The sequence below is a fragment of a genome, unplaced genomic scaffold, assembly GCF_019419815.1.
Source record: "Pyrus x bretschneideri cultivar Hongxiangsu unplaced genomic scaffold, Pyrus_bretschneideri_v1 Contig63, whole genome shotgun sequence".
Taxonomy (NCBI): domain Eukaryota; kingdom Viridiplantae; phylum Streptophyta; class Magnoliopsida; order Rosales; family Rosaceae; genus Pyrus; species Pyrus x bretschneideri.
This window is the reverse complement of record NW_025999802.1, coordinates 1958312-2025988: the sequence shown is the minus strand read 5'-3', so window position 1 is coordinate 2025988 and position 67677 is coordinate 1958312. Positions and strand designations below refer to the sequence as shown.

The 67677-nt window shown below is 38.7% G+C and overlaps 9 protein-coding genes and 3 pseudogenes across 13 annotated transcripts; 5 read left to right on the top strand and 7 right to left on the bottom strand.

Moving 5' to 3' along the window:
- Window positions 1-1742: 1742 nt before the first annotated feature.
- On the bottom strand, window positions 1743-5467 carry LOC103947076 (2-oxoglutarate and iron-dependent oxygenase domain-containing protein CP2). 2 transcript variants are annotated; one of them, XM_009357921.3, is made up of 9 exons: window positions 5018-5465; window positions 4605-4652; window positions 4205-4381; window positions 3980-4130; window positions 3787-3873; window positions 3288-3412; window positions 2922-3040; window positions 2209-2320; window positions 1743-2115 (listed from the first exon to the last, which is right to left on the bottom strand). In XM_009357921.3, exons 1-9 carry the CDS (start codon window positions 5306-5308, stop codon window positions 2080-2082), a joined length of 1146 nt encoding a protein of 381 aa, XP_009356196.2. In that variant the 5' UTR covers window positions 5309-5465; the 3' UTR covers window positions 1743-2079. The 2 variants fall into 2 exon arrangements, 1 of the variants encoding a protein (XP_009356196.2); XR_007254040.1 differs by lacking the exon at window positions 1743-2115 and having other exon boundaries at window positions 2208-2320; window positions 2922-3095; window positions 5018-5467.
- Window positions 5468-7270: 1803 nt separating this feature from the next.
- On the top strand, window positions 7271-10180 carry LOC103947077 (fructose-bisphosphate aldolase 3, chloroplastic-like). Its single transcript, XM_009357923.3, has 6 exons — window positions 7271-7615; window positions 8346-8615; window positions 8720-8829; window positions 8949-9039; window positions 9223-9492; window positions 9661-10180. The coding sequence occupies exons 1-6, from the start codon at window positions 7454-7456 to the stop codon at window positions 9937-9939; spliced, it is 1182 nt and encodes a 393-aa protein (XP_009356198.2). The 5' UTR covers window positions 7271-7453; the 3' UTR covers window positions 9940-10180.
- A 321-nt stretch (window positions 10181-10501) lies between these two features.
- On the top strand, window positions 10502-18663 carry LOC103947078 (DExH-box ATP-dependent RNA helicase DExH5, mitochondrial). Of its 2 annotated transcripts, XM_048573135.1 has the most exons (20): window positions 10952-11081; window positions 11335-11526; window positions 11695-11849; window positions 11924-12011; window positions 12161-12397; window positions 12504-12599; window positions 12859-13047; window positions 13149-13308; window positions 13385-13515; window positions 13698-13865; window positions 13948-14220; window positions 14464-14658; window positions 15035-15238; window positions 15586-15655; window positions 15770-15918; window positions 16139-16444; window positions 16747-16806; window positions 16893-17045; window positions 17207-17317; window positions 17542-18663. In XM_048573135.1, the coding sequence occupies exons 2-20, from the start codon at window positions 11524-11526 to the stop codon at window positions 18007-18009; spliced, it is 3216 nt and encodes a 1071-aa protein (XP_048429092.1). In that variant the 5' UTR covers window positions 10952-11081; window positions 11335-11523; the 3' UTR covers window positions 18010-18663. The 2 variants fall into 2 exon arrangements, with proteins under 2 accessions (XP_009356199.2, XP_048429092.1); XM_009357924.3 differs by lacking the exon at window positions 11335-11526 and having other exon boundaries at window positions 10502-11081.
- Window positions 18664-24678: 6015 nt separating this feature from the next.
- Window positions 24679-30485, top strand: LOC103947074 (CDP-diacylglycerol--serine O-phosphatidyltransferase 1). 2 transcript variants are annotated; one of them, XM_048573046.1, is made up of 13 exons: window positions 24679-25056; window positions 26788-26977; window positions 27546-27611; window positions 27690-27749; window positions 27979-28069; window positions 28247-28301; window positions 28579-28658; window positions 28770-28886; window positions 28972-29056; window positions 29220-29311; window positions 29577-29830; window positions 29942-30030; window positions 30131-30485. In XM_048573046.1, the coding sequence occupies exons 2-13, from the start codon at window positions 26820-26822 to the stop codon at window positions 30256-30258; spliced, it is 1275 nt and encodes a 424-aa protein (XP_048429003.1). In that variant the 5' UTR covers window positions 24679-25056; window positions 26788-26819; the 3' UTR covers window positions 30259-30485. The 2 variants fall into 2 exon arrangements, with proteins under 2 accessions (XP_048429003.1, XP_048429004.1); XM_048573047.1 differs by lacking the exon at window positions 24679-25056 and having other exon boundaries at window positions 25196-26977.
- A 660-nt stretch (window positions 30486-31145) lies between these two features.
- Window positions 31146-33665, bottom strand: LOC103947075 (palmitoyl-acyl carrier protein thioesterase, chloroplastic-like). The gene is made up of 6 exons (XM_009357920.3): window positions 32937-33665; window positions 32715-32848; window positions 32418-32531; window positions 32142-32310; window positions 31969-32037; window positions 31146-31777 (listed from the first exon to the last, which is right to left on the bottom strand). Exons 1-6 carry the CDS (start codon window positions 33300-33302, stop codon window positions 31424-31426), a joined length of 1206 nt encoding a protein of 401 aa, XP_009356195.2. The 5' UTR covers window positions 33303-33665; the 3' UTR covers window positions 31146-31423.
- Window positions 33666-36203: 2538 nt separating this feature from the next.
- On the bottom strand, window positions 36204-38950 carry LOC103947073 (pentatricopeptide repeat-containing protein At1g22960, mitochondrial-like). Its single transcript, XM_009357915.3, has 2 exons — window positions 36545-38950; window positions 36204-36447 (listed from the first exon to the last, which is right to left on the bottom strand). The coding sequence occupies exon 1, from the start codon at window positions 38877-38879 to the stop codon at window positions 36711-36713; it is 2169 nt and encodes a 722-aa protein (XP_009356190.2). The 5' UTR covers window positions 38880-38950; the 3' UTR covers window positions 36204-36447; window positions 36545-36710.
- A 1143-nt stretch (window positions 38951-40093) lies between these two features.
- On the bottom strand, window positions 40094-43866 carry LOC103947069 (annotated as a pseudogene).
- A 139-nt stretch (window positions 43867-44005) lies between these two features.
- Window positions 44006-46146, top strand: LOC103947070 (sec-independent protein translocase protein TATC, chloroplastic). Its single transcript, XM_009357913.3, has 4 exons — window positions 44006-44306; window positions 44794-45077; window positions 45298-45588; window positions 45712-46146. Exons 1-4 carry the CDS (start codon window positions 44021-44023, stop codon window positions 45919-45921), a joined length of 1071 nt encoding a protein of 356 aa, XP_009356188.1. The 5' UTR covers window positions 44006-44020; the 3' UTR covers window positions 45922-46146.
- Window positions 46020-48184, bottom strand: LOC103947072. The gene is made up of 4 exons (XM_048573023.1): window positions 47985-48184; window positions 47798-47891; window positions 47219-47431; window positions 46020-46887 (listed from the first exon to the last, which is right to left on the bottom strand). The coding sequence occupies exons 1-4, from the start codon at window positions 48057-48059 to the stop codon at window positions 46172-46174; spliced, it is 1098 nt and encodes a 365-aa protein (XP_048428980.1). The 5' UTR covers window positions 48060-48184; the 3' UTR covers window positions 46020-46171.
- A 674-nt stretch (window positions 48185-48858) lies between these two features.
- LOC103947068 lies at window positions 48859-50124 on the top strand (annotated as a pseudogene).
- LOC103947067 (protein DETOXIFICATION 14) lies at window positions 49822-56898 on the bottom strand. 2 transcript variants are annotated; one of them, XM_048573070.1, is made up of 8 exons: window positions 56598-56898; window positions 51596-52140; window positions 51414-51500; window positions 51274-51330; window positions 50913-51151; window positions 50600-50805; window positions 50357-50441; window positions 49822-49957 (listed from the first exon to the last, which is right to left on the bottom strand). In XM_048573070.1, exons 1-7 carry the CDS (start codon window positions 56844-56846, stop codon window positions 50391-50393), a joined length of 1434 nt encoding a protein of 477 aa, XP_048429027.1. In that variant the 5' UTR covers window positions 56847-56898; the 3' UTR covers window positions 49822-49957; window positions 50357-50390. The 2 variants fall into 2 exon arrangements, with proteins under 2 accessions (XP_048429027.1, XP_009356186.2); XM_009357911.3 differs by lacking the exon at window positions 49822-49957 and having other exon boundaries at window positions 50250-50441; window positions 56598-56897.
- A 4484-nt stretch (window positions 56899-61382) lies between these two features.
- LOC103947064 lies at window positions 61383-67385 on the bottom strand (annotated as a pseudogene).
- Window positions 67386-67677: the final 292 nt, after the last annotated feature.

Here is a 67677-nt window from a genome sequence, read left to right as displayed (position 1 = left end):
TATTTATGCAAGCCTCAATCTCCAAATTTGTCAGTTTTTATAACTTTCTCTCTAGTTGCTTATATTAATCTCATATATAATTAATATTGTAAATTTCTTTATAATTATTATTATTGAAATTATATTGTTATTTTTCATATTTTCTAATATTACTCTAATAAATTCAATTTATTTTATTGGAGATGCTCTTAAAGCGAAAGTGATCGAAACTCCTATTGTACCCAATCAAAACCTTATCATAAACAAAAGGTGCATAAGGGTGCCCGATCTATTGTCCAATTGACCAAAAAGTGCCAATCGCACACGTATTATAATTTAGTCAAAAGTAGTTCTTATTAGAAGGATCGAGACAATATATGATTGAGGGGAAATAGTGATATCGACAGCGACAATGACAACGACGACAAGTAGGACGGTATATTGGACACCGTAGCAATGAATTAAAGTAAATTAATCACAATTCCTCCAAGAAAAGGGCTTTGAAATCACATTACAATTGTACGATGACATCCCCGGAGGAACAGTCGAGAAGGAAAATGATATATTTATTAGCAGGAATCCCTTTCGGATGCATTCTTTGTAGATCCTTCGAGAGTCGACAAGAATCCCAACGAAATTTAGTAGGTAAAAGAAGATGACTTGGAAGATCATTCCCTACTTCGGTATGACTTGACAGGGCCACCTAAAGTAGAAAATTTATTAATACATATGACTAAAATATGTTTACGTGTCTCTATGATAAGGATCTCTTCCACCTAATTTTCCTCATCAAACAATCTGAAATATTAAAATTTGATCCAATGGTTAAAAACACGGATCTACTTTAAAAACTATAATAACTTTAACTGTTAGATCAAATTTTAAGGACCCGAATTTTTTGATGAGGAGGAGAAATCATCCGGATCCCTTTCCGTTTCTCTAATTGTAGGTGCCTAACAATTGTGTTTAATTAATTAATCCATCCTGCTAACTTCACCCTATTAATAGCACTAACACTACTTTTATTTTGACCTTTACCTATCATGTGAGACATTTTTCTAGGTGCTGGTATTTAAGTAGTACTCTACGTATTATAATATATGTAAGATAAATGATATATTTTTTCATGTCCTTTAATCTATTTTGTATCACGTAAAATATCCGCTTAAATACCCATCACTTGAAAAAATTTCTCCAGTTACCTAAGTCACTTTGTTTCTCAACGAGTCAAAAGTGTCACCGCCTCTCATATTCAGGTGGGAGATTGTGATCGGATGGATGACATTGTTCCATTTGTGGGGTAATGTGGGAAGAATGTTGAAAGGTTCATACACGCATAAGGACCTTTGGGATGTGGATTTCAGCAACAATCCACATTTGGTTTCAAAGCTCTTTGACTCGCTTGCTTTCTTAAACCAATTCCTTAAGAGAAAAAGAACTACAGAAACAGAGAAAGCATGTTTGACTTTACTACTTTGGTCAAACTAAAGATGCCGTTGAGTAAGATTCAATAGACGGTTAGATGGTCTTTCATGGTATCAAAGCAGGTTTTCTGAATTTTGAAATTCACGAGATTTGTATGTGGATGGTGGGAGAGAAACTTACAACAGAAATGCCGTTGTTGGGGTATCCAACTCAATCATGCAATGTCAAGTACTAACTTTCCTGTATATCAATGCCTGCGTGACTTAAAATACAATCAATACACCCTCAGCGGCAAACCCCATTATTAGGTAAAAAGAAAATAATTGCACATCGAAACCTTTCAAATCAAAAGGAGAAGCAGAGAACTATATTGCAAGTATACTCCTATCAACTCAAAGCAGCCATATGCAACTACATAAAAAGGACACCACACATCACAGTTACTTGTCGAGCTGTGTAGCACACCGTAAAAACACAACAACACCGGCCCCTTTCATATTACTAACAAATGGCCCGACTGTAGTCTCTATAAATGGATGGAGTACGAATTTGAAAACAGACACGAAAAACTTCTACGTGCTGATAAGGATGAGTAAATTTACAACTTCACAAGCAAAAGTTGCACGATGAACAGGTCAAGAAGTATCGGTAGCAAAAACATACAAAACAAGCAGCTCAAGAAGCGGTTTGTCCATCTCTCTTGAGTATTTCCTGGAAAATACAATCAGATGTCAGAAAAGATTAACTAATGCCAAATATAGGAAGACGCTGATTTTTCTCTTTCTCATATCAAATATACTGTACCAGTTTGGTTGCAGCAATTGATTGACGCTGCCTCTCTTTTTTCTCACGTTTGCACTCTCCACACCAGTTGGAAAAATCTTTCTGATATTTCTTCAGCTCTCTAAACACCGAACTACAAGAAGATTGGGGATACAAAGCGAGTAAATTGGTAAACAAGAATGCATAATTGAGATAATCCTTGCAGTAAAACCCTATGTTTTGACAGTTTTACTGTAAGCCTACCTAGAAAAGCTTCTGCAAAACTAATTGTCATTATATCAACCAGCATACAGGCAAAAAACTCCTAGAACCTAATGAGACCAAGATCCAAATGTTAGCCTTAAATAATTCCATTAATTTCTTAGATGATATTTTCTGTAATGTATGCTTACAAGGCCATTCAGTGTGATTACAATGTGCACAATCAATTGAGAAAACAATCGAGAACGAATGTTTAGGAGAAATCAACCGTGTGAAACCCGGATATTCCAACATTTCACCTAACTCTACTTAAAGACCAGTACTCTTAATGTTGATTTTGCACATGCTTTATTGTATACGCAAGCAACATTACTTGATATCAAACCATGAATGAATTGGTAAGTTGCATTCACTGGATACTTTTTCCACACAGAGCAGGTACTAAAAAGTTTGGGAGATTGTGATATTCATAAAATCTTTAGGTTAGGTTTCTTGAATTTCTTGTGTGGGGGACTAAAGTTGGAGAAAGGTACCTTCTGCACCATAATAGTAAGTTGACTCGACGCCCCAATGTTGTGGCTCTAGCACCATGCCGATGGCGACCATGATGAAGAATGGCATGTCCCGGAACATGAGTATAATCAAAGATTTCCTATATGTAGAATTATAAAAATTCCAAGGAAAAAGTTCAATACATACATGGTAAACTGTACAAAAATAAAAAGATATATTATAATGAAGAAAATATAACTAAAAAAAATAAACATGCAACTTACCATTTATCATATATTAGAATGATATCAAATATGATACTCCAAAGCATTTGTATTACTAAAAGATGAAAAGTGTGACCCTAAATAAAAAATTGTACCAAAAATTGATCATAAAGAATAGCATACCTCAGATTGTGTCTCTGAATTAACATGTTTATCACATCGAACACCTCGAAAGAACAAATCTCCACCAGAAAATTGCTTTCCCAAGCAAACATTCAAGGTGACTTCTGAATCATCCACATGAAAACCTGCAATATAAAGCTGTTGTGGATTCATAAAAGCTTAACGCGCTATAAATCTAGCGCACAGATGCTTAAGATGAAGACAGACATACATTATTGAACAAATCGGACACAATTATGAAAACATAAATAAATTGGACACAACTATGAAAACATAAATAAGGAGAAATCATATCATATCAGCTAGACCACCAATCAAAAACTGTTCTGAGTAATTATAACCAGCAGAAATATAGAGTGGAAATGGCACACAGAGAGAGAGAGAGAGAGAGAGAGAGAGAGAGAGAGGCTTCAGTACAAATGCTTTTTTTTAGTTTCAGTACAAATGCTTTTTTTTTTGAAAAACTAAATCCAAAACTTTTAGATGGATGAGCACCTACCAAGCTCTACATCCCTATCACTTCCATATTCAACAACGAAACCGTGATGCGTATCCAAGGTGGATCCGCCAACTTCCGGGAAGAAAACTACATAAACCCAGACAAACAAAAAAACGAGTATAACATTAGTTCTAATCTTTCACATATAAGAACTTTTTCTACTTACAATTTCACAATATTAGAGATGAAATACCTTTAGACAAAGGACGTATAAAATCCTCCATCAACTTCTCAAGCATGGTTTCCAGGCCAAAGTCATCAAGAACACAACCGTATCTATTCATTGTATTTGGTCGCATGATTCTGAAATTTGTCTCATGGACCCACCCTTCAAAATTTTCCACCTAAGAAATCAAAATTTGATAAGAAAATAGAAAAAAGTAGCTCAAAGAAAATTAACTTATATCCAAAATGATACCTCAGTTAATAACAATTCACAGAAATCCGGCTGAAGCATTTCAAAGGTATAAACTCCAGGAGAGGGTTCAGACAGTATATTTCTAAAGCTATCCTCTGTGTTCTCACTGATTGCTCTGAGAAATGAGGGGACAAAGAACTTTGCAGCTTGCAGCGTGTATAACTCCCTTCGTAGAGGCTGTAACGAGGAAGGACTGATTAAGAAGGAAATTATTTAAGTTTGTTGACATGAAAATGTGACTAAATGTCTTATGCAGAAACCTCAAGCCCTCAACTCCAGGAGTACCAAAAGAAGGGACTTAGCCTTAATGACTGCAACATCAATGGCAATCCATAAATGTGTTGTTTACATATTACAGCAAGTTTCTAAATGTCAACAGCATATTACCCATTGAACGCACCTGATAGTGTGTGATGATTTTCTGCCTGTATTCTCGATGTCGTTGAACCTGTTTATTCAAACAGAGAACATATGAGCCTTTCGGGAGCACAATAACTCCGCATTGACTAATTAACCAGAGCACATTGCCCCTGCCGGTTCTGACTATATGTTATTCCTACCCAAGCTTATCTCCCTCGTCTATGCCTCAGAATTTAACACAGGAATTGAAAATCCACATGAATCGTTTCTGGAGAATTCAAAGAAATTACACATTCTTCCGCAATCGTAACTGAAGCAAACACATTTCACACATTTATCCAAAAATTAAAATTCACATAACAAGAAATCCAAAACTTCCAAAATTCTAAGTCATTTTCAGTTTCCTGCATTTACCAAATTCCACTTCTAAAGAGATAGAGTCTCATGACTTACACGAGTGCGTTCGCTCTCGGGCGAGTACCGGAGGAGGATGTCCCTCATGTACTGGAGCTTGAGGTCACGTGAGGCATTGAGCATGGTGGGAGGCAAGTGGCGCTCCAGCGAGCTGAAAAGCAAGGGACTGAACTCCAATTGCTGCAGGTCCTCGTAGCTCTCCGCCTTGTGCTCCTTGTTCGGCATCAGCCTCAGCCTGTTCGACAAGCTCATCACGCAGTTCCCGTTGTTGCCGGCGCTCAGCGTTTGAGGCGGTGGCCTCCGTCGGTCCGCCGCGCCGTCCGTAGCCATGGCCTTCGACACTTCGTGAGAGATATTTGGGGATTTTCAGAGAGATAGATGACTGAATTGGCAGAATTTTGTTCGGGTTTTGAAGAATTGAAAATTGAACAAGATGAAGTTTGAGCTGCAGGTTAGGGTTTGGGGTTCCCCTGTGGTGTAGTTTGTTGGTTAAACAATTTACAGTGGACGCCCCAGCTGGATCTGAACGTAGGGTCCACTTTGATGACGTGGGGTGGTTTTTGTTTTAGTTGTGGGGACGCTCTGACGTGGAGTGTTGGAAACTTATCCACTAATTTTCTAATAGTGCATTACTTCTTTTTCCCATACCCTTTTTTTTCCACAATAATTCATCCCACAAATTTTTTTTTTCTTTTGAAAATTGTATTTGCAATCTTATGATCCGGTTAATTAACAAAAATTGTTACCCTTTCCACGTTTTTCCTAGAACATTTGTATAACTTCTCTAATAAAAATAAGACCACATGAGTCAATATGAAATAACTTCAACTGAGCTAATATAGCTCGTCGAATGAAAACATCATATAAAAAATAAATATCACCTTTTTTAACTGACATTATCAAGTTTTACTTAATTCATTATTTTTAGAAAACGGAAATTTTCATTCGCCTTTACCAAAGAGAAAATAAAGCCTCATTTGGCCTATGTTAAATTTGTCGGATTTGGATTCTCTCCTGAACTCAGCATCCTGAGCCTACTGAGCAAATCATATGGGCCATTGGATTTTGATCCAACGGTTACAAACAGGGAGCCCCTCTAAAAGTTATAATAATTGTAGTCATTTGATCAAACTCCAACGATCCATATTATTTGTTCAGTAGGCTTAGGATGCTGAGCTCGGGAGAGAATCCAAATCCAAATTTGTCATGCAAGCACTGAATCGTGAATTACGAAGGAGATGGGAGATCTTTTTCCTCTCCTCTTCATTGCATTGTTATTGTAGTGTTTAATTCTATTTTAATAAAGAAATATAAATCGACAGACAGTTATGCTAATAATGTATTAAAGATAAAGTGTAGAGTAAAAGAAAATAGAAACTTACAAGAGAGAAAATGAAGGAGAAATCAAGGTCATCTTTCATTTTCATTAGGGTACTTACTTATAGGCTTATGGTTTACATAAAAAGGTGCAAAAGTATTGAGATATTACATGTTCGCCGTAAGTGAACAAACACATAATTAACAATACTTACAACATTTTTTTAATCAAATTTAGAGATGCAATTGTCATTCTAAAAGTAGAAATATTATACATACATTTTCTATAACAAATAAATAAATAAAAGAGAGCTTATTTTTATAAGAAAATTAATGAAATGAGCTTGAAAACTTTGAGTTTTAACTTTAAGGATAAAATAAAGGGTAAAATGAATAGTATCATGATTGACTTTTTAGTGTAAAAATGTTTTTTTTTTTTGTTAAAATGAACAGTACAGAAGTCTTTCGTTAAAGTTCCCTATTTTTATTAGCGTGATAATAGTAATAGTTTAAACAATAATTATTAAAGAGAGGAGAGTCAAAATAAGTGAAACTCGCAAAAGGACACATAAACAATAACTTTTACAAATATTTTTAGGTCAATTACACTTTACTATCTCAAGTTTGAGGTCTATTACAACTTTATACAATATTTTCAAAACATATCATTTTTAATGTAAAAATATAATTTTTTGTTAAAATAAACAATATCAAAACCTTTTCATTAAAGTTATCATTCTTTTTCTCCACCTACCTAAAGCAAGCCGTATTTGCAAGTTGTCAATTGTTAGGAAAGGGTAAACATGACCCGACCCGTTTAATACCCCCAATTTCATTTTCCTCGGCAGCGTGCAAGGACAGTATAGTCATTTAAGAGAGGGTAATCTGGTAAATCACTCACTGATACAATATGGACCGTTTGGTAGGCTCGCACGTTGCTTGTCCGATTACAAGTTTACAACCCGTAAAGCCAACTGCGGACTCTCCAAAGAATAACGACGTCTTGTTTTTACATCACTCTCTCTTTCTCTCTCTCTTCGCAGTCACCTACCCCCCTCCCCGGTCAGACTTAAATCAGCAAGAAAACCAGCATTTTCTCGGGAAACAAACAACCAGTCGACCTCTCCAAAGTAATTTTGATCGTCTTTGCTCGAAGCCATGGCCTGTTCCAACTTCGCGAAGCTTAATGCGTCGTCGTCTCAGTGGATCGGACAGCAGTCCTTCACTCAGCGCCCAGGATCATCGACTAGCCTCGCTACTCTCCGAGTCGCCGTCCCGATCCGAGCCAAGGCCTACACCGACGAACTCGTCCTAACCGCTGTGCGCATCTCATTAACTTATTTTCAATTTGCTGATATTTATGGACAAATCGAAATTTTTGTTTGTTGATTTCATCGGTGGCTGAATGTTTGAATCTTATATTAGACTGATCTTTTTTTTATGAATTACTATTTATTTTTCTGTTATTCGATTTGATTTGTTTGTTTCAGTATTGATTTTAATTTTCACTGCTTTGTTGAATTAGACTTCTGTGAATTCGAACTCAAGATTGAAATGAACTGTTTCTCCACTATGATTGATTTGCTTAATTCAATTTATTAATAGGTCACTATCACTAAGTAGTAACTAGTAAGGTCTAGTCGTATTCCGCTTCACTTGGAAGTGTCTCATGTTCGACTCGCTCAGATGGTGACTTTCATACCTAATTATTATGGCCCGTCGTGTGGTCTAGTGCTATTCCTGTTCGATTGATTAATATATTTGTTCTTGTTTCTTATGGATTCTCTAAATAGAAGAAAAGTATTTGGTAACCGTTAGAAAGATTTTGGTTACTACGAATTGGAAATTTGTGTTTCTGCTTCCCTGTGTAGTTTGATATAACACTGCTTGTATTTGGAAGATTTTGGTTACTACAAATTGGAAATTTATGTTTCTGCTTCCCTTTGTAGTTTGATATAACACTGCTTGTATTTGGGTTTAATTGATTTCTCCGTCGCAGCTTTATTATTGTATCTTTTAACTTGGTTTTGCTTCTTTTTGGATGGTACAGAAAACCATTGCATCCCCTGGTCGTGGTATACTTGCCATTGATGAATCAAATGCTACTTGTGGAAAGAGGTTAGACTCTATTGGGTTGGACAATACCGAGGTTAACCGACAGGCTTACAGGCAGCTTTTGTTGACCACCCCTGGCCTCGGCGAATACATTTGTGGTGCCATTCTTTTCGAGGAAACACTTTACCAGTCTACAACCGATGGGAAGAAATTTGTGGATGTGTTGCGTGACCAGAAAATTGTACCTGGAATCAAAGTTGACAAGGTTTGTGGCCACCAGGACATATGTGTTCTATAGCTTGATTAATTTCTTGAAGTACTTGGAATTAGATCCCTAATTGTTATTCACATTCTTTTTCCGTGGTTCAGGGTTTGGTTCCCCTGCCGGGATCAAACAATGAATCTTGGTGCCAAGGCTTAGATGGATTGGCTTCACGATCTGCTGAGTACTACAAGCAAGGTGCTCGTTTTGCTAAATGGTAAGTCATTTAATCTCTTGTGGACATCTGCTCCATAGAGGTCCTTTTATTGTTCTGTCCAGTTGGTATAATTCTATTTGACAGATAAATTTATCCAAGTGTCGGGTTGAAATGTGTAGGCGTACAGTTGTTAGCATTCCTTGTGGTCCTTCTGCTCTAGCTGTTAAGGAAGCTGCATGGGGACTTGCTCGTTATGCTGCCATTTCTCAGGTATGTTCACTTTTAGATAGCTAGTTGGATTTTGCAAAACAATTTCTGTTGTAAGAGTGAAATTTTTATTGATATTTGAAACATAAAAATTAGATTTTTTTCTTTTTGTTTAAAAAGTCGTTAGCAATGAATTGGTAGGTATTTTTTATTCTGTGTGATTCATTGCTTTGAAATTATTTGCAGGACAATGGTCTTGTGCCCATTGTAGAGCCTGAGATTCTTCTCGACGGGGACCACCCAATCGAAAGGACACTTGAAGTGGCAGAGAAGGTCTGGTCCGAAGTCTTCTATTACTTGGCTGAAAACAATGTGGTGTTCGAAGGAATCCTTCTTAAGCCCAGCATGGTTACCCCAGGGGCTGAACACAAGGAAAAGGCTACTCCAGAAGCCATTGCAAAGGCTACCCTCACAGTTCTTAAAAGGAGAGTTCCTCCTGCAGTACCTGGAATCATGGTAAGATTGCTCGATCACTTTTGCAATAGCTGTAAACTGATGCTCCATTCCTCCTGTGCCTATCAGCTTCACACGCCCTTAAATATTAGTTCAAGAACGTAGTACTTATGATATTTGTTACCATTGACCTATGAAGGCTGATTCATATTTGCTCCTTTCACTTAACAGTTTTTGTCAGGGGGACAATCCGAAGCAGAGGCAACCCTCAACCTGAATGCAATGAACCAAAGCCCCAACCCATGGCACGTATCCTTCTCATACGCACGTGCCCTGCAGAACTCTGTCCTTAAGGCATGGCAAGGACATCCAGAGAACGTGGACGCTGCACAAAAGGCACTTTTGGTGCGAGCAAAGGCAAACTCCTTGGCTCAGCTAGGAAAGTACTCTGCTGCAGGCGAGGACGAGGAAGCCAAGAAAGGAATGTTCGTCAAGGGCTATACGTATTAAGCCGGAAGCCGGAGTCTGAGGCAACTCATTCCTCTCCTTGGAAGTCGAAACTCGAGACGGGTGTAATTTACAGCAGTTTCTTTTTTGGTGTTAGCTTATGTATGCTGAGTAAAACCTTTTTGATTTCTTTTTTTCCCGTTAGAAGACACGAGGGATTGAATAAGACCGGTGATAAAAGGATATGTTTTGCCGAATGTAACTTAATTTGATGACAGTTCTCTCACGAGAATTATTATCGACACTTAAAAAGTCGTCATGCACTTCTCCACACGATTACATTTTTGGACGACATTAGCAACTTATTTTCTTGTAACTGACGCGAATATTATAATTACTCTGAATTTCTCAATTTCGCACACAAATAAAACCACGTGAGTACCTAAAGACAGCATGCCCATCTTTACCTTGCACATAATTTGCCATCTAAAATTATTTTTATTTGGGAAAGTGAGAACGCATGTACATTTTCTTGTAAAATTCGGGCAGGAAGGGAATTTAATTTTGTTTTTTCTTTTTAAATAAAAATAAGAGAAGTGTAAATACCAGAATACGGAAAGCGTTTATCTGCAAAAGAAAAGAAGCCCAGATTTACCTGATGTAGTTTAAAGCCGTGCAGAGCTGACGTGCGAACTCGAAGTACACTTAACTCTTCGCTTCCGGAGGGGAGACTCATTCGGACATTCATCTGATCTCGAACACGACGCCACTTTGCTGCCTCACCGTGCATGCCCTCTTCTTTCCTCCTCCTCCACCCATCTCCTCCGTCTCTGCAATTCCCTCACGCGTCGTCGCCGTCGCCTTCACATCCCAAACTGATTGCCTCCTCCTCCAAACCCTCACTCCTGGCGATGAAGGATCGGCCTCCTTCCTCGTACGGCTCCATCTACGTCCCTCCCCACCACCGCCTCCGCTCCGCCATCACCACCCCCAATTACACCTCCACTACTTCAGTCGGCTCCAAGCTCCGCGACAACCAGACTGCTGCTGCTCTCAACCAGAGGAGCAGCACCAATGGTGCTCTGGCGTACTACCAGACTCAGCAGCAGCAGTTTCAGAAGCCCAAGCTTCAGCACTCTTCTGCTTACGACGACGGCGTTTCCGAGGAAGGCTCCGATCGCGAAGCTGAGTTGCCGTCGCATCCGGTGAGGTTTTTGTAGGTGAATTGTGTGCGCGTGTAGAGTTGTTAAATGGGGAATCCGCGTGTTTACTAAGTGTGAATTGGTAATCGGGTTTCATTTAGGGCTCAGACTCTGAAGTTTTGAGTGGTAGCTGGGGGTTTCAATTTTAGCTTTTAATTTGGTTGTTGATTGAGTCGTTTACCTAGTGCGATGTGAAATGCTGTGTCGATTTTCGATATGAATTGCTGGTAGTTTATCCGAAGCTTAATGCGATTAGGTTGCGGGTGGTCGTACCATTGCATACTCAAAGCCATTTCAAGTACGCATTGACCGATAAGAAATTCACTTTAGCCGGTTGGAATGGGGAGTTTTGCAACCACATTTTCCTCGCAGTATGGAAATAGTATATGATGGAGTGGTTTCCTTTGCCCTGTATGAAGTTCTTATCAGCTGCTAATCGCTCAAAATGGCATACTGTGTAGCCTTTTCAAGCCCTTACATCTTAAATTAATCCAAGGCATACCATTATGACTGTTTTATTAACGCATCAAAGCATGATGTTTACGGAGATTTCTATCCAGTTGAAAGGTCTAACATATATAAATGCTTTTGGTATTTGTTTATCTGAACATTGCAGACACAGAGTCCTTACTCATCTGATAATGAGTGGGAACGGAAATTAACCATGCTGTTACGTGACAAGGAGAAGCAAGAGTTGGTTACAAGGGAGAAAAAGGATAGATGCGACTTTGAGAAAATAGCTGCTTTGGCAAGCAGAATGGGGCTTTATAGGTATCTTTGGTTTTTGTCAGCATGTAAGTGTTTTGATAACTTTATAGAAGTCTGACCGTAAGTATCTTTGACAGCCATCTGTATTCGAAAGTTGCTGTGTTTAGTAAGGTCCCACTGCCAAACTACAGATTTGACCTGGATGATAGGCGCCCTCAGAGAGAGGTAATTCTGATTAGTTTACTTATATGAAATTGTAACAATAGATTAGCTAGGAATTTAGGACAGCTTCCCTCCACCTCATGATGTTTTTAATGCCTCAGTTTGTACTTCGTTCTACACGGTTCTTAAGTGAAGGTTTTTAAATTTGAAAGGTGACCTTGCCTCTTGGGTTGCTGAGGAGAGTTGAGGGATATCTTGGAGAGTTCCTTTCCCAGAAGTCTAGGACAAAGGAAGATCTTTCCTTTTCTACATCAAACAGTAGTGGCAGCATTGCTACTGACGAAGGGCTTTTTGAGCAACCAGAATCATTTGCGTCAAGTAAGGGTGTGATGGAAAAACTTCTTTGGCGGAGAAGTATGCAGCTGCATGATAAGCAACAAGCTTGGCAGGTTTGTCTTACCTTGGCATATTGCTCTGCACGATTCCATTTAGTGATAACTCATAAGATGAATCATGTGTTTTGTTCTATGTTTTTGTAATATTTTTTTCTTTCAGGAATCTCCCGAAGGTAGAAAAATGCTTGAACTTCGCAGAAGTCTTCCGGCCTATAGAGAGAAGGATGCATTATTGGCAGCAATTTCACGAGATCAGGTGTGATTAAATTTTCAGGAAAATTCATTCAAGATGTTTATTCTGACTTCCTAGTTTTACAATTCAGTAGTTGGCCTGTGTTCATGGTCGGTTCTTTTCTCTCGTAAGCGGTGGTCATTTTTTCTTTGTTTTATGGGTCTTCTCAAATGTAAGGTAGTAGATGTGGATACATGCTGAATCATGCAATTATTTTAATTCAATTATGCAAAGGTGGCCTGTAACCTCTGTGTATAATTTTTTGGCACGTTTGTACTTGTAGGTTGTTATCATATCAGGTGAAACTGGCTGTGGCAAGACTACTCAAATTCCACAATTCATTTTAGAATCTGAGATAGAAGCTGTTCGTGGAGCTGTTTGTAGTATTATATGTACACAGCCTAGACGAATATCTGCTATGTCTGTTTCTGAAAGAGTTGCTTCAGAGAGAGGGGAGAAATTGGGTGACTCGGTTAGTTTCCTGGCATACTTGATCAAATTATTACCCTTCAGATAAAAAGAACTGATGTTTTCTTTTTCTTTTAACCTTTCCAAGCATTCCTTTGGTCTTAGGTTGGGTATAAGGTTCGGTTAGAAGGTATGAAGGGGAGGGACACTCACCTTCTCTTTTGCACCACTGGCATTTTGTTGAGAAGATTACTAGTTGATAGAAATTTGAAAGGTATATCTCATGTGATTGTGGATGAAATTCATGAACGTGGAATGAATGAAGGTAAATTATAGCTAGATCAAGGCTTCAATTTTCGAAGATAAGGGGTGATTTCTCACTGGAAATAATTTGATGCCAGATTTTCTGCTTATTGTTCTCAAGGATCTCCTTCCTCTGCGACCAGAACTTAGGCTGATTTTGATGAGTGCAACCCTAGATTCTGAGCTTTTCTCATCCTACTTTGGTAGAGCTCCGATAATTCATGTTCCAGTAAGTTAAAAATTCCTGTGCATTTCCGTTAAAAAATGTGTATTTCCTTTTATGTTTGAGGGGTTTTATGCATGAATGCATATTTCTATTTGTTTCATGAGGGAAGTCTTATTGATGATTGCAGAGGTAGATAATAATGTCTAATATGGTTAGTCTATCTTTGTTGTTTTCCTCTAAACTAGGGTTTTACATATCCAGTTCGAACTCATTTTCTGGAGGATGTTCTGGAAATTACGGGATGCAAATTAACGCCATACAATCAGATTGATGATTATGGTCAAGAAAAGATGTGGAAAATGAGCAAACAGGCGCCAAGAAAGAGGAAAAGCCAAATTGCTTCTGTTGTTGAGGTATACAAGTTACTGCATAAACGGTTTTGTTCTTTTTCATTTTCTGTATCTTCTCATTTTTGCTCTCATGGAATGTATTCAGGATGCACTTAAAGCAGCCGATTTTAAGGAGTATAGTCCGGAGACTCGGGAGTCTCTAGCATGTTGGAATCCTGATAGTATCGGTTTTTATCTCATCGAGTATCTCTTGTGCAATATCTGTGAGAGTGACAAGCCTGGTGCCATTCTAGTTTTTATGACTGGGTGGGATGACATCAATTCTCTGAAGGAAAAGTTACATGCCAATCCTCTATTAGGTGATCCAAGCCAAGTCTTGTTACTAGCATGCCATGGTTCTATGGCAAGTACTGAGCAGGTAAATTTTTTAGTGCCCTGAGAATTGTACTATCTCTAGCATAATTTGTTTGCGTATGCTTGTAGTACGCTGTTCAGGCATGTATTTTTGTTTATGGTAATTAATTAATTAATGCTGCCATAATTTGTGTTCAACTTTAGTGAATGAAAGAATTACTACCAAATCTACTCTCTAGCCCATTTTCAAATGGTGGTTTCTCATGGTTTCTCATATTTGTATTGTTTCCATGTTGACTGCATGCAGAGGTTAATATTTGATGAGCCTGAGGATGGAGTGAGGAAGATAGTGCTGGCTACTAATATTGCTGAGACAAGCATCACGATTAATGATGTTGTTTTTGTACTTGATTGTGGAAAGGCAAAAGAGACTTCATATGACGCACTGAATAATACTCCTTGTTTGCTTCCTTCCTGGATTTCCAAGGTTTCTGCCCAACAAGTAAGGATGTGTTCTGGCTGAAGTTTTTTGTCTCTTAGATGAAATCTATTCCTAGGTTGTTGACCTACATCGTTGTGTGCACGCATGTGTGGTAGAATGAGTAGCAGAAATTATTTTTATAATTGGACAAGTTCCATTAAATTAACAGTTTTTCTTTATAATTCTCTTGAGATCATTAGAGTTTCTGTGTAAACAGTAAACACCCAACAGGGGCAACAGGCTATAAACGCTTATTTACATGTTGTTCTTTCTATATGTGTGTGCATGCTTATGTGATTTCATGTGGGCCACTTTGATTTTCCTTAATGTTCAGTACATTTCAAGTTTCAGTCTGTTACCTTGATTAATTACGCTCCTCTCTGCTTATATATTGTAGAGAAGAGGAAGAGCAGGACGTGTCCAGCCCGGGGAATGTTATCATCTCTATCCTAGATGTGTGTATGACGCATTTGCAGAGTATCAGTTACCGGAGATTTTGAGGACACCTCTGCAGTCTCTCTGTCTGCAAATAAAAAGTTTAAACCTCGGAAGCATTTCTGAGTTCTTATCTAGGGCTCTGCAGTCACCAGAGTTACTTGCGGTAAAAGTCTATTTTATATTTATCGACCTAATATTTTTTAACTTAAATCTTCAGTTGCACAATTTTTTGTTGCTGAAGGCTTATTGAGAATAGTTGTAATTTGCTTTTCATTGTAGCTCTACTTTCTTGCACTAATTAAGTTTGTTAATTCCTTAGCATTCAGTGCATATGCTTATTAATGTCTGTCATGATATCTTAGTGGCATATGGTGCTTTAGTTGCACCCTGCACACGTGCAGCTCAAGGCTTACCCCAAATTGTTCCTCCTGAAATTATGTTGTGCTTATTCTCACTCACATTTTGCTGCTTGTCTGCAATTCACATTTTTTCTCTTGATATCTTTTACAGGTGCAAAACGCCATAGAGTATTTAAAGATCACTGGGGCCTTGGATGAGAAAGAGAATCTGACTGTTTTAGGTGGGAAGATATGTCTTTATTCAATTATGCACTGTGATGCTTGCAACTCTTTGTAATGGTTGAGAGATTAAATTTGAAAGTCATAAACCTAATGCAGTCTAAATCACTTGACAGGACGCTATCTAACTATGCTTCCTGTGGAGCCAAAACTTGGAAAGATGCTCTTGCTAGGCGCCATTTTCAACTGCCTGGATCCAGTTTTGACTATTGTTTCTGGGCTTAGTGTCAGAGATCCTTTCCTAACACCATTTGACAAGAAAGACGTAAGCCACTCTCCATTCTCATTATATCTATCATGCTCTTTATTTCTTGGACAGAAATGGAGTGGAGGCAAATTGAGATAAATGCTTTGTTGGCTGAAGTTTTTTTTAGTCTTTTTGGGTGGAGGCGCAACATCGTAAAGTTGCATCAGATTTATAATTTGCCACTGTGTCATTATCATTAGAAACAATTTAAGGTTATTGTATTTGTTTGTCTTTGTAGCTTGCTGAGGCTGCAAAATCTCAGTTTTCCCGAGATAATAGTGATCACCTTGCACTTGTGCGGGCCTATGAGGGCTGGAAGGTTGCTGAAAGAGACTTTGCTGGATATGACTATTGCTGGAAGAATTTTCTTTCAGCACAATCGATGAAAGCTATTGATTCCCTTAGGAAGGAGTTCTTCTCTTTGCTTAGGGATACTGATCTTGTTGATGCCAACACCACCACTCATAACGCATGGAGTTATGATGAGCATCTCGTCCGTGCAGTTATTTGCTATGGCCTGTATCCTGGAATCTGCTCTGTTGTGGTAAGCACAGATCCATTTTCTTTTCCTTCCGCATTATAATTAAGCAGGATATAAGCTGTTCACTTCTCTAAAAATTTTATGCTGTCATTCTCCTCCCTCTGTTGGATTCATGATGGTTATCTCATGATTAACCCGTGTCTTACTAATCAAATTGGTAAGAAAGTTAAGTTAGCCACACGAATGTAACTGAAATTGCTTTATCAGTTTCAGTGTTTGTTCGTGTGTATGGTTTGTCCGATACACATAAGCATGATTGAATTCTTGTATAATTTTCTTGAGGACTTGCATAAATTGATATGCAGCACAATGAGAAGTCATTTTCACTGAAAACAATGGAGGATGGGCTGGTGCTGCTATACTCGGTAAGCATTCTTGTGCATCAGATTTAAGAAAAAGATGGCCCCAATTCTGTTTCTATTTAATCTCATGTTCTTTTTCATTTGTTTAGAACTCTGTCAATGCTAGGGATTCTAAAATTCCATATCCATGGCTGGTTTTCAATGAGAAGATAAAGGTGAACTCTGTTTTCCTACGGGATTCAACAGCTGTGTCTGACTCAGTGCTCCTCCTATTTGGTGGAAGTTTTTCGAAAGGGGATACAGTACGTATTTCGTTTCTGGTGTTTTCTGGATGTGTCAAGTAACTTATTTTCTGATTGTGGGAGTGGGGACATACTTATGCATGCTCGATTATGTCTATTTTCTGTTATCGTTATTGCTCCTTATTTAGTGATATAGTGTGATATATTTCCTGTTCTGGTAGGATGGACACTTGAAAATGCTGGGAGGATATTTGGAATTCTTCATGAAGCCTGCTGTAGCAGAAATGTATCAATGCTTAAAAGGGGAACTTGACCAGTTAATTCAAATCAAAGTAAGTGAAGCTATTACGAACTTAGTTTCTCCTAAGTTTTGACCTGATGGAGCTCTGTTGTTTCTGTTCTTGTAGTTTACTTATTTATTATGTATAAATATATATTTTATTATTTTAGGTCTCTTTCTAATTTACTTTCCCAGTTGCCAGTTGATGTGAGGTTTGAATATATTTTCTCCGAATGTTACCTCTGGCTAATGTCGAATATTGTGAATCCTGAACAGCTACTGAACCCCAGGATGGACACACATAGTTACCATGAACTTCTTTCTGCAATGCGGTTGCTGCTTTCGGAGGATCAAGGCGAAGGTAGATTTGTATTTGGCCGCCAGGTCCTTGCACTCTCAAAGTCAAAGCCATCTGTGGTGGCAGCACAGCCAGCCTTAGTTTCAAGAACTGAAAGTGGACCTGGGGGTGACAATTCTAAGAGTCAGCTCCAGACATTGCTCACACGAGCAGGATACAACGCACCTACCTACAAAACTATGCAACTGAAGAATAGCCAGTTCCGAGCTACAGTGGAGTTTAACGGAATGCAAATTATGGGCCACCCGTGTAACAACAAGAAGAGTGCAGAAAAAGATGCGGCAGCGGAGGCCATTCAGTGGCTGGTGAGTGGAACACAAATGGGCCATGAGGACATCAAACACATGTCAATGATGTTAAAGAGAAGCAAAAAGGACCACAATTAAATAAACTATTTGCCGATTTTCCCTCTCGAAAAAGGACTCTATGAGAGGGCGGTGAGCACAACTTGTGGTGCTTGCTTCGGAGAGACTTAGAATCAATGTGGTCGCAATGTCCAACTTGCTACCTGCCGCAGAAAACAGTGAAGGTCGGGCAGCATTATCACCACATAAAAGCCAGCAGATCTGGCCTTGTATCTACATTTTTTTACACCCACATTTGATCAGACATCACCAACAATAGTTTCCGAGATGCCAAACTTGTGGTTGGTTTTGGCTTGGTGGATCATCTGTCACGGGACACAAAGCTACATCGAGCTAAAGTTGACGAGATGGAAATCGACATGTTTTGGCCATTTCAGTTGTTGCATTTGGATCAAGACACTGATGATGACCAAAAGAGCTTATCAAAGACGGGTGCAATTGTAGTTGAACAGTACTTAGAAAGCGTCAAGGGGAAATATACACAACGCATTCACACAAGTAAAAAAAGTGATTACGCACGCCATCGCCGGATCGGATTTTCACTTTGCTGTAACATATTATTCTTCTGGATAGCTTGCCAAGGCTAATGTACTGTAATCGTAACTTTCTTTTCATCCCTCTTGTTAATAACCAGCTCCTTGTTAAAAAAAAAAAAAAAAAAAAAAAATTCCATAATGGCTCCCAGTATATTCATAGTATAACCGCGGTGAAATTGCCCCAGTTGGATTTAAACCGGTTATATTTGGACTCCCTCATTGGTCAAGCGCACCAACGGCAGAGAGAAACTTGCATGAAACAGAAAGCAGCATGCAACATGCGAGAGTTTTTTCTCGTAGAGCTGTCAAACTTGAGTAAGCAAAGAGTGTTACAAATTTACATGTTTGCATGTGGGAACCTATCCATACCCAATTGCCCATGACGACTTCCTGCATGTGACTGAAATTAAATTAACATAGGAGATAAAACCGCTGATGGGTCTTTGATTTCGGTTATTAAAACATATTCTATTTCTTTTCCAAGAAAAAAGAAAAGAAAAGGGACCACAATTCCTTCCAATTAAAATAACTTCTCGGCAAAAATCTTGTAAGCAACTTAGATGAACCAGATACATTGTCGCAATGCGGTTCAGGATCAGGAGCAATATAACACAACTGTGACAGTGTAGTCGGTCTGTATGTAATCCTACAACAAATCTTGACCTAACAAACGGAAGCCTTGTCCTTCCCAGCCACTGGCCAATTGAAGCATCATTTGCATTTTGTGATGATAAAATTAAATTAATCGTTTAAAATATGAAAACCACAGAAGGCAAATTTCGATCCCACTTCTTCCTCGAAATGCGACATCGATATGGCTGTCGGGGATCTAGGCTGTTATTGATTAGGTTATAAGAATATGAAATCTGAACCATATGCTACGAGCATGGGACAGGCTGGGAAATCTCTGCCCTTTTCATGTCCAATTGTCCATACGACCATCATGTTTCTAAGAAAAAAAAAAGAACGTTAGGGCACACAAAAAATGAAGCGTGTTGCTTTTTGGGTAAATATTCAGAGAGGTGACAACGTCTGGTTCTTTCTTTTGCCCAAATGAAGCTCTCAAATCTCCTCAAAGTCTCAAATCATAATGTCAACAATCGTCGTACTGATTTTAATATTTCATTTATGTTGTAACATGTGAAATTATGTACTAATGCAGACAATATTATATTCTTAAAACATCAATCACATCGTACACTCATTTTATAACACATTGATGTGACAATTTCGTAACAATAGAACCATGTGAAGAGGAGGGAGCGCATTCGTCGTCGTTACGCTGTTCGGTTGTTGGAGCCGATAGCAAACTGAAGTTGATGGAAGTAAGGTTGGCATAACATGTGAAATTATGTATTAGTACATACAATATTATATTCTCAAAACATCAATCACATCTTACACTCATTCTATAACACATTGATGTGACAATTTCATTACAATAGAACCATGTGAGGGAGGAGGGAGCGCATTTGTCGTCGTTACGCTGTTCGGTTGTTGGAGCCGGTAGCAAACTGAAGTTGACGGAAGAAAGGTTGGCGGACCCCGTTGGTCCTTATATGTTAATCAAGAATGCAAGTGCGTGGGTGGATTATGTGCAAGGGGAGCACAACCTTGGGCCACTTCGTCCGATCGCACATCACAGGTTTGTGAATCCCGTGACATTAATTTAACAAAGCCTAAACTTTTGGGGTAGAAAAAAAAAATATACTAAGAAAAGGGAGGATCCTATTGAACAAGGTCTTGATACTGTTTGATGGAGAAAACTGTCGAGGAATATCTGATCACGTTATTTGTGAAACAAATCTCACAAAAACATATGATTTTTTTTGTATTTTGGTATCACTTGACTTCTTATCTGGTGTAAGAGTTTCTTAGTTAGGTTGCCTTACCGAAATTACCCTGATGTTAGAGGAGGTTCTAAAGTTAAATTTTACAAACACTCTGTTGTTGATCAATACAAAAGAAACGGAATAAAGAAATGCATGTACAATGAAGGTGTGCACAACAAAGGAAAGCGCCGGTGAAGGAAATTTTGAAGTCAACAATGTCGATTATTTTGAAAGAAATTCTGAAGTCAAATATCTCGTATCAATAAAAAAATAAAATAAAATAGAAATACATGCACCATGTTCCATGTAGGGGTGTGTAGTGTACAACAGAGGGATGGGTTGGACGAAGTCACAGGTGGAGCCATGTCTTGATAATGAAATGTCCCAAAACGCAGTCGTATTTTGTAGCAGTACCACCAACTGGATTATTCTTCCTATTTTCCTTCAAACCAAGCTCTCTCGTACTCGACGGGACGCAAACAAGGTCGCTCAGAGGCTGGCACGATTGGCACTGTCATTTTAGATCAACAAATGATTTGGTCTGTGGAATGATTAGATCTTACGTTTAAGGATAGTACAATTTTGTAATTTATTAGCGTGGAAAGTTCTTTTTTTCTTTGATCAGGTTAAAATTCTCAACAAAATTTTTATCAAGATCTATATTAAATGCCCCCTACCCTCCTATATGTACGTATTCTCTTTCGTATTAATGAATATCGTACTTTTGGTTACAAATAGAACATCAATTACTAATTATTATTATTATTATAATATTATGATTATTATTATAATCCTTTGTTGCTCAATTATCCCGTTCGCTTATCGATTCGGTAAGAGAAATCCCGAACCCACACGATTCTTCATCATCATCAAATCAACGGACACGGAGTCCCGGACCACATCCACTCAAGAAGCCCCACAACATTCCAAGAAAGTACTTGAGTATTAATGAAATATCTTTTGTCATTGATTGATGCATAATCTTGATTAATTTCATTAATCATTTCACACAAAATCACCTAAAGCATGTGGGATTATCTCCTGACATGTTTCGTCCAGAATGATTAAAAAGATAACTGAAAGTGTTTCTAATTACGTTAATAAAAAAATTTAAAATTATTTACTTGCTACATATGACAAGTGATTCTTCATGCAACGTCTGAACTTTTGCTAATGGTCTGTTTGTGAATGCTTATAGAAGGGTTCAAAGTGTTTTATGACAACCAACACATACTTTTAGGGTCATAAAAGCACTTTTTGAAAAAGAAACACTTAAACAGTTCTTAATAAGAGAAAAGTTGAACTCCTTAATTTGAGGAGGATTTCCTTCTCAAGATATTTTGTGACCGATTCACAGAACTTCGAACTTATGATCAAAACTGTTCATATTAAAAATCAATATATAAATATTATATGTGCACACAATCAATTGAAATTAAGGTTATTTAATAAATAAAATATAGTAAATAAATAGACGGTTCATAATATTTTTATTAATACCAAACATATACTTTTATACTATTCAATGATTACACGATCTTTTTTTTTTTTTTTTTTTTGTAGAAATTATCTTTAAATAGTAATTTTATAATATGAACGGATTAGTTAACAGTCATGAAGTTCCATAATGAGATATCTTGAAGAAGAATTCCTCCTAAATCCTTAAAGATCCAAATCTTTTCCTTCTAATAAAACCGTTTACGAGTATAAGTGTTTTCTAATTAGTATTATGAAATGCTTTTAATGGTTTAGAACGGCCCCTCAGATGTCAAAATCTCAAAAGTGGTCCACTTCAGTCTTCAGCTACTAGCCTATGCCAACTTTTGAACAAGTACCAACTTGTTCTAAAGAGTTAATAATATGCTTTGTCTGTACACAACACTGTGGGGAGATAGATTTTCGAAGCTAATTACGTGCGGCGAATGGTGTCCACTTACATCTTGGAAAATGCATTCTTTTTTTAGGTCACACGGGTTTCTATTTTTTTTGGTCGTTTTCTTTCTGAGTAGGAATTTTTTTTTTTTTTTGTTCTTTCTTTTTTCTGTTGAAAAGTAATATTTATCAAGGAGAAAAATATTACAGGCCAACTCAAAAGAAGACAACATAACTCAAAACACAGTATGCACAAAAGCCAGTCCAATAACCAAACAAACAAAAACTAAAACCCTAATCTTTATTCTCCAAGTGCAAAAAGCAGCACCTACTTTCGTCACCACAAACGTATCTCCAACGGCCACCAAGGCAACAACAATATAGAAAACAACTGACTGATTGATTCGACCAAGACATTGCAGCGCAAAAATTACAAACCCTCAACCAAAAACACACCATAACCAAATTTCGTCATCTGAAATGCTGAACCAAGGGATAGTCACTAAATTCGAATCCCCTTCACCAACTTATGCAAATATATACAAACATAATAACACAGGGATAGAACGTGAGGCTACTCTTTTTAGTAGGGTTTGGTAGTTTTATTTTTTATTTTGGTCAAAGAGGAATTTTATAACAAAGTCCAAACGAACATAGTACAAAGACAACAACCTCATAATTGAGGTAGGTACAATTGAGACGCCACTTATGCATTCATCGCATAAGTAAAAGTTTTCAAATATACCTAAAGCATAAAAAAATTAGAGATGTGGCTTGCCCCAAAAGCTAGAGTCCACCTGAAGAGGCCCAAAAGTGGCCCCTCTGAAAAATTTGATAACCCTAAAACGAAGATCACCCGCCGCCTCAACCGCCGCAGAAAAGATGGAGACGACCAACGAATAGAAAAACTGAGAGATACCACCGCATAGTGTAATACAAGAACCCATCAATGCTTCAAAGTTGGTGAAAAGAAGCCCAACCTGTAGATCAGGAAGAACCAAACCCATCCTGAACGCCACAAATCCGGTCCTTAGACGAACACAAACGCAAGCGAATGCCCAGAACCACGCTGTAACCAAAAAGGTCAGGTGGTGTAAACACCATTCTAAAGAGATAGCAGACATTTGTAGGGATGACAACATATAGTTGTCTCTGACCAAAAACAACATACAAGAGATGAGATGAAATCCCCCAAAACTGGAGTGGAAGGCAATGGCGGGTATGAGGAATTGGAGAGCATATTCGAAGTATTGGAGGCACATTGAGTGCTACTCGTCTTATCATGTTTTACTCAAATTTCAGTCCAAAGTTTTAATTATTCATTGTTTTATTTGAAGCAATTGATTAAGTTTACACACAACCACCAATGTGTCAAATATTTCCATCACGAGTGGTATGATCAATCACCTATATATTTAAGTGAAGGGTAATACGAGAGAGATTAAATTTGTAAATAAAATTTACAAACTAAATGATGTGTTACCAATAGAAATGAGCACGTTTATTAACGTTTAAGTAATAATTCAATCACTAACTCACATGTCATTTAGTTTACACAATTTTATTTACAAATTTAATCTCCATGTAACAGATAAATAATATAATTCGAACAAAGGATTCAAAACTCGAAAGTCAATACCAAAAGGATTTCCATCATATGTTAACATTAAAGGGAGTCAAATTTAAAGTAAAGCATGATGAAAAGAGTAATACCACACTTATTATTTATTTGTATTATTTCTCGAATAGAGGTAGAGCTCCTCTTAGACCAACTTTAATGGTGGACTAAAAGTGAAATTACCCTCCAAAATTTTCCTCCAAACCCACTCCAACCCAAGGAGAAAATTTGGGCTAAATGCTAAATGCTAAACCAAGGCCAAATTTCCCCCAAAATTTAGTCTAGAAATCGGAGTGGACTCTACCCAATATTTATCGGAATTTAAATTTTTTTTGATTAAAATGTTCATAAAATTAATTAACGATAGTCTACATATTTATTTTTTTTTTAAAAAAAATTTAATTTAACAAAAAAAATAGTTTAAGTTTATTCTTTAATAATCCCAGGTTAAAATTTTAGACTAGAAAGGTTACAGCAGAAAAGTTGTTTATGGGCTAAAAGCTAAATTTTTTAGGTTAAAATATTTGACTTTTAATCGAATCATTAAAGATGAAGAAAAAAAAAAAAAAATACAATGGATCATCAATGATAATATACCGCAATTAAAGAAGATCCCCAGGGGTACTTACGGCATAACGCATCCTTTTTCTCAATCCAACCGCATCTGAAAAACAAAAAAACATCTTCAAAATCTCTTCCCCTTTTATTTTCTCTGCTGACACATCTTCAAAATCTCCTTTGACCGTCGTACACACTCACACTCTCTCTCTCTCTCCTCTCTGTAAAATAAATATATAAATATTTATATATCGGTTTTCCAGAGTAGTTTTTTTTTTGGGTTTTCTCCCATCGTCATCCTTCGCCCTTTCGCCGCTGTTGCAGAGAAAACCTCCTCTGTGTTGTGAGAAAAAGGAGAGAGAGAGAGTAAGAGGAGAGAGAGAGAAACTGAGAGAAAGGCTGATCCTTTTCTTCTCTCTCACATTTGTTTCTCTCTGGCACTGCAAAAGCTTCACACATCGTTGATTGGATTGATTAAACGCAAATCTTTTTTTGTTTAAGTGCATCACTTATCTCCCTATCCATAATTTAACTCTCTCTCTCTCTGTGCGGTCACGCTTTCGGTTTATTCAAAGTTCCAAAAAGCTCTGATCCGACGGCCAGGATCTTCTCGTCCTCCATTCGTACGGCCACCTCCTCTTTATTTCTCTACGTAAGTACTTCTCCCTCTTCAAATACATAGCCTTTTTCACCTACCTTTTTATCTCTTCACTCTTTCTACGCTGATATACATACTTGGGTATTTTTATATCACTATATATACGCACTTACTGTGTTCTTTTCATTTGTTTTTATCTTGTATCTGCATAATCTTACGTTTTTAGGCTTTTGTTCATTCGAACTTGACGAATTTTCATTTATTATAAAAACCCATGTTTTCTTTGTTGAATCTGACACTTAATCTTTGATTATTTCCAACATGCAATGATTTGTAGCTTTTGAAACCGTAAATTTCGATTGCAATGATTTATAGCTTTTGTTCATTCGAACTTAACGAATTATATGACTTGTTAGCTGATATGGGGATTTTCGATTTCAACAGCTCGTATCCGATTTACTTATTCTGTTTAAATCTGCTCAGAGTATCTGTGTTTCTGCATTTCGTTTAGTGAGTGTGTTTGCTGCTTGTTAACCACATGATATCAAAGCAGTGTTTTATAGCTTTTGAAACCGTAAATTTCGAAAATTGCTTGATGGGTATTTTTGGTTACTGTTGTCTGCAGCTAAATTTGATCTTGTATATGTATGTGTGTGTCTGCTTGTATACCTTATCAGATTTTTTTAGGTTCCGGTGGCACGGTTTGGTTAACTATTAAGCTTAGTTAGTTCCTTTCAGTGTGCAGAATTGTTAGTGCGTTTATTCTAGGATGTGTAGAACTTATTTTGTTTACTGGGGTTACAAAACTAGGTTAAGAATTTTGAGTATAGATGCTTATTGTAGGGATTAGGTTTGAGGATCTTGTACCCTAAGCACACATGGGTTAAAGAGTGGGGAAGAATTGTTGATGAGCTTGCTTTAGTTTGAAATATTAGATATAAACAGATATTCGCTTGTCCAAATCAAAAACCCTCGGAAGTCTGAACTACGGGCAAATTGGGTGTGTTTGAACTTTAGATGGTGTTTGTAGGTGGAAGTGGTCTATATACGTGATTAATCGAGCGATTGTTGTATAGTTTATTTCTGAAAGTTTCTGCTGTGAATGTGTAAATTTCTAGTGAGGATAGGTAGAATTTTATGGGGGAAATTTTGTGTGGGAGGGGATAGTTACTTTATAGAGGTGCTGGATGTTTAACCTGTTGGGACTGTACCTTTATGTAGGGAAAGGTGCATCAAATTGTGTCTGACTAGATTTTCCATATCTTTCTCATATCTGTGTCCCAAACATGTAGGACTCAGTGGTTTTGTGGGAATCGAATATCTGCTTAGTAACATTCATAACATTAGACGGAATCACATTCTTATCTGGAATGGAGCCTTTATGAGACGCGACATTTTAACTTTCGCTTTTGGCCTTTGCTTTAGATTTTCATCAATCGCCACTAATCTTTCTCTCTTGAAATTTATGTTACATCAATGGCAGTAATCTTGTGTTAGGAGTTAGGAACCTATTCTGGAGGATGGGGATTCTGTATGACATGTTTTTTTAAAGCTGAGTTCTCTCCAAGAAAAAAAAACATAATCTTTTTACAGCTGAGATTTTGTGGAACTTAGTGATATTGTAAATCTGTGATAGCTTATGTGTTTAAGAACCACCACATGCATATTTATTATAATTATTAATTGGGTCATGAATAATGTACTTTCCTTAGCATATTGAAAAAAAACTAGTGTTTGTCTACTTATCATGCAAATATAATAACCTTAATAATGTTACATGTGTAGCGAACAAGTTGGCGTCTTCGTATTCAAGGCTGATGGAGCCTAATGGTCACAGGAGAGTGAGGAGAAAGGATGTTCTAGAAAATGGTGACATGGGTCAGTCAAATACAGGCGATGAACTGGATCCATGGACTGCATGGGCGTACAAGCCTCGGACCATTTCGATGCTGCTTATTGGCGCATGTTTCCTTATGTGAGTGCTCTTTCCACTAAGTAGATTCTCTATAACAATGGTAGGTTTACCTTTGATTTTATGGATTGCGAACTAATGCTTCTGGCATTCTGCATTATTTACTACAATTCCTGACAAAGCTATTGGCAGCAGATGGTTTTTCTCACTGTCGAGTAGTATTCTGATGGCCTTTTATTTTCTTCTTCTTACAGTTGTCAAATAGCAGTAGTTGAATTGTTAGCTTTCAAGTTTATGTGATTGCATTATCATGTCAAATTGTCTATCCACTGACATAGGTGATCCTATGGTGCTGTTAGGTCCCTCTATTAGGCTTACAGAATTTATTTTTCTATCGTAATTGAATTATTTTATGTTTCTGTAGTCTTTTTTTTTTTTAGGTTTAACATTGCACCTCTCTAGTTATTTGGGGGGCTGCTTGTAGCCTCCAGTGGTAGAGCATTTACCCCCCACATCCCAGACCTTAAGTCTCATATACAATTATTCATTATTGAAGCAATTGTGATCTATGTTCGTCTTACACAATTGGTTAATTGGTTTCTGTATCTTGTTGTTTGTTCAAATGTACCAGTTGGGTAAGTGGAGCCCTAGACCCAGAAAGCAGTGCATCTGGAGATGTTGTTACATCCGTAAAAAGGTTAGCTCATCTTTACATTTGGTGATAGTGTTCTCCTATTTACCTTTTACAAATCCCATGCCCACTCTTTTCCTGCAGGGGTATATGGGCGATGATTACAGTTTTTCTTGCTTATTGCTTGCTGCAAGCCCCGTCTACGTAAGTTCTTGGATTGAGCTAGTTGTATAATGGTTCTGCTAATATTCTACTGGATGGTTGTTTTGGTAATGAATGGGAATAAAAGTGTTTATATGGAGATAAATGGTTGTTTGGTTTTACTTTTCCTTGTTTGTTTTTCCTATATGCAAGTGCTGCTTTTGCTACTAGCATTCACAGTAGTATACTGGTGAGGAATTGTTAGCCTTATGCTCTATTACGTTTCATACAGGGTTCTTATCAGACCTCATCCTGCAATTTGGCGCTTGGTTCATGGAATGGCTGTTGTTTACCTTATTTCTCTCACATTTTTGCTTTTCCAGGTAAATTTTTCTCATTATTAGTACTTTTTTTGTATTATTATATATGCGATTTTTCTGTGTTTGTGTATACATGTATGTATGTTGGTATATGCATGTATAAAAACCTGGAAGTTTGTTTGTTGGGAGTTCTAATGTCTTCAGTTTTGTGATAGTTATTTTTGGTTTCTCGCTTGACAGAAACGTGACAGTGCTCGGCAGTTTATGAAGTTTCTCCATCCAGATCTTGGTGTTGGTAATGCAGTTAAAATTTTTCTTTTAAATACCATTAACATGGAACTTTAGCTGATAAGTTTCTAAGATTAAACTTTCTGATCTAATTATGGGTCATGCAATTCCTTTTTCTAAACTTTTAATATGGTATTTTAGCTGACAAGGGATATGCTTTATTATTCAATTCCTTATGCGGATGAGATTCGGAAACATTTTATACTCAAATTATTTTGGATGCCTTTGGTTGGCCGCATGATCAAGGTATTCATTCTTTGTTTGTATTTCTTGATTTCATGCAGAACTTCCAGAAAAATCTTATGGTGCTGATTGTCGCATATATTTGCCTGAAAATCCTACTAACAGGTTTAAGAATGTTTATGTATGATTTCTTCTTTCACACCATCCATTTTAATTGTTTCTCATGTATCGTTATGTTCTCAATCTACATCAGTACACCAGCTTATAATACATCTTTCTCTTTTCTCCCCAGGAAACACTTTTTGATGAATTTGTTGTGGCTCATATAGTTGGGTGGTGGGGAAAAGCTATATTGATCCGCAATCAGCCCCTTCTGTGGGTGCTTTCCATCGGATTTGAGCTGATGGAGGTTAGTTTCTTGACCTTATACCTAATTTGATGTGTGCTCGAGTGGTTTACTTGATTTTAATTGAAAGCTTATTTGGCACGTTCAGCTTACCTTCCGCCATATGTTACCGAACTTCAATGAATGCTGGTGGGACAGTATCATTCTTGACATTTTGATCTGCAACTGGTTTGGTGAGAACTCTCTTACATTATAACGTGCTTCTATTGTTAAGTTGTAGCAAATAGCATGCTACTTTTTGTTGACAATTCAGACTGTTCTTGATCGTATCTACCATCAGTATATCCACAAATAATGGTTGCAGCCTCCTAAGCCTTCTGATTGGGTGCTTTGCAGGTATCTGGGCAGGAATGCATACGGTTAGGTACTTTGATGGAAAAACATACAAGTGGGTTGGTCTAAGCCGTCAGCCGAATATTATTGGAAAAGTATGTTTGGAATTTCAATTACGCATTTTGGTTGACCATGAATGCGCTAATTTTGCGAATTGGCTTGATGATTTTTTTTTTTCTTTTCACTGAAGCGGTTATAATAAACTGAAAGTAATCATATGACATGGGATGTTTCTCTAGCCACTGCAATCATAATAAATAGTTACTGTGATTTCGACGACATTATTTGAAATTGGTTTTCGGGGCATTCAGCATCATTATATAATTTGTGATTTGGGAGATGCAATCTTTATTGTTTCAGGTCAAAAGAACACTGTGGCAATTCACACCAGCTCAGTGGGACAAGGACGAATGGCATCCCTTGCTTGGTCCATGGCGTTTCATTCAAGTCCTCACTCTTTGTATTGTATTCATGACAGTAGAGCTTAATACATTCTTTCTTAAGTTCTGTTTATGGATTCCTCCCCGGAACCCCTTGATAGTGTATAGGTTGATCCTGTGGTGGCTAATTGCAATTCCGACAATTCGCGAGTACAATTCATACCTTCAAGATCGGTACCCTCTCTCTCTCTCTCTCTCACACACACACACACACACACCCTACATTTCATCATCTACTTATTTGCATTGATGTAGTTCACGCTTGCTCAATTACTGGATTTGCAGAAAACCAGTGAAGAAGGTTGGGGCATTTTGTTGGCTTTCCGTAGCTATTTGCATCATTGAACTTCTCATTTGCATCAAGTTTGGACATGGTATGTCCTTTTCCTCGCGCTCCTTAGTTTTGTGAAATTTCTTCGTCCATTGATTGTCAGATGCTAATTTACGTGATTTGTTTTTATTGCTTTTGATCAGGATTATATCCTAAGTCAATGCCATTATGGCTGGTAACGTTTTGGGCATCTACCGGAGCGGCCCTCGTAATATTTTTGATAATTTGGTCGTGGCAACTGCATCAAAGTTTACGGCGAAAGAGGCAATGAATTTACAATTGTGTACATCATTCTTTGACTTGCTTCTTCGTCTCAAAAGGGTTTCGATATCGATCGGCATTGTAAATATTAATCAGCTTTTTGTTAATTCCTATAGATTAGCGGATCACACTTCCTTGAGTAGAGGATTTTATTCATTTCCTAGGCAGCTCGTAAAATTACTGGTTTTGTCCCCATTACCGGCAGAAAATTTTCAAGGATGAGCCTTTTTCAACCGATTTCTTCATGTTGTAATGTTTAGTATATTTCTTTAAATTTTAAGGAAAACTAATGAAAATAGCTTGAAAACTTTGAGCTTTAACGACGAGAACAAAATAAAGGGTAAAGTGAATAGTATCAGGATTGACTTTTTGGTGTAAAAATATGGTTTTTCGTTAAAGTGAACATTATTGGGAGTTTTTCGTTTAAGTTCCTTAATTTTTATTGTTATATAATTTAATTTTTTATGGGTTATGAATATATTATGGAATGTTCATATACGTGACCTGTTTCACTCGTTCAACGCGCGGAAATGTTCGTGAAGAGAAAACTGTACTGTGTAGGTGTACCGATTGTGAGGCACGTCTCACAGAAGCACGAGACTTATATTTCTTACCACCCCGACTCCATATTGGTTATATCCGGCTTGAGAATTCTCTTAACTAGCCCGTCCCTCGAGTGGAAATTGAAAATGGTGACCGTAAAAGTATGTTCTGTAAACAATTTCAATGATGGAATTTGCAAATCACAATTATTCTTTACCAAATGGTATTACGACAATGGCTATACAAATTACAGACCCAAATGAAACGAAACGACTCATTTTAATCAAAATCAATGTACCCCCTATTAGGCTTAAGGTGAACTTTCTTACCTTCATGACCACACATTACATTTATTTCACTCTCCGAAGAATCTATGATGCTGCTTGTTTTCTGTTACCTTTTTCCGTTAACTCGTCATTTACATATCTGGCTCGTTTATTAGGATTGTTATTCAGCTTCGATGAAGCTAGCAACATCCGAAACAATGAAAGATCCTTGGCTTTTTTTTTTTCTTCTTCACTCTCCTTAGAATCCATGATCCTGCTTGTTTTCTGTTACCCTTATCCACAACATGCCCTTCATTATTCAGGCCATCCCATTTCTTAGAGGACAAGCTTCTAAACCCCTTTTTCTCATACAATTTTTCTACATAGAAGCAAATGGGGCTCTGGTTTTTTCTTCCAAACAGTCCGTCCTCGAACAATCTCTTCATCTTTAAGGTTCCCATTTGTTTGGAGGAGATGTGTATATCTCAATTGTTGCTTCTCAAAGGAGCCCAAAAACCCGCCGTTCTCAAGAATTCCAGCTGCCAGAGAAAATCCATCCGGTAAACCCGTGTCTTGATTCTCTTGTTTGAGTCTCTCTATGAACTTTCCATCTTCTGGATCGCAAAGCGATTGAACTATATCTGAACTCCCACATTCCTTTCTGTATTCTAGTGTGATTCCAGTCAGTTGGTGAGACTCCAAAATATCGTCAGGAATCGTCTGTCGAAAACAAAGATTAAGTCATTTAATTAAGATTTAATTATGGTAAGAAAACATAAGTGACCGTTTAGAACTACTTCTGTAGGAAGCACTTAAGTTTTTCTGTCAAACGTGGTTAGAAAACACTTTTAACCCTTTCAGAAGCAGTGCCAAACATGCCTTTAATTAGAGAGGGGAGAGAGACTTTTTACCTCAAGCATCCATCTTACATACTTGACATTGTTGACATGGTGGTTCATGTCCAAATCACTTCTCTTGGGCTACCAAGTAATAAGAAATTGCATATTCAGCATATTTTCAATTCTCTTAACTGTATATGGATGTAGTTTTGAGACGTTGGAGTAAATTGGACACGAAACATTACCTTCAGATCGCTGTTGACATACTTAGCATTGTTGTCCAACTTGACGATTTTCTCAGGGACATCGTCTGTGATTGCCTGCTTCTCTATGAACCAAGGTGCAATCTCACCCCTCACTCCCTCTGGCATTTTCGAAAGGCGCCTAGTTTTCCGGTTCATCATCACCCAGGTGCTGTTCCACGTTTTGTACAACCATGATTAATCAATGACAAGACTGAAATAAATCATTCATGAGCAGATCATGAAAGTGATTGGAAGTTTGAGGAAATTCTACAATACCTGGTCGCACGAGCGAAAACATGGCCCGTGGCTTGGCTTCGGATCAACCAGTCTCGCTTCATACCATTCTTCCCTGATGCTTGAACCCAAGTGTCGATTTCCAGTACCTCTCCCCTGCAGGATGTGATTGTCACATTTTTTTGCTTGAAATTTGTTTCATACTGCAAAGAGTCCTACTTCCTAGCTTTAAAGATTATAGCAAAAAGAGAACAACTCCGGGTTTGAGTCCCCTCTCTGAGGTTTAGATTAGTTTAGAATATCGCTCTAATCAAAAGAAAAGGCGATGATTGGACATACCAGATTGGATACTGGTCAACTTGAACTTGCATTCTGGACACAACCCAAATAAGATCATTCCTCATCATTTCATGTGTTGCTCCAAATCCATCACTCAGGAGTCCAGACATCCACACATGATTCAATGCAGTTTCCTGCATCATACCGGAAGAAAAAAAAATCCGTACTTTCCAAACAATGCAACACAATCTTCACATAACTTGGATTGATTAATTATATCACCTGCAGCAGATTGAGGACGCTCTCAAGTGTTGCAGTTTTATCCGGCCCGACCTCATAGGACCTGATGACAACCCCCTGCCTGTACCCCACGCCACCTTCGATGCTGAACCCTTGTCGGAAATGATCAACGGACTGCTTGGTTGTCGGAATGTTCTGTCGGGCTTGCTGCTCAGTCACGTAGTCATTTACTACTAAAGTCATGGAAATGGAAGTCGTTGCCACACCGGCCATTTCAACTTTGGTTGCCGGTTTCTTGGAAGTTCCATCGATCTTGATATTGCTCAGGTTTTGCTTATTGGGATCATAGCTATCTCTGCAGGAAGAACGCCTTACAGGGAAGTAGGCAAGATGAGAGAAGGTGGCCATGGCATCAATTTATTTATTTTTTGTTTTTTTATTTATTTTTTGTTTTGGTTGGAAGAAAGGTTGAAATTTGGAAATGGGGAAGGAGATGTTTAAATAGTTGTTTGTGCCTTGTGGACGGAAAAAGTTGGGAAAAGTGAGGAAAAAAAGAGGAAGGAAACATTGTTATTAGGAGTCGTAATTGTACATCTCAAAGATCTGCCTTGTATTTGTTGAAGGCTAAGTTTTTGATTCCCCAAAATTTTGAGTGCTACACAACACATAGGTTTGATCGATTTCACAAAGCAGACAAAAGGGTTAGAGTGTATATGTTTTGTCACACTTCTCTTTTGTTCATCTCATGTTTTTATTTTGTCTTATTTTATGTTTTTTAACATAGGAAGTATCCTACTACACATTGATGACAGACTAATTTTCATAATTATGAAGCTCCGGTCTCACATGAAACGGCAACGTACTTTCAACCTTTGGATCAAACAACGCACCAAAGCAAAGTCGATGATCCAAGAAATGTGTCCATGAGAGTTCAAGCTTGGGTTAGGATTTCCAAACCTTTGCTTTCTTTCCACTTGACCAATCCCTTGGGCGGAGTGAAAATGCAAACCTAAGTGTTTTATTTCTACTTGGTTGAAGGGGTTTGAGGGTCCACCCACATGAATGCGAGAACATGATATATTTTATTATGAGTTTGATGCTAGCTCATTTTGAATTGCTTTTATAAGAAACACACAAGTGTCTTTTTTTATAAACGTTTTAATTAGAAACACATTGAAATTAAAAAACATTCGGTAGGTGTTTCCTTATAAAACGCTTTTATGACCTAATAAGCAGTGTTAACTTTTTTTGCTAAACGGAATTAGGGGTGCTTATAGTGTTATAAAACACTTTTAATCATTTCAAAAACCATCTCAAACAAGTTTTGCCCATTATAATTTACATACCCTATTTTTCAAATTCAACCGAAAAAAACCTTGTAAATACAAAAGTAACTCAACGGCTCTGATTTCTTTTACACACCAACAATGGTCCGGATAAATTGATCCTTAGACTCCAGATACTAAGATCTAGAGTGGATTCAATTCCTCTTTCTAAACTATCTATAACCTAAACCAACATTAACCAATAGCTTTGATTCTTGTTTTTAAATGTTACCTTTGTTTTTACTACACTCTGAGAGGCCCACTTCTATGTCTGTCCCCACACTGATATTTTTTGCACACCGTTATTTTATTTTTGGCCATTAATTTTACTTTGAAATAATTCTAGATGACCCCTAAAAAGGAAGTGTGCGGAAATAGGCGTGCGGCGAAATTATTTCACAATTTGCTTGCAAGTACCACATGCATTTACCATTTGTACGGTCAAATGCCAATCCAATATCATATTTGACGTCAGGTGGTGAAAGTTTGTAATACTTATAAGTATTGTAGCTATTTTCCACAATCTGATATGATCAACATCGTAAGACGTGCAAGGAGTTGCATTTGCACTTTGAAGTCGAAGAAGCGTCTAATTACGAAAATCAAACAAAATTGTATTTGTTTAGTACAAGGGATAATGCTAGGTAGATTATTTATATAAATCATATTTTGCAAACTATATAACATAGTTGATAATTAGATTATTATGTAGGTATTAACGTACTTATTTTTTACTGGCAATACGTCTCATCATTTACAAATATGGTATTGCCTCAAAGAAGGTGAATTACCACAAGACGAGCAGTGGTCAATTTTCCACTGCCTCCTGAAGTAAATTCTTGGGGTCCAAGTATCCTCCAGTGCCAAGTTGCAGTGTGAAGTCAAACTCTCATCAGTATTCTTCTGCATCCAAGTGCCGGATAAATCTAACCCGTTGGTGGCATCGGCCAACGTCGGGATTTCAACATCGGCGTAGTCAAGAAATGGCTGAAGTAGCAGGAGAGAGGGACTGGAGGTTAGGGATGGATGCTCTGCATACAAAAGCCAACAAACAAGCAAATCCAAGGGGAGAATTATGAAATGTGTCCATCAAACATAGTGAGACAAGAACTACTTCTCTTAAACTAAACACTCTTCAGTTAAAACAATTATTAAACCTAAGCACGACCGGTGTTTACCATGTCGATTATCCAATCGCTTTCCCTTGGTCGGGTTACGATAAGCATCGGATTGAACAATTCGAATTTGGACTTTTCGCACTTTGCTATTCAACGTTAAGTGCATAATTAGTAACTAATTAGCATATAAACAACATTCCTCTATCCAACATTGCTAAATCAAAATACTCATAAAAAAGAACGAAGGAGGCGATTATAAATTAGAAAGTGACTGTGTGCCAAGTGATACTCTTCGGCATCCTTTGCCAACATCTTGTTCACGCTACATACAAGTGCAGCAACCAAGGAGATGCAGACCAACAATCCTGTATTCATTTCTGCCCGGAAAGGTAACCAAAAGTAGTGGCTGTTTTGTTTCAAGTTGAAGTTCTACTTGCCACATATTATGCATCTCGGAAATAATCGAAAAGACAGGGCAAACATGATGTGCGTAAAACCTCCAACAACATAACAGCATCCATTGGGTTTTTGTGAAAGAAGATCAATGGAGGCTGTGATGCTCACAGAAGATGAAGCGTGAACAAGATCATTCGAGACTGGCCGAGAAACAAATAATAGTTACAGGAAGGCTGTCCAAGATAACACTACAGGAACACTAACCGATATTTCAAGCTGAATTGGATAAACTAGAAGAAGTTAAATTTTCACCATCTGCTCAGTACCAAATGAAATTCTTATGTTAAAGACAAAAAGTAATACATCTGATTTTAAACTGGACAAAACCCATATTCGTTACAACAATACAGAACATGGCAACGCTTCGCTCTTTCCTATTACCTCATGAAACAAAATAAGGAGCAAAAGAATGAACCAATAATCTTGTCAGATATTTTATTTGGAACGATATGATACACTTGAGAGTTTATCTGTACACTCTGATGTTGACTCTTCCGAAAAAATGGTTTCTGATAGTTAAAAAATCAATAATCCAATTCAACAACTGATTTCGAGTATATTCTTCTAAAGTTAGAAACGGCACAACTCAACCTTTCAAGTTAAAGGTTTGCCAAACTCACCAATCACCATCAGCAACGCTATTTAGCAAGTCACCTGTAACATTAAACCAGGAAAGCTGTCAAGCCAAGAAGAATATTAAAAGTTTGAGAATGTGCTATTCTGATGCAAACATTGAAAGAAGATATCTTACTTGCACCATAACTCAAGGGAATTTGCCAAGTGGTTTAACACAATAGCTTTCTCTCAGAGTTGAGAAATCCCTCTTAATATCTCATGCCACTCTTCGACTAATCAGCTGAGAACCCTTGAACACCAACAATAGCCTCGTCAATTCTTAAAAACGAGCAGTTCCTTCACTAGCTTGAAATTAAACTCTCAAGGTATCGAACTGCATGCAGTTGAAAGTCTTTGTCTAGATGCTTAAAAAGTGCACTGTGTGTACAAGAATCAGGCTTGATCTCTCTGTCAAGCATCTGTTTATACAACCTCAAAGCCTCCTTCCAATTGCCCATGTTGCAGTTCTCATTTATTAAAATAGTGTATGTATACTTATTTGGAGCTATTCCTTTCTCCTCCATCTCAGTAAAATACTCGTAAGCCTGATCCATTCTCATCACTTTACAGAGACCATTTATCAGAGCATTGTAGGTGACCACATTTGGCCAAATACGCTTCTCTTGCATCTCTGAGAAGTACATATAAGCCAGTTCTAGTCTCCCCTTAGCCGCGTGTGCATGAATCAATACCGTGTAAGTTATCACCGAAGGAGACAAACCTTTGTTTAGCATCTCATAGAAAACCTCTCTTGCCTTCATGAGCTGGCCACTTTCCAGGTGAGCATGAATCATGCTAGTATATGTTATATGATCTGGAACAATACCGTCACGTACCATTTTCTGCAACAATGTATATGCTTCGTCTAAATTGCCCAATTTACATATCCCATTCACAAAAATATTGTATGTGAACAAATCAGGAGGGAAACCCCTTGCTTGTATTTCTTCTTGCATGCTAAATGCCTTGGACGGGTCACCAAGCCTCAATTCCCCCACTATTCGAGTATTGTAGGCAAATCGATCTGGCTCCACTCCTTTATGCAACATCTCATCAAATAACTCTTTAGCCATCGATAAATTTCCCGCATTGCAAGACCCATTTACCAAGATGGTATATGTAAAAACATCAGGGAAAATTCCTTGATTCGTCATTTCATTTTTAAGCTGCCCAGCTACAGCCAAGTCTCCGGATCTGCAAAGGCCATCCATAAGTGTGTTATAGGTGACGACAGTAGGAGTGAAAGTTCTATGCCTCAACTCATCAAACAATATGAAAGCAGCCCCCAAGTTCCCTGATCTACAATACCCGTGTATCAGAGTGTTGTATGAAACTATATCCGGCATTACATTTCTATTTAACATATTGGAAAACTGATCCCTGGCATCAGTCATTCTTCCCCACTTGCAGAGGCCATACATTAACGAATTATAAGTAGCCACGGTGGGATTTGCTCCTTTAATTGCCATCTCTTTCTCAAGAGATAATGCCTCTTCAAGAAGACCATTGTTGCAATACCCGCAAATCAAAGGGTTATAAGTGAATGCTGTAATCCTTAATCCCGCTTTCATCATTTCCTTGATCAGTCCCTTGGCCTGCTCCAGCTCCCCTTTCTTTGACAGCCCATTGATCAACACATTATACGTTACATCGTTCGGAAAACATCCTCTTTTTTGCATTTCTGACAAAAGTTCAAGTGCTTGTTGCACTTCCCCTTCCTTGCAGAAGGAATCCAACATGGTATTATAGGTAACAATCGTCGGCTTAATCCCAGCCTCACCCATCATTCTGTAAACCTCTTTAGCTCTCGTCACAAGGTGTTTATTTCTAAGTATCCTAAGAACCCTATTGCAGTTCTTCACGTCCGGCAACAACCGGTTTCGAATCATCTTATCGAAAATCGACAGACATTGCTCAAGCATCAATTTTTTCGTATAAACCCAGAACAAGAGATCGAGAAGCTTCAACGAAACTTTCGAAAACATATACTCATTAATCAAAACATCCACAATCCCATGCATATTTACACTAATCACCCTCTCCATAACCCAATACGCCGGCCTCATCAAATTGTTGTGAGCCAGAATCTCAAGAATCACACAGAAGGCAAACTCCGATCTTTTAAAACCCGGTTGGCCCTCCACCCATCGGAAGAACCTCAGAGCGATTCTGGGTCGGCTCCTAATCTCGACGAGGACTCGAACAAACAAGTCGGGGTCGACAATAACAGCTTGGAAACGATCGGAGACCCACTTGGAGTTGCAAAAAGCCCAGGGCTTTTCGTCAATGGTGTCGAAAATAAGGTCCCGGTATTGAGTCTCGGAGAAAGCTGCGGTGGGTAGTGAAGTAGTGGAGGAGTAGTTGCGGAAAGACCCAGAAAGGGGGGAGAAACGGCGTACCTTGAGAGGACGGTGGAGTACGGCTGAGGCAGTGGCGGCTAAAGCATTTGAAGCTCTGGCGCAGAGGGTCATTGAGTGGAGAGGCGACTCATCCGGAGGCGGAGGATCCGAGAGAGGGGGTGGGGGGTGTGGTGGTGTTTGGGTTTTGGGTTTTGGGTTTTGGGTTTTGAGTAACCTCAACGTTGGTGGAGGTTTATTGGGCGGCTCAGATCGAAGTGAGCTTGGGGAAAGTGGTTGAAGCAGCCATGGTGGCTAGTGGATTGCGGACCCGAGCCCAAACCCAAAACAGAGGACTTGCCGACTTGGTAATCTGAATTTCAAGTTTACTGTTAGGTTTTACACTTTCACCGATTCTCCTGTTATCCATGGGCAAGGGGAATGTTAGCAACTTCTCATTTACACACTTTCTTTATTTAATAATTCGTCATGATTTTTTATCACAATGATGGAAAAATATTATGTCTTTACATAACAACATAGATTCAAATCTCGTTGGTGACTTACTAACGCTATTGCTCGACTCAAAAGAAACAAAAATCCGTTTATTTTATATTTCACACTTTAAAAATTAACTCGATTTAAAATCAACTAAACTCATAATTGTTTAGACGAACTATGTTATCCAATTTTTTTTATGAAACTACGTTAGTTGAACACTTAAATTTTAACACCGGTAATCGAAAATAAGACTACCACGCAATCTTAAATGATGAGAATGAGAACTCAAAAAATAAAACGAGAAAGTCTAACCGAGAATATCAATAACATCTCATTAGATTGTATGTATACCTCACCAAACAAATACTGTAATTGTACTATTCAGAATTTTATGAATTACGACAAATAACCCAAGTGTCTTCCTTTATTTGATCACACATGTCACGGGTGATAAATATTCTATACTCTAAAAGGTCAAAGTGATACCGTCAAATTCAACGAGTTGAAAAGATGATTGTTTGTATGTGATGTGACACATCGTGGTATACGCACCCTTAATATACACCATAAGATTGTATGGTTGTAAGCCATGCATCGATACCTCCTTTAAAAAATCGGTATTAAAAAGCAAGTCTTGCATGAATGAAATAAATTAAACTCTTGCATAATGACGTGAATTCAAATTCTATTGATAGATAATTTAACACATAGTCTAACAAAATCTATCATTTGACCAGGAAAAAAAAAAAGAAAAAAAAAAAAGAAGCAAGTCTTGCTTGTTTGTGTTTGATGTGAAACAATGATAGAGATTATACGCCTTGCGATTATGATAGACATGAACCAGTTCTCTACTTTTGACGATCCATTAATTGTTGAAGAATTGCCTGTCAACAACACAAACCAACAGCTCATGAAACCCAAGTGGTTTGCTACACGTTATCTTCGACATTAAGATCGGCGAATATGGCATAAAACCTAACGTAAAGTTCTAATACATGCTAAACCTTTTCCTACATAGTGATTAAATTCTTTGTATGATCGGTTGCAGTTGATCTTTTGGTGCATTTTATCCCCTGCATATGCAGGAAAAAAAAAAATTCTTGTAGTGACTTACGGGACAGGATCCGTATGATTTCATCCCCTGATGTAGTTCATTACATCATGGGATGAGACTAAAAGTTTTACAGGACTGAACTCAACAGATTGATTCTGTCCTCTGTTGTCTGCAAATCCAATTAGCTCACATTGTCGGAGGTGTTCGAATGCCTGCGGAAGTGAAAAGTGAAATATTCTGCTAAATGGAACATCGCACGAATATTTGTTATGACACAATTTTAGCAAGGAGCTATGCATACCCGTAAGCAAACATTTCTTGCGAAATGGTCAGCTGTCTTGACGGAATCATGTATGCTTTTGTACTCTGCCACATATGCCAAACATGTACGTGACAACTTAATAGGACTTGGAAAGAGAAGACTCAGACAGTCACCTTTCATTACAGCGTTGAAATTGTAAGAGTTCTGCTCTTTAACTTCCAACCTCTTCATGCATACCAGAATGTAAAGTTCCAATATTGAGCAATCTGCATGAAACCATTGATTTTCATAAGAAGAAAAAAAGAGCGAAGAAGAAGACAGAAAACAAGAGGTCATTGCCTTGCTTCCCTTGTGGTTATATACACAAGTTTTTGGCCGGCAGAAATGATGGATATGAGAGGAACAAAGAATACAGACGATGAAGTCCAACAAAGCAAGATAAAAATTCTCAGACCTTTTACGCATTCCAACTTTGGATGCCTTTGGATATTAGAAAGCGTGGTTTTGAAGTTTCCGGCGACAGCATTCCAGATTCTAAATCCATATCAGAAAGAGCACGGAATCTAGTACCATGGTCCACGACCAGTAACTTCAGTATATTATGAATGATGAATACGAAAAGCAATAGGATCATTCAATTCTTTCAGATTCAAAAGAAAAACTTACAGATATCTCAACAAATGTTTGACAGTTGAATCAAGATTCAGGTATGTATTAACAATCTCTTTAAATCTCTCATCAGCCAATACAGTCTGTAAAATGTCAAGGACTTTACAAGCTGAATGATCTTATCTGCTAGAATACTGTTAAAATGAATTTTTGTTTTTTGTTAACATGAATATTCAATATTATCTCATTAAAAGACATAGTTAGGAAAGGATACTTGAAGTTTTGCATTCAATACAATAGCATAGTCTGGAGGAAAGCTCGGGTCTGTTGGCAATAGTAAAATGTGCTCCAACAATCTGCCTCGTTTGGAAATTAAGAAAATCAGAAAAACAATTATTATACCAGAAGTGTCCATATTTGGGAAGAAGCAATAGTAGCACCCAAGTCATAAGTTAGTAACTTTACTGTTGTATGTCTTCATAAGCAGGAGGAAGAAACAAAAGCTTTCTATGTGAAAACCGAGATCTCACTCTTTTTTGTCCAAAAGCATATCAGCATCCTGCATGAGAAAGTCTTCTCAACTTTGATGCAACTAATCCACATTTCTGCTAACATTATATCTAGGCATTCACATCACAGTTATGGCAACAAAAGTTGACAAGGGAAAAATAGGAGCAACTTTAAAGCAACATACCAGTCGCGAACTCACACCAATGACAACAGCTTGAGATGTCACTGACTGCATTGCATCAAGTAAACTATAAAGCAATCTCTGTTTTATCTGTAAGGAACCATAAATGAAGAGAAATATTAGAGTTACTGATTGTTTATTTTTATTCTATAAATCCAACAAGAACAAGAACCTCTTTAAGGTGTGTATATGTTTAGTTTGTAAGTCGTACACTTCTTACACCTTATATGTTGCATAATATTCATATACCAAATGATTTCTTGTCTTAATATTTATACTTGACAACTTGACACTTCAACCAAAAGCACCCAACCAGTCAATTTTAAGAAAACAAATATGCTCGTTTGAGCTGCCTGACCAAGCAAACCCTTTTCATGAAAGCTCCAGTAGGCAGACAAAGTAGAAGATATATTTTCTCTAGGTTCTTTACTGCATCTTTGCATTGTCATTCTTCCAACATTACGTTTCAGTAGACCAAAGAGTATGCTTGTTCAATATGTTTCAGTCTGCACAATCTTTTTCTTCAATAAAAGCTTAAATTGCTCCTTATGAAAGGATAAACTTTCCTGCAGCTTCCAGTGTAACTTCGCAGTCCCAGATAAGATTCAAAAAACTTTACTTGCTAATTAATTGCTTTTCACAAATCTTCACGGGTTTCAGAGAAAGATGCAGCCAACGATAAATCATGAATGTCAAAGAGCAAGGCTGCAGAAATGAAAAACAAATGGGCAAAGGATGATGAGGTCTTACAACAGCAAACAAGTCAAACTCATCGAGCACAAAGATAATTGTTTTATGTGCTAATCCACACTCCCTAATTAGCAGAGAAACAAGTCTGTCAGAACTTCCAAAGCATACGAATAGCACCAAGAAAGCTTTACGCGTATCTTAACATGGCTATCATAAACTGGGAGTTATCATCAAACGATGCCTACAAAAATGATCACCACATCAAGAAACCATAAGTTTTCGGAAGTACAATGCTACAAAAGTGGTTTCCGATAAAACTACGCACTTACCATTCTTGAGAACACCAACTGATGCTCCATGCATAGCTGCCTAGCGATTTCCTGAATAACCAACAGCCGTATCAAATAAAGGGAAAAACATAATAATGTTACTGTCTGAGATTCCTGAATGATTCATCACAATTTCAACCCCGCCATGAATCAACCTTGAACGCGCAGTTGTCACTGCTATGTAAAAGACCACTCAACCTAATCTGCAGCACAATGTCCATTCCAAATTAAACTGCATATAAACATTAAACCCGGAAAAAAATCGAAAAAAATCAAAGAAATTATTATGAAGGGAAGTGAAAAATGCAAGCATGCCACTGAAATCATATCAGGAAATTCTTGTAATAAATCATTGAGCACAAGCTCCAACAGCTAAAACACGAGTAGAGTAAGAAAATCAACTGTATGCTACAATTATAAGAGGACTGAAGAGAAATCACAATAGAAAATTTGGGGGGCATACAGCAATTTTTCCGGAACCACGGGGACCCAGAAGCAAAATGGAGTTGCAGGCCTCGGTGATCGAACTCGAAACTAAAAATTTCAACTTGCTGCAAAAACAATAAATATGAGAAAATCAAGGACAAAAAGCCCCCAATTTTGATTTAAAAAAAAATGAAATTAGGATCGAAGAGTGTGATTTGAAGAAAATTAGGGGCCTGTAGTTTGAGTCATCGGAGTGAGAGAGAGCTTTGAAGGCGAAATTAGGGTCGCAGAGCCGGCTTCGGAGCAGAGTTAGGGCTTTCTCCGCCGGATTTTCCCGCGCCATTTCGCGAAGCGAGGTCACAGAGAGAGATGATAGGAGAGGGAAAGGGCGGGAAGGAAACCGAAGGCCGAAGTTAACCATGGGCCGAACTGGACCTTTTTGGTGGGCTGAAATTTAAACCGAGAAAGTGTTTATAAGGCCCATTCTACTTCACCGGCGCATAGTAGAAAACAAATAGGGAACCAGCTACCATGCGCCATTGGCTGCGATTCCAAAAGATCGTTCTCCCGAGCTGAAGAAACAAGAACCAGTCATTCAGAGTCATACGTCGTTCAGTTTTTGATATAAAAGGAAAGCGAGTACAAACAAGAAGAACCAGAGGAAGAAGAAGAAGAAGAAGAAGCGAACTTGCAGTTGGAAGTGTCGGAGGACAGATGGGAAGCACCACCTTTGCTTCCATTTCCAACTTGAACTTCATCCGGAATCGCACCCACAATTGCTTCGACCGGCGCGGACCAATCAGAAATCAGCGGGGTTCCGTTCGAGTCCATCACTCCAGGAGGCCGATACCGGAGGTCAGTGGTCTGCGGAGCCGGAGGAGCCTCCGCGGCGACGTCGTTTGCTGCGCTGTTAATGACGATTTGAGAGAGAAGCAGCAGGAGTCTGGCGCTGAGCCTGGGGTTGGGGTTGGGTCCGCCGTCGAGGAGAGGCCTTCTACTGGTAATTCTAGTGCTTTTGATTCTTTGCTAATCTGAATAATTTTAGTATGTTCAGAAGCAAACTATACGTTAAACCTGATTCGGGAGCTCTGTAATATCCGTTAAGTATATAATTGTTTGTTACTGATTCAAGAAGTAATTTGTAATTAATCCCGGTAAGCATTTTACTGGCAGGATGCACTTTTATTAGAAACATATTGAAATTTTATTAAAAATCCAAGTGCTTCTTGGAAAAGCAATTGGAAGTGCTTCGTGAAGAAGCACCGCTAGAAAGCGCTTCACTTCTGAGTTTTTCTGCCTAACGTAGTTAGAAGTGCTTTTGATTGAGTGGAAGAAAGTGCTTTTCCTACTACAGAAAAGAAGCTGAGTTTCTTTAGCTACATGTGAATTTACTTTATCTAATCACAATTTAGATCTTGCCTTGAGAAAGTAGGTGTTAATGTCTTCGGTGTAGAAGTTTGACATCGCGGTTTTGATGTACACCATAGATTTGGTTGATGGCGCAAAGGAAGACGATGGAGGAAGTTCAATTTACAATTTTTTGTATCCAAGTCAAGAGCTCCTCCCGGATGATAAAGAGATGACCATATTTGATCATCTGGAAGAGCTCCGTCAGCGAATTTTTATATCAGTTGTAGCGGTTGGAGTTTCTATGGTGGGGTGCTTTGCATATTCGAAAGACCTTATAGTATTTCTCGAAGCTCCGGTTAAAGAACAAGGTGTAAAGTTCCTGCAGCTAGCTCCTGGCGAGTTTTTCTTCACTACCATAAAGGTTAGACTCGGTGAATATCTATCCGGTCTTTGAAATGATTGCTGTTTTTAAGATTTTGTTTTCTGGAAGTACGCAGATCAGCCTGGCTAGCTAGCGCGGAAGGGTAATGGAGCGTTGTAGGGACTATATGATTAGTATTTCCCATAATAATCTCAGTCGGAATGGTTATTTCGGAAGTAAATCACTGTAACAAGAAGGTTCTTTTGATTGTTTACTGCAGGTATCAGGATATTGCGGCCTTCTCTTAGGGAGCCCCATCATTCTGTATGAGCTTATAGCCTTTGTTCTTCCAGGATTAACGAGAGACGAGAGAAAATTTCTGGGGCCAATTGTTTTAGGCTCATCGGTTCTTTTCTATGCTGGTATCACCTTCTCCTATATGGTGTTGACACCCGCAGCCTTGAACTTCTTTGTCTCGTATGCAGAAGGTGTTGTGGAATCTTTATGGTCCATCGATCAATACTTTGAGTTCGTACTTGTTCTCATGTTCAGCACAGGCTTGTCTTTCCAGGTAACGCTCTCCTCTCAAATATAACAGGGAAGTTACAGTTGGTTTGTGCCCGTAAAATGCATACATCGAAGTGGATCTCTCAGTAGAAGCTCTGTTAACAAATTTCCTTTCATCTTTTTCTAGGTTCCGGTTATACAATTTCTCCTGGGACAAGTCGGTCTAGTATCTGGAGACCAAATGCTGTCAATTTGGAGGTATGTCGTGGTTGGTGCCGTTGTGGCAGCTGCTGTGGTTACACCGTCAACAGATCCACTCACTCAGGTCCTTCTGGCAGCACCCCTCCTCGGTCTTTACTTGGGGGGTGCCTGGGTGGTTAAGCTTACAGGCCGGTGAACCCTATTAAACGCATGAAATTTGTTCGCAGGATTGTGCATACTCAGGATTTGTAAGAATCTTGTACATTTGCAACATGATGTACCATAAATCTGATCTACGGAACGAGGGTGAATAACCCCCCATATCCATTTATCTGAAATGTTGTTCAGTGTTGCATACAAATGTTGAAAGAACCATTTTCTTCTCGAAAACAAAAAGACTTACAAAGCTCTGCAAAATCAATTTCATCTCTCTCTCTCTCTCTTGCCTAACAGTTCATATCAATATTCTGCACACTGGTTTCTAAATCAACAATACTAGGTGAGGCTGCTGCAGATTCGAGCTGTCTCAGTGAACTCTTCAAACAATCGCATGCTTGACAAAAAGCTTCCAGATTTCCTGTAAGATTCTGTAATTCAGATTGTATATCATCAACAAAACTGGAAATTTTCTCTGATGCTGCCTTGATAGCGGGAACCTCTTGCGGGGGGTATAAACAAGCTCCAAGCTCGTCTATTTGTATTCCGATTTCTCTACACATTTTCAACAATTTCTCCAAGGATTCCACAAGATTCCCGCTGCCATTGGGGTTTTCCAGTTTAAGCAAACCACTGATGGTGCGAATTAGTTCCTTTATCACTACAAGAGCCTCTGACACAACGGCAATTGCCAACTGGGAAACTCTCATCTCTTCAGGGGACAAGTCATTGCCCAGATCACCATCACTTAAAATTTCATCATCATCGGGTTCAATCGCTGCTTCAGTAGAAGGCTCAATAGAGGATTCATCAGTCGGGTCTGAGGAAGCTGGCTTAAGCTCCTTCATCTCACGAAGAACATCTTTCACCGAAACTGCAACCTTTGTCATTGCTCGCCCAATTGCTGTAATATTTGTGGCAGGTGTCATTTTAAGAGCAGAACAGGCTTCCCATACTGCACCGATCCATTGTGGAATTGAGAGTTTCCCGTCAGTATTCCGTGCTCCTGCAAGTGTATATTCCAAGTGAAGACAAGGTTCCTACTAGCCATGGTAGTTGTCAAATCTTTAGCCAAGATAGTTGCACTTCCAACTCATAATATGCAATCAAATAGGCTCTAATGGTTATTAAACAGTATTACCCTCCGGAAATTTATGTCAATGTCCTACACAAAAGCTAACCTCTAGAAGCTGATGTTCACTGTCATTTTGAAGTCATGCACCAAGGACCATGTATGTATGTGTTCAACAAAAATACAGGCATGGATTGACCAAGAAATAATGCTACACAAATATTGCTTTGTTTGGAGTAGAGAGAGACAGAGAGAGAGAGATTACCATACAAAGAGATAGATTCCTTCCACAGCTTAAAACTGATGTCAACAACTTGCTTTACAGACGTATGGACACAAGAAGCCAGCGTAGGCCCTGCACCAACTGTACTCCCATGCGAAAGCAGAAGAAAACCTTGCAGGGTATTGAAGTAGGAAACCATGTTTTCTTCAAGTGCTCTAACTTGCGGCGTTTCTCCTCCGGTCCAAAGCATTCCAACTGCATTATCAAGTCACACTTAGTCACTTGAGCATCAGGCATCGCGCAGCAAAGTAGAAGAACAAACTATACGACTGAATTGCAAATCGAAACATAGACAAAAAACCATAAAAGTCGGATCTCCGTCACGCCATTTTTCTCCGAATACAGTCGCCCAAGGCACATTGGAGAAAATGGAAATTTTGTTAAGTTAAAAGAAACATATTTGTAAATTCCAGATAGCTCAAATCAGAATTCCTTCAATAAATATTCCAGATTTGCAATTCGAATGAACACGTTTTCGAATTAACATGCCAAGGTATAAGTGGTGGGCACAAATGACTAAAATTATTAATAAAAATATAAAATAAAAGCAAGGGGGCTTACAAATGGTAGCTTGTTTATAGACTTGATCGCCCATCTTTATCACCTCCGCCCAGCTCACCTTCTCAAGCGTTGAAGGTGCGGTTTGATCCAACACCTGATTTCATCCAATCCAAAAAAATTAAAATAAAATAAAAATATTAAAAAAATAATAATAATAATTGAATTTCTAGAGAGAGTGGGATTTAACCTGGAAGGTCTTGTGGACGGTGTTGAGGTGGTGGTTGAGAGTTCGAGTCAGTTGCTCTCTTTCGGCTCGGCCCATCGCCCGGCGTTCGACGGAAGGAATTGCAGCTGCGGCAGCGGGTTCTCAAAGTTTTCAGAGGTTTTTCGAGGTTTTGTGAAGGGGAAATCTTCTGCCGCCAAGTGCCTATAGGGTAACGCGATTAGCAGCCAATTCAGCTAAACGACGACGTCTCCCCTTCGTATAAAGTTATGGTAATGAGCTTTTTTTTTCTTTTTCTTTTTTTTTTTTTTTTGTTATATATATAGGTAACAATTAGAAAGATCACCTTTGTTAAGGACGTGAGAGAAGCAGATGTAAAATATCATATTGTTTAGTTTTGTAACTATAATACAAAAGAATTGCAGGTAAAAAGAGGACGGGAGAGATACTGGTATTATTACTTTCACTTCTTTTTTTTGTTGTGTATTGTAATCACACACGGAATGCTCCGCATCTGTGACAAACCAAAACGTGAAATGATTACCCTTTTTGAAAACATCACACAATAACAATTACACTACTAATGCCCTTTTGAAAACATTAAATAACAACAATTACACTACTGTTCTTAAGTCTTCCTCAATTAAAGCATGTGGGCATTCATTCTCATAAGTTTACAACATTTTTGTTTTTGTTTTTATTTTCCAAAATATAGGAAAGTAAGAAAACATCCCCTTTCCTCTTTTTTTTTTTTTTTTTCATTTTTCTTTTTGGTATATAATCATCACTGCCTAACATCCCCTCCCCTCTTAAACCTAAAGGAAATAGGAAATAAAACCCATCCCAAGGAGAAAGAGATTTTCTCTAATATATCATTGAACTTTGAATGTGTGTGTATATACATATCACGCTACAAGCAACAAGATTTCCTCACAATAATATTCAGAGAAATCTGAGAGCACCACCACCACTCTCTTGTAGCTTTCCCGCACAGAACGGCAGTGCATTCAAGAGATGGAAGCACAAATTTCCGAACATGAGCGTATAACTTAAGTACGTGTGGATGTTCAAGCTATAGAAACGAGCTTGAGTGGGAGCTTGATTTGTCGGGATGGACCTTGCGGATTCTCAGATGCTAAAACTAGTTCCAAAGATGCACGGGAACGCTCGGCATCCCTGCGCAGGCTTATAATAGTGGTTGCACTATGTTTAGTTTTCATGAGCGTGGAAGTTGTTGGGGGTGTCAAGGCCAACAGTCTTGCCATTCTCACCGACGCAGCTCATCTACTGACGGATGTTGCAGCATCTGCAATTTCTTTGTTTATGAAGCCATTGCAAGGCTTATCCATTAGTGCAGGTGAAGTTCAGGGCTCTCTAATGATTCTTGATTCTGCGTTTGGTTTGGTGGTTAACATTAGCATGGCACTATTATTGGGTCATGATCACGGACACGGACACCAACATGATGATCATCACTATGATCATGAGGATCACAATGAGACACATAACCATGGGACTACTGTGACGACGCATCGCTCTCATCATCATGAGGTGCACTGAAATCACGGTGACAAGAACCACCATATAGTTGATGTCACGATACCTCTACTCAAGCATAGCTCTGAAGGTGAAAAGAAACCGAAGCAACAAAACATCAATGTGCAGGGGGCTTATCTTCATGTACTCGGCGATTCCATTCAGAGTATCGGAGTGATGATTGGTGGAGCAATTATATGGTACAAGCCCGTGGAAGATTGTCGATCTGATATGCACCATTGTATTTTCAGTAATGATTTTCTCAACAACAATCCCAATGTTGAGGAACATTTTGGAGGTTCTGATGGAGAGCACTCTTAGAGAGATTGATGCCACAAAGATTGAGAAAGATCTCCGTGGGATGGATGAGGTAGTTGACACTCATGAACTGCACATCTGGGCGAGAACTGTTGGAAAGGTGCTAATGGCTTGCCATGTTATCGTTAAGCCGGATGCTAATGCTGAAATGGTACTGACACAGGTTATAGACTACGTCAAGCGGGGGTATAATATCGGTCATGTAACGATTGAGATAGAGCATCAGTAGAGTTAGAGAGACGATTTGTCAAAGTTTTGAGCTATTTAGTTGGGTCATTTTGTGTTTTAAGACTTAATTTTCCTCCCATAGTTAGAAATATCATTTGTTATCTCTTTGGTTTGCTCTTTTATATATGTTTTTAACGTAAGACTTTACGTTTGTCGACATACTAAATTATAGTTATTTGTGATTTCTTTTATGCAAAGGATATTCTACTTTAAAGTAATCTGAACGATGACTAATGTCGCTACGCCCATATTTGCAATGTTACCCAAATTTCACAAACTTGTGTGTTTACATAAGAATCGTATTTAGGTCAAACCTTCACGATTGTGCTATCATGCCTAAGAATGCCGCTATCCTACTAAAGAACTTTCCAAAAATATCCTCTCCCTTGCCTTACTTGCCTGCAATATCAAAGACAACCAAGGAGAAATCAGGAAAAAGAATCACATAAATTTGTGAAGAAGAAATCACAAACAGGGAATTCCAAATTTAAATATTCGACGTCGATACAGTCCTTTTTAAGATCACAAAATGTCTTCCCTTTCTCTTTTGAATTTACCTTTTCTTCCCAGTTTGTACAACCTGTTATGACAGAGTAAAGAGCTGCCTGCAGAAATGAACCGACTTGTATTCCAATCCAGAGCCCCTTTCCTCTTAAATCTAACCAGAAGCACAATGTGGCTGCAACCGGAATCCCAAACAGATAGTACGCGCCGAGGTTGACAAACATTGCCAAGTCCTGCCACCCACATCCCCTAGCAATACCTGATCATTTGGATTTAAATACGTTACAAAAAAAGCTTTGGGCTGCGCAGAAATTACGACATTGAAGATGCATAAGCAGAAATGTGGAAGAAATTAATAGAACTAACCAGAAAGAACACCATGTAAGCTGTTGGATATAACTGCTAGGCAAATCAGAGGAGCCATGGAAGTGACATAGTCCACAACTTCCTTGTCATTGCTGAAAATGTAGCCAAAAATAGAACGGGTGGCAAAGACAGTTGTGCTTATAAGAACTGCCTCGGAGACTGTAAGAAACATAACAGCACCAACAGCTAATCGCGCTGCTTGGGGGTTCCCGGCTCCTAATGCATTTGAAACCCTAGTGCTATAACACCCCCATATAAGAAACAAATTATCAGTACACCAAATTAAGAAAACTTATCACAAACGAGATTGGTAAATGTTCGCTATTCAGTATTCATATGTGCCTTGGTACAAAGTACAAACCTTACTGCTGCACCAAGTCCTTCTGGTATTGTATACAACGATGAGATGGTTGCCAAACTGTTCAGAAATGTAACACATTTTATTTACTTGATGAATAAACTTCACTCGTTCAAAGAAATTCGCATAAAATATAAACAAACCAGACAGATAAAACCGAAGTTTCAAGCTCCGGATTTGGTAGAAAACCAGCCAGCAAGGTAAGGAGCTCAAACGACCACCATTCGAGGCTGTAATCGTTGTACGCGAATCACATTATGAGGACTAACGCTAGAAAATAAAACTAGGAAATCTTTACACACTAGAAAGAAGGAGGTTTTATTACCAAATCATTACAGCAGACGGAACAGCAAAGCGCAAGAATTCTCCAATACCTCGAAACAGCTCAAGAGAAATTGGAACCCGAGTACTTGCGCAGGCAGCAGAGTACTTAACGTACAGTAAGAGTAGAATCACATTTAACCAATAGGACGTACCGATGGCCAATGCTGCCCCAAGGTGTCCTTGTCCAGACTTGCACACCATAACCCAACAAAACGGAATGTGGAAACACAGACAGGCAAAAGAGCTCACAAGCAAGGGAATGATCAAGCTTTGCGTCTGAAGGTATTTACAAAGCGGCTGAAGAGCTGCGTAAGCGAAGAGAGCAGGTAAGAGCATCCTCGCAAACTTGCCGGCTCCATGGGATATTTGAGGGTCTTGTCCCAAGAAAACCAGTATGTTTCCCATGTAGATCCACACAAGAGACAGCGGGAGACAAACTAGGAATAGGGAGAAAATGGCAGTGTTTATTTGAAGTCCTAGTTGTTTATACTGTTGAGCTCCATATGCTTGACCAGAGAGAGTTTCCAGTGCACTTGCCATTCCAAACTGTTTGACACGTTCAAATGAGAAAACTTCATCGAGTTCTTAAAGACTGGTATGTTGAATAAGAAGAGTATCCAAGATAACTCTAATGATCCCAAGAAGAAGAAAATAGAGCACTCTTAAAGAAAGCTCACAAAACAAACTAATTAGCAAAGCTTTTCTTATTTAGCTCTAGGCTTTGTTTTTCCTTGGATGATTTACAATGCTTGAGAACTTAGGTATTTATAGCAAACCAAATGATTAAACTAAGATTATTTATTACCACACAAAACACATTAATTGCACCTAATAATTTTTATTCAACCATACCTAACATTGCCTAACTTTCCTTGCCTAACTTTGACATTGATTTTCAACACTCCCCCTCAATGTCAGCTCTCATTCTTTGCACTGTGCTGAGCAGACAGCGAAAATTTTCGAGCTTGCCTGTACTTAAACTTTTTGTGAACAAGTCCGCAACTTGATCATTCGTCTTGACTTGTCTCATCTCAATCTCTTCTTGTAGAACCTTTTCTCTGATAAAGTGGTAGTGCACTTCCACATGCTTAGTTCTTGCATGAAAGACTGGATTTTCCGCCAAGCGAATTGCCGATTGGTTATCACAGTACAATGGTACTGGATAATCTACTGGTTGATGTAGATCACTCATCAACTGTACCAGCCATACATTCTCTTGAGCTGCCATTGCTGCTGCTCTATACTCTGCTTCTGTGGTTGACAAAGATATCGTTGGCTGTCTCTTGCTACACCAAGAGATGGTTCCAGAACCAAGCTTAAACACATACCCAGTTGTTGATCTCCTGGTGTCATGATCTCCCGCATAGTCAGCATCACAGTAACCAACTAACTTGCAGTCTTCACCTTTCTTGTACAAAAGACCATAGTCAATTGTACTCTTCACATATCTCAGTATTCGTCGAACTGCTTCCAAGTGAGGCTTCTTTGGATTTTGCATGTACCGACTCATCACACCAACTGCATAAGAAATGTCAGGTCGAGTCAAGGTTAAGTAGATCAGACTACCTACCAATTGTCGATACATCGTCGCATCTTCCAAATCTTTTCCTTCATGTGCACTCATTTTGACATTTGGCTCCATCGGCGTAGAGATCAGCTTGCATTCGAGCATTCCGAACCTCTTCAATAAATCTTTGGAATACTTCTGTTGACAGAGAAATATTCCTTCTTGTGTGCGATCAACCTCTAGACCAAGGAAGTGCTTGAGTTGGCCAAGTTCCTTCATCTGGAAACGGACTGATAAATTCTCCTTCGTCCGAAGAATTTCTGCCTCATCATCACCGGTTATGATCAAGTCATCCACATATACTAGCACGATAGCTAGCTTTCCTTCATTGGCTTTGACAAACAAGCTGGAATCTGCAGGTGTTACTGAATAACCACTTTGTGTTAGAAACTCTGCAATCTTACCGTACCATGCTCTTGGTGCTTGTTTCAAACCGTAGAGTGCTTTCCTTAACTTGCACACGTACTCAGGATGAGCTTCGCTTTTAAAGCCCATTGGCTGCATCATGTAGATCTCCCGATCTAGCTCTCCATGAAGAAAAGCATTCTTTACATCCATCTGCCACAGATTCCAATTTTTGTTAGCTGCAAGTGCAAGTAGGACTCGTACGGTTGTAAGCTTTGCTACTGGACTAAACGTTTCATCATAGTCTAGTCCATATTGCTGAGAGAAGTCTCGAGCCACCAACCGAGCCTTGTACCTTTCAACTGAACCATCAGGACGACGCTTTATCTTGTACACCCATTTGCAGGATATGGGTTTCACATCCCTTGGCTTTGGCACGAGATCCCAAGTCTGATTTTGCTGAAGTGCATCAAGCTCTTCTTTCATAGCTGTCATCCACTCAGAACTCTGCGATGCTTCTTCGAACGTCTCAGGTTCTGTTGCAGTTGTTTCTTCAATTATGGCTGCATTGGCGTATTTAGGATTTGGCTTTCGTACTCTTGTTGACCTTCTTAGTTGTGCTTGTGGAGTTGATACCTCCACTTCACTAGGTCTAACTTCTTGTGGTTGTTGGTACACACCTGTTTGCCAAGGACTCTTAGGTACTTCTTGCTCGACATCGTCTCCAGCAAGCAAATCTTCAGGCTCATCTGGACTTGATTGGATTTGGGCAGCTTGGTCTCCCAGTTTCCCTTGCAATGTATCTTCTAAATCTTTTGGGTCGGGCAACGCCTCATTTTCTGAGCACCAACAAGATGATGCTTCTGCATCCCATTCTTCCTCCAGGGCTAGAGACGCAATGACGTCCCAATCATCTTCACTTTTCTTCTCTAAGTTGGCGACGTTACTTTCTGCAGGCCTTTTGAACCAGCAATCCTTCGCCATGTGACCATTCTTTCCACAATTGTAACACTTGCCCTCAAATCTTTTATTATTCTGGGACTGACCACGGTTGCCGTGATACTTCGGAGCTCCCCCTGGCCGAGAACTCCCTCCTCCTTGATGACCTTTTTCCTTGTCACCATTTCTTTTAGATCCACCACCAGCGTACCGCTTGAAGGTGCCTTTGCTTTTGTTGGTGTAGAGCGCTTCCTCTTCACTCTTCAGTGAGACTCCTCCCATTTGCTTGGCCATAGCTTCTTGACTTGCAAGCAAATTTTCAAACTCAACAAGCGATGGTTGTGTTGGCCATCCTTGTATAGCGGCAATGAACCCTCGATATTCGGGTCTCAAACCATGGATAATTATTCTCTTCATCCTGGTTTCCCCAATAGGAGCTGTTGGATCTAATTCTGAAATTTCGCGGCATATCGACTTCACCTTGTGAAAGTACTGGGCAATCGTCATATCGCGTTGTACCATCGATAGCAGCTCATTCTCGAGAAGTTGCAATTTTGTATCGTTCCTCTTCGAAAAGAGTGTAACAAAAGTGTCCCATGCTTCCTTTGGTGTTTTGGCATCCCGAATGTGCTCCAACATTTCTTCTTCAATTGTGGTCTTTAAAGCAAACATCGTTTTGCCTGCTTTAATTTTCCACTTTCGCAAGACGCCGTTAGCATCTTCCGCTGCCGGTTGTGTAACTTCACTACCACCGACAACCTCCCACAAGTCTTGACCTTGAAGGTAAGACTCTATACACGTTGCCCACGTGTTATAGTTTTGGTTGTTGAGCTTCTTGATTCCTCCAACAACTTGAAGATCACCCATCGTATCGGCAAGACTTTGACTACACCGAACAAGCTTGAGTGATTACCGTGCAGAGTAATACACTACTCTCGACACAAAGAAGCTCCCTCTCAAGGTTTGTGATAACCCCAGCAATAATCTCAAGAAACCTTTTCTGATGTGGAAGATCAGTCAAAACTGCAACCACAGAGCATACTCGGAATTTCAAGAGACTTTACAACCAATGCTCTACCAAGAACGATCCCTGACCGACTTGGCTCTGATACCAATTGTTGAATAAGAAGAGTATCCAAGATAACTCTAATGATCCCAAGAAGAAGAAAATAGAGCACTCTTAAAGAAAGCTCACAAAACAAACTAATTAGCAAAGCTTTTCTTATTTAGCTCTAGGCTTTGTTTTTCCTTGGATGATTTACAATGCTTGAGAACTTAGGTATTTATAGCAAACCAAATGATTAAACTAAGATTATTTATTACCACACAAAACACATTAATTGCACCTAATAATTTTTATTCAACCATACCTAACATTGCCTAACTTTCCTTGCCTAACTTTGACATTGATTTTCAACATGGTATAGCTTTGATCATTTTCTGCCCGAGGTAATACACAACTAGAAGAATTTACAGGCAACAGGGATAATGCCTTCGTGGCGGCATTTTAAGACAATCACAAATTACCATGTAGAAAGGTTAACACATATGGTAGTGCGTTATTGGCTTGAGATACGACCACAATGGCTCCCATGTGTCAGTAAGTTTCTCCTAATACACACACACACCCTTGCAAAATTTGGCATTCTGAAAGAGAATTGGGAATTTGTAGGCCACTATTTATAATAAGTCGTATAAAAACAATGGTTCAATATCTCGCTACTGTTTATTTGGTGTCGTTCAGTTCAATTTTCGATTAAAGTTTATAATCGGTTTTATTTTGTGCGTACTTCACTAAACACAAACACTCGCCAAATTTTATAACAAACAAGAGCATAAGGGTATGCTTGAGATTGTTATTAGAAGAGCTATAAGTGTTTTTTGACAAGTAAAAGCACTTCTAACTATGTTTATGGGTAGTAAAAGTACTAACCTGAGAAGCATAACTCGGGTGTTTGTTAAAAAACTATTGGAACTTTTCCACAAAACCACTGGAAACTTAATAAAAATTTTGACACTTATATAATAAAGCACTTATAGCAGGAACACTTTTAACCATAAGTGCTTCCTATAAAAGCAATCCCAAACAACCCTAAATGAGATGATCCAGTTGGCTAAAATAAAGGAAAAAAAAAAAGAGGAAGGGACTTACGAGAAGACTGAAGCCGGAGACGGCGCAGAAGGAGATGGCAATGGCAGTGCTCGAAAGAGAGAGCTGGCCCAGATGACCCACCATCATAATTGAAATTATTTGCAAAAAGTACTGTGACAAATTCACCGCCACCATCGGCGCTGCTATGTACCCCAACCGCTTTACTTCCCCTCCAAAAGCACCGCTTCGTCTCCTCCTCACAAGGCCTTCTCCTTCTCCCTCCTCTTTTATCAACAAAATCTTCTCCATGCTAACTACAACGTTACAACTCTATACATTCTCCACTCAATCATAATATATAGGGAAATTATCTTAGACTTTTCGTGTAGTCTTTATTATCTCATATTTTTAGCACACTATTTTATAAAGTTAGTATGAAAATTTGATAGTTAAATAGTGTTGACAGAAAGTAGCATTTTCTTTCTCTAATTATATTATTTGTTGTTATTATTTGATGGTTAGGACATAATTATTACTTTGATGAAAAAAATTATTTTGATGATAAGGACTAATTATTACCTTGATGAAACAAACGCAATTACTGTTTCGCCTTGGCCTAGGAGGATCTGGTTGGATGTTTTTTGTGAGGATCTTGAGGATTCTTCAACACATCTATTTATTATATAGCGTACGATCAGAAATCATTGTAAATTTTTTATTTAAAATTAAATATAAACAATAACTGATAAAAATTGATCGTTATGATTGGAAAATTTCAGAATCCCCTCTCCGCGTCGGCAACTGGGCGTTTTCATATCGAATTGTCTTTGCTATATACGTGAAGATTTGGAAGTTTCAAGAGTCGCATGGTATTTTGGGCAACGAGGTGAGAATCCACGCGTCCAATTCAGCCGTGAGCTTTCTGCACGAAAGAGATTCTTTCCTGCAACGATGGGTGTGTAATCAACACATGACGTGTGAGGCACTCATATGAATGTGTAGGGATATTTGAATTTCATCCGGAATTTTTTTAAGGATATTAAGGAATCTCATATCTTATTCGTTCATCGCATAATGTGAGGTTAAAAATAATTTTAAATTTATTTTTGAGTTTAAACACAAATAATATTTACCCTAACTACACGATGGAAGATATAAATGTTGAAAATCAATGTCAAAGTTAGGCAAGGAAAGTTAGGCAATGTTAGGTATGGTTGAATAAAAATTATTAGGTGCAATTAATGTGTTTTGTGTGGTAATAAATAATCTTAGTTTAATCATTTGGTTTGCTATAAATACCTAAGTTCTCAAGCATTGTAAATCATCCAAGGAAAAACAAAGCCTAGAGCTAAATAAGAAAAGCTTTGCTAATTAGTTTGTTTTGTGAGCTTTCTTTAAAGAGTGTGTTCTATTTTCTTCTTCTTGTGATCATTAGAGTTATCTTGGATACTCTTCTTATTTAACAATTGGTATCAGAGCCAAGTCGGTCAGGGATCGTTCTTGGTAGAGCATTGGTTGTAAAGTCTCTTGAAATTCCGAGTATGCTCTGTGGTTGCAGTTTTGACTGATCTTCCACATCAGAAAAGGTTTCTTGAGATTATTGTTGGGGTTATCACAAACCTTGAGAGGGAGCTTCTTTGTGTCGAGAGTAGTGTATTACTCTGCACGGTAATCACTCAAGCTTGTTCGGTGTAGTCAAAGTCTTGCCGATACGATGGGTGATCTTCAAGTTGTTGGAGGAATCAAGAAGCTCAACAACCAAAACTATAACACGTGGGCAACGTGTATAGAGTCTTACCTTCAAGGTCAAGACTTGTGGGAGGTTGTCGGTGGTAATGAAGTTACACAACCGGCAGCGGAAGATGCTAACGGCATCTTGCGAAAATGGAAAATTAAAGCAGGCAAAGCGATGTTTGTTTTAAAGACCACAATTGAAGAAGAAATGTTGGAGCACATTCGGGATGCCAAAACGCCAAAGGAAGCATGGGACACTTTTGTTACACTCTTTTCGAAGAGGAACGATACAAAATTGCAACTTCTCGAGAATGAGCTGCTATCGATGGTACAACGCGACATGACGATTACCCAGTACTTTCACAAGGTGAAGTCGATATGCCGCGAAATTTCAGAATTAGATCCAACAGCTCCTATTGGGGAAACCAGGATGAAGAGAATAATTGTCCATGGTTTGAGACCCGAATATCGAGGGTTCATTGCCGCTGTACAAGGATGGCCGACCCAACCATCACTTGTTGAGTTCGAGAATTTGCTTGCCGATCAAGAAGCTTTGGCAAAGCAAATGGGAGGGGTCTCGTTAAAAGGTGAGGAGGAAGCGCTCTACACCAAAAGTAAAGGCAGCTTTAAGCAGCGTGCTGGTGGTGGATCTAAAAGAAATGGTGACAAGGAAAAAGGTCATCAAGGAGGAGGGAGTTCTCGGCCAGGGGGAGCTCCGAAGTATCACGGCAACCGTGGTCAGTCCCAGAATAATAAAAGATTTGAGGGCAAGTGTTACAATTGTGGAAAGAATGGTCACATGGCGAAGGATTGCTGGTTCAAAAGGCCTGCAGAAAGTAACGTCGCCAACTTAGAGAAGAAAAGTGAAGATGATTGGGATGTCATTGCGTCTCTAGCCCTGGAGGAAGAATGGGATGCAGAAGCATCATCTTGTTGGTGCTCAGAAAATGAGGCGTTGCCCGACCCAAAAGATTTAGAAGATACATTGCAAGGGAAACTGGGAGACCAAGCTGCCCAAATCCAATCAAGTCCAGATGAGCCTGAAGATTTGCTTGCTGGAGACGATGTCGAGCAAGAAGTACCTAAGAGTCCTTGGCAAACAGGTGTGTACCAACAATCACAAGAAGTTAGACCTAGTGAAGTGGAGGTATCAACTCCACAAGCACAACTAAGAAGGTCAACAAGAGTACGAAAGCCAAATCCTAAATATTCCAATGCTGCCATAACTGATGGAGCACCAAAAGAACATGAGGTGTTTGAAGAAGCATCACAAAGTTCTGAGTGGATGACAGCTATGAAAGAAGAGCTTGATGCACTTCAGCAAAATCAGACTTGGGATCTCGTGCCAAAGTCAAGAGATGTGAAACCCATATCCTGCAAATGGGTGTACAAGATAAAGCGTCGTCCTGATGGTTCAGTTGAAAGGTACAAGGCTCGGTTGGTGGCTCGAGACTTCTCTCAGCAATATGGACTAGACTATGATGAAACGTTTAGTCCAGTAGCAAAGCTTACAACCGTACGAGTCCTACTTGCACTTGCAGCTAACAAAAATTGGAATCTATACCAAATGGATGTGAAGAATGCTTTCTTGCATGGAGAGTTAGATCGGGAGATCTACATGATGCAGCCAATGGGCTTTGAAAGTAAAGTTCATCCCGAGTACGTGTGCAAGTTGAGGAAAGCACTCTACGGTCTAAAACAAGCACCCAGGGCGTGGTATGGTAAGATTGCTGAATTTCTAACACAAGGTGGTTATTCAGTAACACCTGCAGATTCCAGCTTGTTTGTCAAAGCCAATGAAGGAAAGCTAGCTATCGTGCTAGTGTATGTGGATGACTTGATCATAACCGGTGATGATGAGGCAGAAATTCTTCAGACGAAGGAGAATTTATCAGTCCGTTTCCAGATGAAGGAACTTGGCCAACTCAAGCACTTCCTTGGTCTAGAGGTTGATCGCACACAAGAAGGAATATTTCTCTGTCAACAGAAGTATTCCAAAGATTTATTGAAGAGGTTCGGAATGCTCGAATGCAAGCTGATCTCTACGCCGATGGAGCCAAATGTCAAAATGAGTGCACATGAAGGAAAAGATTTGGAAGATGCGACGATGTATCGACAATTGGTAGGTAGTCTGATCTACTTAACCTTGACTCGACCTGACATTTCTTATGCAGTTGGTGTGATGAGTCGGTACATGCAAAATCCAAAGAAGCTTCACTTGGAAGCAGTTCGACGAATACTGAGATATGTGAAGAGTACAATTGACTATGGTCTTTTGTACAAGAAAGGTGAAGACTGCAAGTTAGTTGGTTACTGTGATGCTGACTATGCGGGAGATCATGACACCAGGAGATCAACAACTGGGTATGTGTTTAAGCTTGGTTCTGGAACCATCTCTTGGTGTAGCAAGAGACAGCCAACGGTATCTTTGTCAACCACAGAAGCAGAGTATAGAGCAGCAGCAATGGCAGCTCAAGAGAATGCATGGCTGGTACAGCTGATGAGTGATCTACATCAACCAGTAGATTATCCAGTACCATTGTACTGTGATAACCAATCGGCCATTCGCTTGGCAGAAAATCCAGTCTTTCATGCAAGAACTAAACATGTGGAAGTGCACTACCACTTTATCAGAGAAAAGGTTCTACAAGAAGAGATTGAGATGAGACAAGTCAAGACGAATGATCAAGTTGCGGACTTGTTCACAAAAAGTTTAAGTACAGGCAAGCTCGAAAATTTTCGCTGTCTGCTCAGCACAGTGCAAAGAATGAGAGCTGACATTGAGGGGGAGTGTTGAAAATCAATGTCAAAGTTAGGCAAGGAAAGTTAGGCAATGTTAGGTATGGTTGAATAAAAATTATTAGGTGCAATTAATGTGTTTTGTGTGGTAATAAATAATCTTAGTTTAATCATTTGGTTTGCTATAAATACCTAAGTTCTCAAGCATTGTAAATCATCCAAGGAAAAACAAAGCCTAGAGCTAAATAAGAAAAGCTTTGCTAATTAGTTTGTTTTGTGAGCTTTCTTTAAAGAGTGTGTTCTATTTTCTTCTTCTTGTGATCATTAGAGTTATCTTGGATACTCTTCTTATTTAACAATAAACAGATAAAATGTGAGGATTCTAGGATCCTCATCCTCATCCATATGCTGGTATATAGCTGGTTGTGCTTACTATTTCAGCAAATTGCCTTGCAAAAAGGTTGGTGATGCAAATTTAATGATTCTATAAGCCGGTGGATTGTCTTGGTGAAAATCATTTTCTTCGTCCTGTCGCATCCGGCTTCGAACAAACCCTCTTCTTAGAATGCATCAATATTGCTAGTCTAGTGATAGAACCAGAGCACCCATGGATCCTGCAATGCATCCCAACCTCTTCACTTCTTCTTCAAAAATAAAAAATAAAAACCAAAAACCCATGTTAGACAACCACTACTACTACTTGAGTTTCTACTTCTTTGTTGCATTCTCTACTGTATTTGGCAATAGCAGGCTCTCTTACATGGTGGTGTCTTCTGCTGTGGAACTCAATAGCCGCGGCCGCCTCAGGTGCTGATGATGATCACCCTACGGACAGTGGGGATTTCGATTTGGGTACTATATACATGAAGAGATGAAGAGAAAGTTCTGACATTCAGAGGCCCAAAGTTTACATTTCTTTATGACTGCAAAGAGTGGTAGTATACAGCCAATATGACAGCAAGTACAGCAGAGCACATATTATAAGGCTGATTTGCAATGGAAAAAAATACAAGATAAAAATCACAAGATAAAAATCATGTTGTACACATTAATTTTCGATATATGGGTAGAGAAAGAAGTAATCTTGTACTGGATGTGTGAATTTGTATCGTTTATTGTTGATAAATTGCATAACTCAGCTGAGTTTTTGTCAACCGCACACATTTTATCATGATAAAATTGCTGATTCGGAACTCAGCTGCTCTTACTTGCCGTGTGCATTCCGACACAGATTTTAAGCAGCAACCGCAACGCTATCCTGAGACTCAGGACACTCTGTTGCACTCGAGAAAGATCTCACTTGATCGTAGTCAAGACAGAATGTCACAAGCCTATATGTGTCAATCATATTCGAATGTGTTATTAGAAAAAATTTCGGTGCCAGAAGAATGGATAAAGCTAATGCTTTCATCTTAATCCCGCGATAGAGAGAATTGTGCTAATCAAAACTATTTACTCTCTGCCTTGTCACGCAAGGCATTAACTTCCAGGGGGCTTCTGTCAAATATCCTCTCCCTTGCCTTACTTGCCTGAAACATAAAAAGACCAACATTAATATCCTCGAAACCACATAAAAGGAGGTCGTGCTTAATGAAATGTTGTGTCTGTGGTTGGCTTTCAAGTAGGGAGTTTGAACAAAAAGAACATATCGTTGTAGTCGTAAGAGAAAATGTTCTTCATCTTTCCTCCCGACTTCTTGGCAATCAAATAGAGAATTTTGAAAATGAATGCAGAGAAGATCGAGTTAGGGTCGAGGATTTAACCTGCTTTTCCCAATTTGTACAACATGTTACTAAAGCGAGCAGACTGACTTGCACAAAAGCACCAACTTGTACACCAATCCAAGGGCCCCTTCCTCTAAGCTGAACCCAGAAAGCCAACGCGATAGCAACGGGGATTCCACAAAGATAATATGCTCCAAGGTTGATGTAAGCCCCTATGTGCTGCCACCCAGTTCCTCTAGCAATACCTGATTTAGCGGTTCAAAAAACATATAACATTAGATCCAAACACGAATGAAGTTATTCTTTAGAACAATGCTTAATCCTGTAGTACTATCGGCAGAAGATAAGGCAACTGACCTGTAAGGACCCCGTGCATACTGTCTAGTATGACAGATAGGCAAACTAGAGGAACCATGATTGTGACGTAATCGATGACTTCTTTCTCGTTGCTAAAAGTGTAACCAAATACTTTCCGGCAGGCAAAGAGTGTCGTGGTTGTTATACTTGTCTCTGCGACTGCAAGAAACATCGCAGCAAAAGTAGCTATACGAGCACGTTGTGGGTTACCAGCTCCCAGTTCAATTGAAACTCTAGTACTGTACAACACCCAAAGGAAAGAAAAAGATAAGTTATTGCTTATTAGAGATCTTTTTATGCAAATTTAACTGCATTGCGATTTAGCACGCAAATACGTATAGTTTGATGGAACTTAAAGAGTTGAGACTTAAGTGCTCAATGTTTGAGCATACCTTACTGCAGCACCAAACGCATAGGGTATTGCATAGATCGTTGAAATCGCCAGAAGACTGTCCAAACCAATCAATTAGAATAACAAGAAACTTTCTAAATGGAGATCAAACTGGATTTTTTTTCCTTCATCGTTTAGTAACCGAAATGAAACACAAACAGAAAACTTACCATGCAGACAGAACTGAAGTTTCAAGAGCCGGATTTGGTAAAAGTCTAGACAGAAATATAAGCAGCTCGAATGACCACCACTCAAGGCTACAACCATCAACAAGGACCAAGACAAAGGAAAGAGATAAATTGTAAGACTAAGAAATTAAGCATATCGAAATCTCTTCTTGAAACTAAAATACAGGGAGAAACTGGCTACCATTGCATTACTGCAGAAGCGAGGGCAAAGCGAAAGAATTCTCCGATACTGTGGAATATATCCTTCGAAATTGGAGCACGAGTTTTTGAACAGGCAGGGGAAAACTTCATGTATAACCATAGAAAAATCACATTCAACCAATAGGAAATGCCGATTGCTAATGCTTCTCCAAGGCGTTCCAATCCAGACTTGAATATTAGAATCCAGCAGAGAGGAATATGGAATAAAAAGGTGGCGAAAGAGGTTACGAGCATAGGCATTACTAAACTCTGTGTTTGAAAGTATCGAATGAGCGGTTGAAGAGTTGCATAAGCAAATAAACCAGGAATAAGTCAGATTGTGTATTTTCCGGCTTTGCGAGAAATCGCAGGGTTTTGACCGGTGAAAATCAGTATCTCCTCCGTATATATCCATATCAAAGATAAGGGAAGACAAACCATGTTGAGAGAAAATATAGCAGTGTACGTTAGAAGTCCAAGTTTCTGATATTGCTCAGCTCCATATGCTTGCCCACATAAAGTTTCCAGCGCACTTGCCATTCCCAACTGTTCATACAGATTATTAGAGACAGATTATTAACATCTACGCTACGAAAATCGTCATTATTTCGATATTAGTACTACATCTACGCTAAAATTCGTATTATATCATCCATAAGTTTGTGTTATAAGATTATCATTAAAATTTAAGAAGGTCCATGTTATACACGATATACACACAACATTCACAGCATTGATTCCAGCATGGTTTGGGAACAATTTTCTGTACATGAAACATTTCAGGGGACAAAGGAGTTATAATAGGCGGCCCAAGCCAACAAGGCTTTCTGCTTTGCGAGGTTCAGGGGAACGTCTATCTTATGGAGTGTTATCCTTACTTTGCAAAGAATCTATTGCAAAGAAGTTATGAGAAAGACAAATTAATCTGCAGTGGCAGAGTCCAATTAAACTCACAATACTTCGTACATTCTGTGATTAGGCATTAATTATGGGCTTGTTTAGAAGAGCTTTTTGAATGAGAAAATGCTTTTAGCACGAATGTTTTAAGGTGCTTTTTGTTGAAAGTATTTTAAGTGTTTTTTTTTAAGGATTCTCTTGCACTTTTACTAAGGAATAGTTTCATAAATATTTTCACCAGAAACACTATTAGCCATTTTAAAAGGACTTTCAAATGAACACAAAATGACGTAGGTCTTCAAACTCAAAAACAAAAACAGTGGGACCCTAAACATTGGCAGGTCAGTTTTTCAGAATGAGGATTCTCTTTGTGAAAATATAATTTCTGATCACATAATATACGATAAACAGACATAATTAACAATGAACGTACACTATTAAAGGATGTTGGGAATCCTCACAAACAGATCAGTAGACATTCAGTTTTTCATACTTTGGTCATTTGTCAGATGCCTAGTGGAATCCGATCGGCAGTCTTTTAGACAGTATACAATAACATCACAGAAGATCAGATCCCAATTGCAACCCAATGAAAAAAAAAATTAATTAATTAAAAACTAAAGATCAGATAATACGAAGGACGGTTCAAGTTTGCTATTCCGTTCCGCTACGGAATTCGCCATAATCTGTAGTGTCATTTGTCCTTGAGAGACATAGACAATACAAATTTTAATTTGATTCGTTCTAAATTAGTTAAAAAAATATACATTAATTTTATGGTAAAATATTATAATTATACATTTCACCATTATATTTTATACTTATTATCATCAAAAGATGAAAACATATCAAAATAATTAATTTTCTTAATTGTTTAATCAAAATACTATTAAAATATTCTTAAATTAATAGAACCTATGTTTCATTCTTATAATATAAAATATTCTCACATTAGTAAAACCTGTGTTATATTTGTACATCAACATTTGTTGCCAAATGGAACCTTTATTAAGTTTTGTCAATTTAACTGTTAAAAGATGATATTACGTGTATGAAGCTTACCTTTTTATTGACATGAATGTTTGAGCCATGTAGACAAGGAATTAATTAATAATTATTATAAATGGTTGAACAAGATACTAAATCAATTCGGTGGTATTGATACGGAATTCGGACCGTATCCGGCAACTATAGATCAGATCAAAGGTGAAGTCTGCATACATAGGTTAGGCCAGTTGGTGATAATTGTCACATCCCAGCCCGAGACGGATCACTTCCCGGGCCCGCTCCACCACCGTAGCACGATATTGTCCGCTTTGGGCTTACCATTCCCTCACGGTTTTGTTTTTGGGAACTCACGAGCAACTTCCCAGTGGGTCACCCATCATGGGATTGCTCTCACGCGCTACTCGCTTAACTTCGAAGTTCATACCGATCCCGAAGCCAGTGAGCTCCCAAAAGGCCTCGTGCTAAGTAGGGATGGGAATATACATATAAGAATCACACCCCTGGGCGATGTGGGATATCACAATCCACCCCCCTTAGGGGCCCGACGTCCTCGTCGGCACACACGCGACCAGGGTTAGGCTCTGATACCAAATTGTCACATCCCGACCCGAGACGGATCACTTCTCGGGCCCGCTCCACCACCGTAGCACAATATTGTCCGCTTTGGGCTTACCATTCCCTCACGGTTTTGTTTTTGGGAACTCACGAGCAACTTCCCAGTGGGTCACCCATCATTCGATTGCTCTCACGCGCTACTCGCTTAACTTCGAAGTTCCTACCGATCCCGAAGCCAATGAGCTCCCAAAAGGCCTCGTGCTAAGTAGGGATGAGAATATACATATAAGAATCACACCCCTGGACGATGTGGGATGTCACAATAATGACTTGAGTTCAAAATCCTTACAAATAGCGAGAGCAGCTTAGAATATCGCATTGCAAAAAGATACGAAAGTTTTGTTCAAAAAAAAGAATGGAAGTTTTGTGCATTCTATGTATGGTGAGGTTAATTGGCATTTACACAAACCGAAACCAAACATAAAAAACAGCAGTGGATATTAAAACAAGAAGATGGAAGATATATAGACTTACGAAAAGACTGAAGCCGGTGACGCCGACGAGGGAGATGGCTATGGAGGAACTGGAGAGTGCAAGTTCACCCAGGTGACCAACCATCATCATTGAAATAAACCGCAGCATGTACTGGGATAGTACCACAGCAACCATTGGTCCTGCTATGCATCCCAACCTCTTTACTTCTTCAAAAAAAGAAACCCATGTTAGACAACTACTACCACTGCTTGAATTTATACTGCTTCTTTGTTGCTCTTCTCTGTATTTTGGCAATAGCAAGCTCTCTTCCATGGCGGAACTCTGGCGGAGGCTGCCTCAGGAGCTGATGATCAACCAGTAAGCCTAATAGCCTATGGACGCTGGAGATTTGGAAAGTTTTGACCTTTCATGGACATTGTATATTCACAGGCCAAAAGTTTACCTTTTTCTTATGAATAAAGGCTGCCTAGTGTACAGCAAACATGACAGCAAGAAAAACAGAGCAATAATAAGCCTTCATTTGCTTGGCCACAAGACAGGCAAGATTATAGGCCACACTTGGAGCCTCTTTCCACAATTTAGATAAATTTAGCGTAGAAAGTCATATAAAAAAGGAAAAAAAAAAAAAAAAAGTGGAGCAACCAATTTTGACTAATGAGGTGATGCGAAGGAATAAGGTCATCTCCAACCGATCCAGTCATATGGTTAAAAATAGCTTAGAATGACACGAAAATCATCTCCAACCGAGAGTTAGGCTAAAGGGCATGTGGGCTTCATCAGGCCCAAACCCCCAAATCAGGCCAGCGGGCTGGCCATTTTCAGCCAGCCAACCAACCCTCCAGCGCTAGAATGTCAAGCTTGACATTTTGCCA

Excerpts from the sequence above, each read along its gene's own strand:
- LOC103947076 (XM_009357921.3), bottom strand. The coding sequence starts at position 5,308 with ATGGCTACGGACGGCGCGGCGGACCGACGGAGGCCACCGCCTCAAACG. Across the intron at positions 4,653-5,017 it reads CCGAGAGCGAACGCACTCGT|GTTCAACGACATCGAGAATA; the intron begins GTAAGTCATGAG and ends TTGAATAAACAG. Across the intron at positions 3,874-3,979 it reads TATACGTCCTTTGTCTAAAG|TTTTCTTCCCGGAAGTTGGC; the intron begins GTATTTCATCTC and ends GGGTTTATGTAG.
- LOC103947077 (XM_009357923.3), top strand. The coding sequence starts at position 7,454 with ATGGCCTGTTCCAACTTCGCGAAGCTTAATGCGTCGTCGTCTCAGTGG. Across the intron at positions 7,616-8,345 it reads ACGAACTCGTCCTAACCGCT|AAAACCATTGCATCCCCTGG; the intron begins GTGCGCATCTCA and ends TGGATGGTACAG. Across the intron at positions 9,493-9,660 it reads CTGCAGTACCTGGAATCATG|TTTTTGTCAGGGGGACAATC; the intron begins GTAAGATTGCTC and ends TTCACTTAACAG.
- LOC103947078 (XM_009357924.3), top strand. The coding sequence starts at position 10,665 with ATGCCCTCTTCTTTCCTCCTCCTCCACCCATCTCCTCCGTCTCTGCAA. Across the intron at positions 13,516-13,697 it reads CTCCGATAATTCATGTTCCA|GGTTTTACATATCCAGTTCG; the intron begins GTAAGTTAAAAA and ends CCTCTAAACTAG. Across the intron at positions 15,919-16,138 it reads CACCATTTGACAAGAAAGAC|CTTGCTGAGGCTGCAAAATC; the intron begins GTAAGCCACTCT and ends TTGTCTTTGTAG.
- LOC103947074 (XM_048573046.1), top strand. The coding sequence starts at position 26,820 with ATGGAGCCTAATGGTCACAGGAGAGTGAGGAGAAAGGATGTTCTAGAA. Across the intron at positions 29,831-29,941 it reads AATTCATACCTTCAAGATCG|AAAACCAGTGAAGAAGGTTG; the intron begins GTACCCTCTCTC and ends CTGGATTTGCAG. Across the intron at positions 30,031-30,130 it reads TTGCATCAAGTTTGGACATG|GATTATATCCTAAGTCAATG; the intron begins GTATGTCCTTTT and ends GCTTTTGATCAG.
- LOC103947075 (XM_009357920.3), bottom strand. The coding sequence starts at position 33,302 with ATGGCCACCTTCTCTCATCTTGCCTACTTCCCTGTAAGGCGTTCTTCC. Across the intron at positions 32,038-32,141 it reads ATGTCAACAGCGATCTGAAG|CCCAAGAGAAGTGATTTGGA; the intron begins GTAATGTTTCGT and ends ATTACTTGGTAG. Across the intron at positions 31,778-31,968 it reads ATGTAAGATGGATGCTTGAG|ACGATTCCTGACGATATTTT; the intron begins GTAAAAAGTCTC and ends TGTTTTCGACAG.
- LOC103947073 (XM_009357915.3), bottom strand. The coding sequence starts at position 38,879 with ATGACCCTCTGCGCCAGAGCTTCAAATGCTTTAGCCGCCACTGCCTCA.
- LOC103947070 (XM_009357913.3), top strand. The coding sequence starts at position 44,021 with ATGGGAAGCACCACCTTTGCTTCCATTTCCAACTTGAACTTCATCCGG. Across the intron at positions 44,307-44,793 it reads CGAGGAGAGGCCTTCTACTG|ATTTGGTTGATGGCGCAAAG; the intron begins GTAATTCTAGTG and ends TGTACACCATAG. Across the intron at positions 45,078-45,297 it reads TTTTCTTCACTACCATAAAG|GTATCAGGATATTGCGGCCT; the intron begins GTTAGACTCGGT and ends TGTTTACTGCAG.
- LOC103947072 (XM_048573023.1), bottom strand. The coding sequence starts at position 48,059 with ATGGGCCGAGCCGAAAGAGAGCAACTGACTCGAACTCTCAACCACCAC. Across the intron at positions 47,432-47,797 it reads CTATAAACAAGCTACCATTT|TTGGAATGCTTTGGACCGGA; the intron begins GTAAGCCCCCTT and ends TTGATAATGCAG. Across the intron at positions 46,888-47,218 it reads GGAATCTATCTCTTTGTATG|GAGCACGGAATACTGACGGG; the intron begins GTAATCTCTCTC and ends ATACACTTGCAG.
- LOC103947067 (XM_048573070.1), bottom strand. The coding sequence starts at position 56,846 with ATGGAGAAGATTTTGTTGATAAAAGAGGAGGGAGAAGGAGAAGGCCTT. Across the intron at positions 52,141-56,597 it reads TCTCCGGCTTCAGTCTTCTC|TTTGGAATGGCAAGTGCACT; the intron begins GTAAGTCCCTTC and ends CGTGTCAAACAG. Across the intron at positions 51,152-51,273 it reads GGACTTGGTGCAGCAGTAAG|CACTAGGGTTTCAAATGCAT; the intron begins GTTTGTACTTTG and ends GGGGTGTTATAG.